The sequence below is a fragment of the Marmota monax genome, unplaced genomic scaffold (genome assembly GCF_021218885.2).
Source record: "Marmota monax isolate L192 unplaced genomic scaffold, Marmota_monax_Labrador192_F-V1.1 WCK01_AAM20220418_F8-fsc00054, whole genome shotgun sequence".
Lineage (NCBI taxonomy): Eukaryota > Metazoa > Chordata > Mammalia > Rodentia > Sciuridae > Marmota > Marmota monax.
This window is the reverse complement of record NW_026692145.1, coordinates 223772-295860: the sequence shown is the minus strand read 5'-3', so window position 1 is coordinate 295860 and position 72089 is coordinate 223772. Positions and strand designations below refer to the sequence as shown.

The window sequence follows — 72089 nt, the reverse complement described above, 5'->3', positions numbered from 1 at the left end:
GTCCAAATGCAAGACAAATAAAGGTATTTTTCCTCTAATTTATGAATTAAAGATACTGGAAGTTTTTTAACACAGTGGTTATGAAATGCTTATGAAAAAAGCCAGGACTTACACTTAATAGTATGAAATGATGCAAAACACAGGTCCCTAGAAAATGAAATCCTAAACTGTTAAATGACAAAGACATACAGTAAAAAACAATCACAGTCCTAAATATCAAGGGCTCAGCAGACTGATTAAGTTCTCCATTTATAAATCAAGACTAAGAAAACGTTTATTTTAAAGAAAACTGATGGTTATGGAATAAGACTAGAATTTAAAGATCTAAATTATGTCAAATGCACAATTAGATAATAAAGTTAACCTTAAAAGGGAGAATTTATGAGAAGCACCAGAACTGAAATTTAGTGGATTCCATGAGATGAACATCTAGTTTCAAACACTAAACAGGTCCAAACCTGCCTGATAAGATCCATAAAGGAACATTCACTGTGGATCTTAAGGTTCAAGTGCCTGGCCAGAAAAAAACATTTCCAAAAATGCACAAGAAAATGCTTTAATTTGAACAATAATTATGAAATGTGGCACAAGTCTAAATCAAACAAATTCAAATGAATTCAATGTCATAGGGGAGGGGGAGCTCAGAATTATATTGTAAAATAAAATGACAAATGGGATTCTTGATATGTGGATTCCCTTCAGGGACTTAAAGCAACAAATTCTTGCAAACAACACCATTACTTTCATTATTTTTAAAGTTCAAATAACACCAAACATTTTATGGAAAATGTATACAAGGCATAAGGAGAAAACTTGGTCAATACAATGATTTTTAACTTGTCATGTTACATACAGAGGCAAAAACAGTGTCAATGGTACTGAAGGCCAAACATTGGGACAAGTAAACAACTCCTAAGCCATCAGGGCACCCAAACTCTCATTTTTGAAATGTGGATTTTTGAAATATCCATGATTTTTTTAAAAAAATGTGTTTAAAACCAGGGGTGCTCCACCGAGCTACATCCCCAGTTCTTTGTATTTTATTGTGAGACAGGGTCTTGTTAAATTCCTGAGGGTCTCACTAAATTGCTGAGACTGGCCATGAACTTCTGATCCTCCTGCCTCAGCCTCCAATTTCACTGAGATTTAAGGTGTGCACCATTGTATGTAGCAGAATTTTTGTTTTTTCTTTAATTTTGAAGACAACATACAAAGAAAATCTACTTGAAATTTAACCAAATTAAACGAAAAGTACTGTTACATTGGTAAAGAAAAAGAAAACTGAAAGGCAACTAATGCCGAACACACTCCCTTCACGTTTTATCTTTCTCCTTTTCACGTCAAGAATAACAGAAATATAACGGGCATGGTGGTGCACACCTGTAATCCCAGCGATTCAGGAAGCTGAGGCAGGAGTATTACAAATTCAAGCCAGCATCTGCAAGGCTCTAAGCAACTCATCTAGACCCTGTCTCTAAATGAAATATAAAAAGGGATGGGAATGTGGCTCCGGGGTAAGACGCATTGGGGTTCAAATCCCTGATACCAACCATAACAAAATAATAATAAGGTCTCCGACAACAAATCTCACCAAAACGTCCAAGACCAAGATTGAAACCAACACGCGCTGCCAATCTCTACCCTGTAAACAGCGCTGTGAAATAAAGGCACCAGCGGCCCCCTGGCGGCCAAGGACCACTGTTCGCTGCCGGCCACACTTGCTCTGTCATCCACACCAGCATCTCTAAGTTCAAACACCGCAATAGAATCACGACTGGGGGCGGGGGCGGGGGCTGTGTGTGAAAAAGCAACATTTACAAGAATAAAATGACCTGAAAGGTTGGTCCTGCGACTGCTTTAAGCACAACTCTGGGCCCCAGAGAGCTAAGGGCCCTCCCTGTCGTCCACTTACGGTGACAGTGACTGAGGGAAGGGGGCTCCTATGTTCCCACATCCACGGGACAAACTGTCTTGGGGAGCCCAACGGCTCAACCATAGCTGAACCATGACCAGTCTACAGTTGCACCAAGCTGCTCACACCCTTGGTAGGTCTTGAGAGCTAGCCATGGCCCCGCCCTCCATGAAGGTCACTGGAGGGCCTGAAATGATAGACAGGGAATCTGTGCACTCTCTCGAGGCCCACAAGCAGGAACACCACCCGTGTCTCAAGACCCAGATGAATAGTTCAAGACTTTGCCCATGTTGTCATCACTTATTACGTCTATGCGCATCCCTCAGTGTCCACATCTACCACTCAGATCTTGGCCTGTTTCCTGTTGTTGCTGAGTTGGGAAATCTGGCTCACCCAGTTTATGCAGGTCCAATTCAATGGCACCCCTCTGTGCAGACCAAGCTGTGCCCTGCTCTGATTGTAAGTATATATATATATATATATATAAAATGAGTTACTGGGGATGGACAGAACAGCAGTTCTTAGACTATGCCTAAACCTGAGTTACAATACTTTATAAAGCAGGAGCTTTTAAGTGCCAAGGAAGAATGGCTCTGTATTTTATTTGTACAAGTAGACAGCCACCATCTGCCTAGTACAACTGAGCAAAAAACAGACACATAATTATGCTAATAAAATGACTACCTGTGAAACTATTGAAATAATGAGAAGCACGTGGATGCACGGGGGCATCAAATGCATGTCAGAAAAGCTAGGCCCATGAGCCTATGGAACACACTAGACCACCAAATGAAGCAATCCCCTCACTCGAGGCTCATAAAAGGAGGAGCATCCTGAGACTGGACATAGGGTGCCCTGATCCATTACCTGGTCATTCATCATAAGCCTTGCCCAGTAAAATTTCCACAGTGACCAACCACTGAATTTCTGTCCTTGGGCTTTAGCACACTGTGGATTCTCCTGCCTGTGAAGATCACACACAGTCCACTCGAAGCTGCTGACACTCTGAAACCCCTGTCTTTCTGGACCTTGGCCTAGAATAATTTGTGTTCTTTGACAGCTCTGTACCTAAACAACTTCTTGAGCTGGGTTGTATCTTCTCTGGCCACCTACAGTGACTCTTTGACTTTGCATTCATCTCTCTCTCTGCCTGTGCTGTTCCTTCAGCATCCTGCAACTCTGTGGCCATCTTAACAATTAGTCTCTCTGTGACCTATTTATACATCATCGTGTGTGGTGTGAGGTGTGACTTGACTGTTATAGAAATGAGAAATTAGGACAGGAATAAAGTAACTTGTGCTCTCCAACCTTACAACCACCAGGTGACCCACAAGTATTCAATGAACTGCTGCTGATCAAAGTGGCACAGTCTGTGAACTTATGGTGGTTCAAGAAACTCTGACATTGAGGAAAGACAAACATGTCTCGTCCTTGTTAATGACATAGCTTGCTCACAATACTCCTCCAGGAAACCTTCCAAGAGTTACTGCTCTGGCCCCTACAGGTGAATGAGCATTCTTTGCTACTAGGTGAGCACATGGGGGGACATCAGAGCTGGGATGCTGGGGAAGATGTGATCTCTGAGATGACTAATACCACATGGTCTAGGATCACCTCTTCTCCTTGTGCTTCACAGATCATTCTGGCCCATTCCCACTTCATACTAGGTCAATGCCCTGGCCTTCAACCTGTGTGGGAAGAATGAGCACCCTCTCATTATATACTGTGGACTCTAGCATGTGGTCATGCTCATGGGCTATAACAACACTCCTTGGATTCACATCCCATCTCTTGTTCACGCGATGCCTGTGGTGAATCTGAGATGTATGAGTTCTACACAGTCCCCCATGGTGTCCCCCTGCCAATAATCTCCAACCAGCCACAGTGATATCAATCCCCTGAACAGAATGCCGTCCCCATATGTCTCATGCCACCCCCCCCCCCGACCCCTTACAGGTGCAGACTGGGCTTCCTTCTCAAGTAAGCTACTTGTAGTCACAGGCTCACCTCCAGGGCTGCTTCCTGACAACTCACACTTGGCACCTGGCATGTTGATCCCCCCACACTGAAGTCTGGGGCAGGAAGTAAAATTCCATGCTCTGTGGTACTGGGCACCAACCCTCGACAGAGAGGCTCCCCACCATTCTTTGTCTCCTGCACCTGATGCCTCATGACCCTCCTTTTTCTTTTCCTCCATTGATGAACTGTGTCAGGAATACAAAAATGAACAGGTAACAGCCAAAGGAATGCCTCTCTACCCAGTTCCCAGCTGGGGATGTGAAACGTTCAACAGAAGGACTCTATTGGTCCCTGAAATCAGTGCTATTCTGAGTCTGGACTTCTTTCTTCCCATATCTGTGTGGCTGGCACATAGAAAAGCACAGGCTGAAACCAAATAGTTTTGTCCCATGACATCACAGTGCCCCAGTCATGTCCATCTGCTGGGTTCCTTCTTTACCATGGCTCACTATCAATCAGAGGGTCAGCTCTATCAAAAGTGACGTTTGGCATCACTTTCAAGCTATACCATGCCTTTGGTGGCCTTGGTATCCCACCCAGTGAGTATTCACTCATTTCTCTGTCCTGTCCAAGGTGATGATCACAGCTCTCCCCTCTCAGGGTTGCAGTTTCTCACTTCCTTCCACTGAGGAAGCCTTCAGTGGGAAAGGCAGTGAGCTGTGCTCTGATCCTTCCACCTGGACGTGGTCCCGTCTTCCCTCCACCCCTTCTGTAGTCTTGTTATGCAGGGTCTGTTGAACAGGGGATAGACACAGATCAGACTCAGGAAGTGGCCCTTATCTGAATGGAGTTCAGAAGCTCTGTTCATTGCATTTCTTCCTCTTCTGGGGACTACCTTCATACCTACTTTGGAGGACACATCATTGAGTGTGCACCTCCTGCTGTCCCAGACACATGGCCTCCATACTGATGTCTTAAGAGAACTCCCTCCCACCCCCAGCCACTACTGCTTACGTGTGATTTGGACTCCTTCCCACTGATTCCACCAAACTTGCAGGGTGACAAATGAAGCCCCAACTCCACCCCATAGCCACTAGTGGCCTTTTGGAAGCCCTGACCCTAGTAATTTGGAGGTGGGGGTTTTTTTCCACAGGTCCGATCAGCCAACCTTAAGGTGCTCTGAACATGACCCACCCTTGGCTTCCAATCCCCACACTTTGCAATGTTAGTATCCACCTTCTTAAGGGTTGGTGGCCAAAGCTCACATGCCTGTGGCCCTGGAGTAGCACCCAGATGTGTCACGAGTACAAAGTCTATGAGAAATGAAAAATGTCAAACACAAAGAAATGAAAACTCAGTTTCTGTTTTAATGGTTGCGTCAGGGGAAGGATTTGTTCAGCCACAGCATTTTCCTGGGCTTCTCATCAACCTCAGGGAACTTGAGTGCAGGAGTCACGTGGTATTTGGGCAGTGGCCAACTCCACCCTGGTGTGGCTTGGGTCAGTTTCCACAGCCACCGTGCCAGGTGCATATCACTTCTGTAACTCCCCAGTTGTCTACCTAGTAAAACGCTCAGCAGGGATTTAGAGGCCGGGTTGAGTTTCAGGTATTCATCTGCCTTTCTCCTGAGTCTTGTGGAGCTGGTGCTGGAACTGACTTCACAGTGTTGTTTATCTGTGATCACTGGCCTCCACAGATGGCTGCAGAAACAAGACACAACAAAGAACACCCGTCAGCAAGGCTGGAGTCCAGAATTACCTTTAGGAGAAACCCCAAGTGACCCAGAAAATCTTTGTTTTGGTTCAATGACACACATTTGTCAATTGCTCTTTCTATTTCCAATCCTTACAGTGAATTTGGGTGTTCAGTATGAGAAGACCCCTGTCATATATTCCTGCACATTTTCTCTTCAAAATAATTCTAGGGCATGGCCTTCCAGGTGCACACACATTCACATTCTTGTTGTGATTTATGTTGAGATTGCACTAAATTTATAGATTAATTTAGAGTACAGTGGACACCATTTCTTTTTCTTTTTTTTTAATTCCCATGAAAGGCTTTAAAGAAGTCCACAAAGAAAAAAAAAAAAGCATCAAACCTCGATAATATTTCATTCAAATGGAAGAGTAGAGTCGGAAGAGCATACTCAGATGTCATCTTTACCATTACTATGATCCAGGGATAAAAATGAACCTTTCAATCTTTGTTACATGTTCATTTCATGCTTAGTAACTCCATGAGTTCTTGTTTGTGTGATACATTAGTTAATTGACATTTACCCCTTTAAGCAGTTTTTTTTTTTAAGAGAGAGAGAGAGAATTTTTTAATATTTATTTTTTAGTTTTCGGCGGACACAACATCTTTGTTTGTATGTGGTGCTGAGGATCGAACCCGGGCCGCACGCACGCCAGGCGAGCGCACTACCGCTTGAACCACATCCCAGCCCCCCTTTAAGCAGTTTTTATGCAAAGAGGTTTATCTCACATTGAGTCAAATTCCTCTCCAGCTGTCTCCTATTCTCAGACTCCTAACTTTGTAGAGTACAATGATTATTTTAAGCTACTGCAGTAGTGACCTAGTCTGAACGCTAAGCCAGTTCTCTGGAAAAGTTCTTTGACTTTGAGGCTACATAATGTGCCCCAGAAAAGATGTACAATGTTCTTTGGGGAAAAGAAGCATCTTGAAGTATGTGATTGCTTTGAGTGGGCACCATTTCAAGAATTAGTCTTCCTTTACAGAACAAAAAAATATTATAAATATTATTTTAATATGAGTATACGATCAATGTAACTCCACATCATGTTCATCCACAAGACTGGGATCCTACTTAATAATATTTCAAGATGCACTCTATTGTCATGTATATCTAAACCAATAAAAATGCATTTACATAATTAAATTAATTATTCTTTTAGTGCCCAAACAGGAAGCTCTTAAAAGCCACATGTGCATTTTCCTTATTGTATTCATAGATGCTTCATTACGTTTGTGACCGATGGCAATAGGACTTTTGTTTCTCTTCTATTGTGTAATTATTTGAAGGTTATGCACTTTCAATGCATTTCAGTGATATCAGACAAGCTCCTCTGGCCCACTTTCTGGGTCATGACCTTGGTTTTCTAGGAAGGTGATTCCTTGAAAAGAGAAAGACAATCTGCCACTTCCTTTGGCAGATTGTTAACCAAATACCCCACCCTAAATTGTTGTTCCTCTCCAATTAGTTGTAAGCACCCATCTCAGCTATCCAGGGGGCTTATGGGTTTCTTTGTGCACTACAAGGAAACCTGGACCATTAAGCCTTCCCTGCCAGTCAAGGAAAGAAATGTGTGACCTGGGTCCCTCTTATAAGCATCAGTTCCCTTGGTGATGCATGAAACAGAGGAAGCCACCAGTGTGGGGACAAGCTGCCTATTCCCAGAAGAGTCATTTTAGCTCACAGCCTGGTCCTCACCCTTGGCCCCGTGACACAGCCTGCAGGAATCCACATCCTACCTCTAGAAGATGTCCACCTGTGTCATTCCTTAATGCTAACAGTACACTTGTTCTACATCAGAGACCTGGAAGGTACCTTGGCTTCAGAAGGGTGACTCTTCATCTCAACACCCAATGTTTCTCCATCTAAACACCCACTGATGTGAATGGTGTCTTATAAAAGCATGACTGCACAGTCATGACCAAGTCTGGTCCAGAGGTTGACAACTGTGGCATTCCACCAGGAACCAAGCTCCTGATTGAAACAGGACTGAATAACTGAGCATTGCCCAGGGGCCCTGTGGAGATGCCATGGATGTGGTGAGGCACACAGGTCTGTTGGGAAGATTTTGCATACAGACCTGTTCTCAGAAGGTCTGTTGGGAAGATTTTGCACAAGCTAGGGAAAAGTTCTGAGGATGAGGAAACAAATGTTCTACCAAGGGAATGGCTAATGCAGATGTTCCCGTATCCAGATAATGTCGGCCTCCTTCCATGGCCCCTTCCACTCACCTAATCATCACTGAACCAGCTCAGGGGCAGGGGAGGCCAGTATGTAGATCCCACCAACTTCTGTGGTTCCAAGATTCCAAGGCCCATTGTGCCTCACGGAGACTTTCATGAGGCTTAACCAATAAGGCTCTGGGACTCAGAGAACCTGAGTGAACCACGGAGACAGAGACAGTTGCCTCTCACTACTTATCCTGGTTGCCTCTCGCTCTGCTCTGCTCCGCTCCATATCACAGCTGCCTCTAACTCCTTATCCTTATCTTTATCTTATCACGTCCTCAATAACTCTCTTCCAGAGAAACCACAGTGGTCTTCAGGTAAGACATCCTGACATACAATGGTATCTTTTGGGCCACCACCCACATCATCTATGTGATGACTTCCAACCCTGCTGGGTACTGGGGAGGGCAGGGGACAGTTGTTCCTTCCAACTGATGGACTCTCCAGAGGGAAGTGGGTAGGGGCCCAGGCTGTAGATAGCACATTCTCACCTCCCATCTCAGCTCTGGGTCACCGAGGATGAATCCTTTCATCTCTCCTAGAAACCAAACACTGAGAACACCTTGGGCACCTACTTCTGGCCTTGCTACTTTGTCAGATTCAAACCAAGTACTGCTCTAGGCTTCTGGGGGTGATTCATGGGCAGCTCCCTGTGGCATTGGGGCTGGCAGTGGAGTGCAGGCTGGTGTGTGTGGGGGGGTGGCGTTTTGAGCTGTTTTGGACTCCATCTGCTCTGTTGGTGGCCAGTTCTGAGCTCTCAGGACAGACCTGGCCTTGGGAGGCCTACCTGCCCTCTCCTGATTCCTCACTGTTTTCCTAGCCCTGGCGTTTTGCCCTTCGAGACCTTAAACAGTACTTAGTTCATCATCAGTACTTAGTTCCTGGCCTCAGATCCTTTCCTTCCTGAGATGTCTGTGGTGGTTTCTCTTTAACTCTGTCCTTGGCACATTCAGGGAGCAAGTCAGACAAGTTCCTGCCTTCACCAAACTTGGAATGAAGCGGAATTGGCCAAGGGAGCTCACAGTTACCAAACAGCATGAAGGGTCCCATCAGTCAGGCAGTCAGAAAGATTCGTGAGAACTCACACATTTAGCAATTGAAATGGGTCGTGAAAAGGTGTCAATGGAACAGAAAACAGATACTAGGTATGGACCCATTTATATGACAGAAAGAAAGAACTGATAAAGTTGATACCGCAAATCAGAGGATGCCCCAAACCTATCTCTTACAACCATTGCTGGATGGCTCTGTGTGTGTGTGTGTGTGTGTGTGTGTGTGTGTGTGTGTGTAAGAGAGTGAGAAGAAAAGACCTTTGGTCCTGTTGATCATGGAGGTTTCTTTATCTTTTTCAGGCTTTATCAGTTGTGCTGTCTTCGTGAAGCCATTGGTAGAGTCCACCGGTCATGGACAAAGAAAATGCCGTGGATACTTCCACCCCACCTGAACCGAACATGGTGGAGAAGACAGATCCACAGTTCAAACCCCGTGGGGCCTCCAACAACATACTGACCTATTTAATCAATAGACAACTGGGGAGGCCCAGATATGATGTAGATCTGTCCAAGTGGGTGTGGATGCTCACATGAGCTACCCCACAGTGGAGTGGCCTTTGCCACAGTGTCATTTTGTCATGGGACTCCCCTATTCATCTTTATTTGGAACTATACATTTGAAAAAAATTACAACAAACCTTACCCATGTTTGATCCAATAATTAATTTGTGCTTAACTCCTTTTGGTTTAGTGTGTGTTTTTTGTCATAGTCGCCTTGGGTTACACTGTACAGGGGATCCCACCCATCTCAACACTCCATGTAGTGATGACAGGTAGAAAGGTTTTATTTTTCAACGTCTCCTTTACCCTTTTTTTAGACTATTGATCTGATATTTCCTCTGCGGGCTTAAAAAACTCTTAATCCTAAATTTGTATTTGCAGAGGCAGGACTTAATTGATAAAAAGAAGAAAATTTATATCTCAAAAACACAATTTAGCTTAAACATCATTGAGAATGGTCTCCCACAGCAAAGGCCCAATAAAAGCCAAATGGTTTAAATGTGAGGCTTGATATGGAGAATGATATCAATAATTTCCCTTATTTTTAGCCAGCAAGAGATGCATCTACAAATTGAAATTTTTTTATATAAAGAGCTAGAAGTCATACTTTGTGTAACTACCTAGTTATATCCTTGTTAATCTAATTTTGAAGTATATGTTCCCCTTTCAATGAATAAGTCAAAGAGTACATTTTATGCCACTCATCCTGGGAAGGCTCTTTTGAACTTTCTCCAAATCTTTTCAAATTTATAAACACACACTAACAGCAACACTAAAAAGACTAAAGAACACATTTAACAATTACATTAGACAAAAAGAAATCTAAAAGGCAAAAGAATACATTTTACAATTACATTAAGCCAGAATGCACTTTCCGTTTTGGGGGAAATAGATGGGAGCCAGAGTAGGAAAGAGTGGGAGAAAAATGAATCGCAATCAGAGAGGGGACTTAAATTCCTTTTTAAGTAAGCTGTGGGTTTTCACGAATCTTTCTGGACTGCCTTCATTACCTACACTGACTGCCTGACCTTTGCCCTCTGCCTCACAACCATCTTGAAGGGTAACCAACTAAAATCCAGTATTTCAGAGATCAGGGAACTACATAATTGTGACTGGTCCTGTTGTCTGAACCTGTAGTTGAGGGAGAAGGGAACTGGGACTCTGGGACAGGTTAGTTGGGGTCTGTGAATCTAGTTTATTGGAATTCAAAATCAGCATTATTATTTTAGTGATAATTGCAATTCATATGTGAGACCCTTAGCCAAGGAAAGTGTTTTTTTTCTTTGTTTTCATTTTAGTTTTTTGGTAATGCTGGGGAATGAACCCAGGGTCTCCTATATACTAGGCAAATGTTCTAAAACTGAGCTACATCCCTAGCCCAAGAAAACAATTTTTGAATAATAAATAAATTTGGCTACAATTATATAAAAATAAGAAATGTACTTTTGCCAAAAATGGCTAAAATTGAAGGACATAGAATGAAAGGTGAGTGACTCACCCAAGGCAGAGATTCAACCAAGAGATTTTATTGGGGGGGGGGGGTGGGCTGCTTGAAGGGGAAGAAAAGGAGAGGCAGAGAGAAAGAGAAAGAGAGCAGAAAGAGGAGAGAAAGAAGAGGAGAGAGGAAGAGGGCAGAGAGGGTGAGCTTGCAAGCTTGGGCTTAAGAAGGGTTGCGTAGGGGACGTGGCAGGTGCTGATTGGCAGGGTGACTCAGGAACAGCGAGCGGACACTGTGTCCACTGGGGATTGGTGGAGGAAACCTTTGAATTTGGCGCTCTTGCTCTTCGGCGCGGTGTCCTTCAGAGAGGAGGGGGAGGGGTAAGGGATTCCATGATGTTCTCCAAGAAGGGGGAGTCTCCCACAACCCAACACTCCTCCCTTTTGTTTTTGTGTTGGGAGCAGGGTGACGAGATCCTCTGGCTTTTTCCTGCTGGAGGGGCACGACAAGTGTGAAGGAAGGGAGGGATGGTCAGGGTGCAGGGACAAGAGAAGCATAGCTGTGAAGGCCAGGGCGCTGAAGATGTGAATTTCCTCGGGGCTGAAATCGATGGAAGTTCCTGGAAGCCATAGGTCATGGATAGTCTCCATCCAGTCCTTGTCCCTGCAGATGGGGGAGTCAGCCAGCTGTCCTGTCGGAGGGCCTCCATGAACTCCATGAACCAGCTGTGCTCCATGTGAGCCTAAGAACACCAAAGGTACCCGAGGCAAGGAGAAGAGGGAGGAGGAGACACCACATTAGCTTCTGGCTGGAGGTCCAGTGAGAGGGACTGGCTGAGAAAAGACCAGCGGCCAGGAGGAGGCACACGAGAGCGAATGGGCCTAGAAACCCTGGGTGACAGGCTAGTGACGTTCCCAGTCGTGTTTCCGTTGTGTAGCTCCACATCCACCATGGTGAACTCCGACAGCCGTCGGTGAGGCCTTCACTGTCCTCCGAGGGAGCAAGGAGCTGGAAATCCCTGGGGAGAGGCTGGTTAAAGGTCTGGCTAGACATGTTGCCTGTGTGGTTCTGCAGGAGCTTATGATGTGTGGGAGAAAGGCCCCAAACAAGAAATCCCAGGGAGAGGGCCATCTGGGGTGTCTGAGGAAGCAGACGGAGTAGGAGTGAGGAGGTGGGTGCCAGGAGGGTGGCGAGGAGCAGGGGGGAATGAGAGTGAGGCCTGCTGTTGTGAGGGTTTCTCGGGTTGAGGAAGGTCCTCCTCAGGAAGGGGGAAGGAACCCTCAGGCGTGAGAAGGGGAGAAGGAATCCTCAGGTGTGAGAAGTGGAGCTTTAGAGGATTCTCAGGGATGGTGGAGGAGGTGGGAGGAGGACGGTGGACGGTCAGTCTGGGCTCTCTTGGTTGGAGGTGGGGCCAGTTTCAGCCTGGAAATGTGAATTCATGAAATCAGTTTGCCTGGGGACTCCTGTAGGCGGACAGCGTTGGGAGTGCACAAGACAACCCTTAGGGGGTGCCGCAGTCTGGCTGGGCACAATCAGGAGCCACTTGTCAAAAGAAACTACCTTTATTTTTAGAACCACACACGCCAAACAAAACAGCCTCTCAGGAAAAACCCTCAGAGCCTCAACTGCCACCACCGGCTTTCCACAAGCCTCTCTCTCCCACACCAGCTTCTCTCCACCTCCCACAATCCTCCTGCTCTTGAGGCCGATTGGCTGGGTCACATGGGCGGAGCCAAAAAAGTCCCCCAATGAGCAGCTCCGTGGTCTGAAAGGGCAGGGAAACAGCCCAATGAGCATCACCGCAGAGGAGCCAATCAGCTAGATGTTGCTGGGGCCGAGGAGCCAATCAGCTAGATGTTGCTGGGGCCGCTGTGAGCCAATCATCAGCCAGCAGCTGGAAGTTTGCTGGCAGCTGGAAGTTTGCTGGGGCCCCTTTGGCTGTGGCTCTCAACATCTCCCCCTCTCTGTTTAAACAACAAGCATGTGGCTTAGGGACCGTGCCTGGTAGGCAGTCCAATTCAACATATGGTCCTTACCCGTCATCGGATGAACTGACCTCCAGGCGTCAGCCTCCTGTCTTAGGTTGGTACCACTGCAATTGGATCATACCCGTCACTGACTACCGGTCCAGCATACAGCCATACTTGTGGATAGGCCTTTGCACCTGTGGGGGGGTGAGGTTCTTTGCCTCACCTCTGTTGGCCCCCAAATTTTAGACCAACACTAGTAGAGGAGGATGCAAAATGCCATGACATTACGCCAATTGAGGGCTCCTTTGAAAAATTGTACCACCGGTGACACCATCAGCAAAAATACTCCAGCACTACCACAATTCGCTGTACCAACAGATAGTTCACAATGCATACAGGTGAGCTCACAATGTGTCCAGGCAAGTTCTGCAAGCAGTTCAGTGATGGCTATTGTAGAAGCTGTAGATTGGTTTTATCTTTGACTTCACCAGCACTGGGATGAAGATAGGAATTCTGGCAATAATGGCTAAAGAAAAAATTATGTAACATTACAGAAGACACTAAAAGAAAACAATTTTCTTAACAATTTACATTATCTTTAAGAGAATTATTAAATATAATGAAAAGGAAAGGTGAAAGTAAACAAACAGATCTGTTAACCTTCTTTTTTGTTTACATATTAAAACAATCCTCAACAGTTGTTTACCCAATTTAAATTAAACCATATAAATCACGTGAAAAAAAAATATTTGGATCCATTTTATCATGAGCGCTCATCTTATATGATATATGGACATACATACATTCAAAAATATAACACAAAACACAAGTGTGCACACATAATATAATACATACAACACATAACATTATAGTAAAGGCCTTATAACTTTTTACAGGTGAAATCTCCATTGCAATGTTTAAAAACTCTATAGTCAAAAAATAGAACTGATCAGCAAAACATTAACCTAGGTCTGTATGAGCTCAAAAAACAAAATAGAACTTCATGATATGGCAAAGGGCAATAATAAAATAGATATTGAAAAAAGCATCCTGGTTCTGTTGCAGATGTAAGAATAGCCAAACTGGAGTTTTGGATATCAGTTGTTATGGATTTGAGCCAAATCATCTTCTTTTTGATCTGTAGAAATCGCTTTAGTTAATCTTTCTGGAATCCAAATCGGCTGCTGTTCTCCCTGTGGAAACACATAAACAGACCCCCCGACTCCAGACAATCACTGGGTCAGGACCTTGGTTAATCTCTCTGGAATCCAAATCGGCTGCTGTTCTCCCTGTGGAAACACACAAACAGACCCCCGACTCCAGACAATCACTGGGTCAGGACCTTGGTTAATCTCTCTGGAATCCAAATCGGCTGCTGTTCTCCCTGTGGAAACACACAAACAGACCCCCGACTCCAGACAATTACTGGGTCAGGACCTTTCCATTGTCCTGTTAGAATATCCTTCCAAAGTACCTTGGGCTTATGTACATTTTTTGGACACATATGCCTTTCCGCAGCACTAAGTCCTGATGAATCCAAATTTAAAAAGTTTAGAGTAAAAAGGGTTATTTTAAGTTTATCTTTGGGGAATATATACCCCTTCCCAATTCCTTCTTTTTGCTTTAATAAGTACATTTTAATAGTTTGATGAGCTCTTTCAACTATGCCTTGTCCCTGTGGATTGTATGGGATTCCTGTTATATGAGTAATGCCAAATGTTGAGCAAAATTGTTTAAAAGAGGTAGAAGTATAACCAGGGGCATTATCTGTTTTTAACTGTTTTGGAACACCCACAGTGGCAAAATTTTGTAAGCAATGAGCTATAACATCTTTAGTTTTTTCTCCGGCATGAAGGGAGCCCATCAAAAATCCAGAAGAAGTATCAACTGTAACATGCAAATATTTTAATTTTCCAAATTCTGGCAAGTGTGTGACGTCCATCTGCCAAATATGGTTAGGTATCAATCCTCTAGGATTGACTCCAAGATTAACTTGTGGTAAAAAGGTCACACAATTTTGACATTGTTTTATTATTTGTCTAGCTTGTTCCTTAGTTATTTTAAAACGCTTTTGTAAAGTATTAGCATTGACATGGAACTTTTTATGAAAATTTATAGCTTCTTCTAGTGTAGAGAAAATATGTATGTCATGTGTAGTTTTATCTGCTAAATCATTGCCCAAACTAAGGGCTCCAGGCAATCCTGTATGTGCCCTGATATGTCCTATAAAGAATGGATCTTTTCTGTCCCAGATTAGACTTTGTATAGTGGAAAGCAAAGAGAAAACAGTAGAAGAAGGGGAAATCCTACCAGCATCTTCAAGAGATACTATAGCATTAACTACATACTGACTATCAGAAAATAAATTAAATACAGAATCTTTAAACATCACAAAAGCTTGTAAAACTGCATTAAGCTCTACCTTTTGAGCTGATTGTTTGGGTACTAAAAATGTAAAAGTTTGATCAGGGGTAACTACTGCTGCTGTACCATTATTTGACCCATCAGTGAATATATTTGGAGCATTCATGATAGGTGTTTTTCTTGTCATTTTTGGAAAAATTACAGGATGCAATGACCAAAAAGACAATAAAGGATTAGATGGTAAGTGTTTATCAAATGAAACATTAGATTTGCACATGATTATTGCCCAAGTATTTAACTCATTAGCTAACTCATCAATTTGATTCATAGTATATGGAGTAATAATTTTATTGGGAGAAATTCCAAACACTCCCTTTGCTGCTTTTATTCCTTTGAGTATTAATTGTCCTACAGCCTCAGGATACCTAGTAAGAATAGTGTTAGGAGAATAAGATAAATGTATCCATAATAATGGACCTTCTTGCCAAAATACTCCTGTAGGAATATTTTTTGTTGGTAGTACAATAAATAATAAAGGCAAACTTATATCAATTCTATCCAAATGTATATTTTCCATATATGTTTCAATGATTTTTAATGCCTTTCTTGCTTCAGGCGTTAACATTCGGGGTGAATTTGGATCTGATGGACCTTTTAGGATATCAAATAAAGGTCCCAACTCTCCTGTTGGTATACCTAAATAAGGCCTTATCCAATTTATGTCTCCTAATAACTTTTGAAAGTCATTAAGTGATTTGAGTTGATCTACTCGTATTTGAATTTTTGGTGGACGGACCATGGTTGAGGATAATAGAACTCCTAAATAATTAATTGGAAAATTTAATTGTGCTTTATCTATTGCTATCTCTAGATTATAATTTTTTAATAAGTTTGTAAGTGTGGCATAACATTCTAGCAATGTGTTTTTATCTCTGTGTGCTAATAATACATCATCCATATAGTGAAATATTTGTAGTTCAGGATTTTAATTTCTAAGTGGCTGGATTACTTTGTTAACATAAATTTGACACATAGTTGGGCTGTTAGCCATCCCTTGAGGGAGTACTTTCCATTCATATCTCTGATCAGGACCTTCATGATTCAGTACAGGGATAGTAAATGCAAAACGTGGACTATCCTCAGGATGAATTGGAATTGAAAAAAAACAATCTTTAATATCTATAACTAAAACATACCAGGTTTTTGGCAAAGCAGACAACTGAGGAATCCCTGATTGAGCAGGTCCCATAATAACCATCTCATTATTAATGGCTCTTGAAATGCAGGGTGAAGGGTCCTCCCAGGTGGCAGGGGTGGGCCTCCATACATCACCTCAAAAGGGGACGTTTGACTTGGCCTTTGGGGAGCGCCCGAAGGCGAGACAGGGTGACCGGGAGAAGTTTGACCCAGTCGAGATGTGGTTTGAGGGGGAGCTTGGGGAGGGTCTCCTTTAGGGTGCGGTTACGGCGTTCTACCTTCCTAAAGAGGTGGGGTGATAGGGATGTGTAGATCCCAGGGAATGTGGAGAGCCCCAGCAATGCATTGTGTGATTTGTGAGGTAAACTCGGGGCCACTGACTGATGGCAAGGAGGTAGGGACCCCAAATCTTGGGATGATATCTGGGAGCAAAACAGAGGCGACCATGGATGCCCTTTTGGTGGTGGTTGGAAAAGCTTCCCCCCATCCTGAGAAGGTGTCTACAAGGAGATAGAGATACCTCTAGACCCTGGGCGCATGTGTGAAATCCAACTACCAGTGGGCTCGGGGAAGTTGTCCTGGAGCCTGGTGGGCAGGAAAGGAGCCTGGCTTGAGGGGATATTTGGACTGGTTCTTTACGGCCAAAATTGGAGTGCTATAAGGGGAGTGGGTAGGTCTTATTAGGCCCTTGCACCATTGGTCTTAATAATGGGCTGTAGGCCCTGAAGACTGCTAGTTGGAAGAGGGTATTGAGGTTGACAAGGGAAATGCTGAGGTCCTTAAGATGAATTCTGACAGGGACACAGTGAGCCAGAGAGGGGGTGGAAGTGTCCCAAACTTGAGCGTTTACCTCTGGAGGGTGAGAAGGAAGGGAGCCTACCGACATGTGGATTGCTTCTGCAAGGGCCAGGATAAAAGAAAGTCTGGGGTGGAGTGTGATGGAGGCATGGAATTTGGCTAAAATGTCCCTTCCCAATAGGAAAATGGGGCATTGGGGCAATACCAAAAACTAGTGGGAGAAAGGATGGTGGTAAAACCTACAAGAAAGCATGGGGGTTTTCAGGGGAAGGATTTTTTGTCCCCCTATCCTGACAATGGGGGAACAGGATGGAACAGTGGGTCCCCAAAACGCTCTCAAGACTGAATAAGTGGCCCCTGTGTCTAAAAGGAAGTTAATCAGGCGCCCATCCACCATAATAGTGACCCTAGGTTCCTGAAAGGTGATGGTGGTCATCGGGGAGGGAGTCCCAAGGCCCCTTCAGTCCTCCGTTGCCAACCCCAAAAGATCTAGGTCTGGGCTTGGGGCGGATGTGGCTCCCCTTCGGGGCCAGGGCAGTCCATGGCCCAGTGACCCCTTAATTGGCATTTAGGGCATGGACGCGTAGGCGGCCTGGGATTGGGGCACTCTCAGGCCCAGGGGCCATCTTGGGTGGTGGGCGTTGGGCTGGAAACGAAGGGGCCCCTGGGGTAGGTCCCCATAGAGCCTGCACCAGCATCAGGCTTTTTTGCTCTCTGGCCTTCTCATCCCGGTTGTGGCACACCTTAAAGGCTGTGGCCAGGACTTCAGTCTGAGGGGTCAGGGGTCTCCATTCCAGTTTTAAGTTTCGCCCGAATGTCAGGGTGGCTTTGGGAGAAGAAGTAGGTCCTTAGGAGCTGTCTGCCATTGGGGTCTCAGGGTCTGAATTAGTGTATTGCTCGAGAGCCTTAGTCAGTCTATCTGGGAAGGTGGAAGGGCTCTCATTTTTGTCCTGAATGATTTCTTGGAGTTTTTCAAAGTTTACCGCCGTCTGAGTTGGGCAACTAGGCAGGTGGAAAATTGTCCCTCAGGGCTAATCCTGACAAGTTATCCTAGTTCCAGTTAGGGTTCTGGTCAGGAACTGCCTGGGCGCCTAGGGGGGGGGGCAGGTGTTTTGATGGACCTCATCAGCATAATTACAAGCTTGTTCCCAGACCCGCCTGCTTCCTCTGGGACAAGGGTATTGGCCAGGATCCGGTAAATGTCATGAAAAGTGAGACTCTAGGCTTGGAGCAAGCACTGAAACTCCTTTATGTATGAAGCAGAGTTGGTGGTGTAGGGGCCCAAGCGGTTTCCAGTCTGTGAAAGGTCCGCTATGGAGAAGGGCACGTGGACCCTAAAGGTCCCTTCTGCCCCAGCAACGTCTCTCAAAGGAGCCATAATTGAAGTAGGGTGTGGCTGGACAGCCTGTGCGCCGAACAGGTGAGGGAGGACTGAAGGAGGAAGTGGGGACAGGGTCGGAAGAAGGAGGAGCCAAGGGGCAGGGACTGGCGCAGTTGAGGCAAGAGGAGCGTGGGGGAGGGGTTTGGGCAAGATATGACAGTGGCTCCTTGGCTGGATGGAAATCCGTGGATGAGGAGGCAGAAAGAGAGGAGGGTTTAAAACCAAGAGGACACGCTTTGGGTTGCAAGAGGTACAGAGAGACGGATTCCAGCGAAGGAGGAAGAAAGCCTGGATGTATAAAATCTCTGCCCATTTTTTCGATGGCACACAATAATTGTAGAGATCCCACAAAATGGCGGGGTCTAAGGACCCATATAGGGGGCCGATGGTTTTGGTCAGTCTTGGGATTGATCTCCGGTGTCCAGATTGCGGAGGAGGCATTTGAGAGGGGAGTGGGCCGGCAGGGAGGAGGCCCCGCCCGCCCGCTGGCTCCTGGGGCTCTAAGGAAGGGTGTGCTATGTTGACTGGAGGGGCGCCCCACTAGAAGGAGACCTCAGGCGGAGGATACGGTCGGTCGTCACCAAAATCCTATGGTGAGGGGCCCTCCCGGAGGGCCCTGGGAGCTATGGGTCACCAGGCGCCAGGGTTTTGGAGCCAGAGAGGGGGAGGAGGAGACCCACGCTCGAGGAGGGGAGGGGGTTTGCCACTTCTCAAGCTGGTCTGGGTGGGGTGTATTCCTCCCAGAGAGACACGATAGGGGCTGCTGGACGATCAACGGCCAGTTCCCTGTTACTGTGCCTCAGCAGGTTTAGGAGTCTGGAAGGGGGACTCATCAATTCTTGAGCCCATGCTATAAAACCTTGTTCCTGGAGAGCTGGGGTGCTGATCTGTAGCCCATGTTAGGAGAGACAAGCCGCTGATCAGCTCTCTTTGTGTACACAAATACAAGCTTGCTTTAATTTGATTTAAAATTGGAGTTGGTGGTCTTTTCTTTGTGTTGAGGCTCCACAATCTCTGCCTGGTCTTCTTCTTCTTCTTCTTTTTTTTTTTTTTCTGGTGGACACAACATCTTTCTTTATTTTATTTTTACGTGGTGTTGGGGATCGAACCCAGCGCTCCACCAGGTGAGCGCACTACCGCTTAAGCCACATCCCCAGCCCTGGTCTCCTTCTTTAATTTCTCAGTTGCCTGTCTCCCCATTTCTTGCTTTCTTTTCAAATATTATTTACCCTGTGTTGATAAGGGTGTCGTAAATAGTATAATTCTCATGCACTATTTGTGCAGAAGTAAAGAAAATAAAACATCCAGATTAAGAAGGGAAAAGAAAAACTACATTTTTCATAAGACATGATCTTACTTGCATAAAATCATAAGGAATCTAATAATAACTATTAGAACTAATATATAGGGCTGGAGACATAGCTCAGTTAGTACTGAGTGCTTGCCTTGCATGCACAAGGCCATGAGTTCAATCCCCAGCACCAAAAAAATAGAACTAATATATGAAAGCAACAAGGTTGAAGAATTCTAAATCAATAAACAAAATTCAATTTTATTTCTATACATAAGAAGTGAACAAACTAAAAGAAATTAAGAAAATTCAATTTATGATAGTATCAAATAGAATAAAATACTTAGGAATAAATTTAACAAAAAGTACAAAACTTGTACTCTGAGAATGATAATAAACTGTTGAAAGAAATTAAAGATTCAAATAAAAGAGAAGACATTCTTATATTTATAGATTGGAAGGCTTAAGATGGCAATATTTCTCAAATTGTTCTGCAGATTCAATACAATCCAAAATTCCAGATTTATACAAAATAGTGGGGTTCATTTTGATATAATAATGCATGTGGGGAATATAATTTGCTTCACTTCTGTCCCCAGTACTTCTTTCAATCTTCCTCTACCCTACCAGTTTTTCTTCTGTGTGTCATTTTTAATCGGTGCATTATAGATATACGTAAAGGTGAAAATAATCCTAAAAATTTTATGGCGATACAAGGAACCAATAATAGCCAATACAATCTTGAAAAAGAGAAGAAAGCCAGGTGTGGTGGCACACATCTGTAATCCCAGCGTCTCTGGAGGCTGAGGCAGGAGGATCACAAGTTCAAAGCCAGCTTCAGCAGCTTAGTGAGGCCCTAAGCAACTCAGTGAGACTCTGTCTCTAAATAAAACATGAAAAGGGGCTGGGGAGGGCTGGGGTTGTGGCTCAGTGGTAGAGCACTCGCCTAGCACGTGTGAGGCCCTGGGTTCAATCCTCAGCACCACATAAGAAATAAATAAATAAATAAAGGTATTGGTCCAACTACACCTTAAAAATAAATATAAAAAGGGGGGCTGGGGATGTTATTGGCATCAGATTTGCCATTTTAGGGTGGGAGCCATTTTATTTAGAGCCTCCAAAGTTTCAATTCTGAGGCAATGCTGCTTAACTTCCCTTAAGAACATGTGCTGCTAAATGATCAACCTTATCCCAGTTTATGACACAACTCCCAAGCAGCTTATGAAATTCCTTTACTTCCTTTTATGCCCATATAAAGCTTCTCTGTAAGTACCAACACATTGCTGCTCTCCTCCCTGGGACAGCCTTGTCGATTTGCCTTGTGCTACTGACAATAAATCATCTTGAGTGAGATTCCTGTGCATGGCGTGGTCTTTGTACTTTGTGTGGACTCTGAGAGTGTCCTTTCAGATGTGGCTCAGTGGTAAAGCACCCCTGGGTTCAATCCCCAGTACTAATAAGAAGAGAGAGACAAGAAAGATTGAGGACTCACACTTCTGACTTAACATTCAATACAAAACTATGGTAATTAAGACAATGTGATACCTGCAAAAGAACAGACTTACAGATTGATGGAATACAATTGAGAGTACAGAAATAAAATCATATATCTATGGTCAACAGATTTTCTACAAAGGTGATAAAACTATTCAGTGGGGAAAATAGTCCAAATACAATAAGTTCTGGGATAACTGATATTCATATTCGTAAGAATAAAGTTGACCCTTACCTTCTGTCATATAGATAGCTAGATAGATAGATATGTATTATGTCAAGTCAATGGAGGTGGCTGGAGAACAAAGCACCAAGCAACCCGTGCATGAAAGAAACACCAATCAGACACTGAGTGATCTGCCTGTCAATCACTGGGATCTCCTGGACAATCCTGGATCTTAGCCAGCTCCCCCAACCAACCCCAGTAGGACAAGGGACTCTAAAAACCCCTTTTCCTGTCCCAAGCCCTCCCTTCCTGCCCTAAGCCCCCCCAAAATTCCAGTCCAGTGGAGCCCCATGCACTTCTCCTTAGACTCACTCTACTGTTCTGAGGATTCTGCCTGGGAGCAAAATCTCAATAAAGCCTCCTTCAGCAGCCTTTTTAATCTGCCTCCTTTTGGTCACCAATGTCTCACCTTTCTCTCTCTCTCCCTCTCTCTCTCTCTCTCTCTCTCTCTCTCTCTCTCTCTCTATATATATATATATATATATATATATATATATATATATATATATATATATATTTTAGAGATAGGTTCTCTGTAAGTTTCTTGGGGCCTCATTAATTGATGAAACTGGCTTTGAACTTGCAATCATTCTGCCTCACCTACCCAAGCCACTGGGATTATAGGCATGCCCCACTGCACCTGGCTGTCATATATAAAATGAAGCCAAAAGAATGAAAGAGCTAAAATATTCAAACTGTCAGAAGAAAATAGAAGAGAAAGTCTTTGTGATCTTGGATTAGGCAGTGGCTTCTAAGATAAAACACTGTGATAGTTTTTCATCCCTGTGATCAAATACCTAAGGAAAAACAACTTAAAGGAGGAAAGGTAGAACATTATGACAGAAGGGCATGGCAGAGAAAACTGTTTACCTCATGACAGCCAGGAAGCAGAGAGAAAGGAAGGGACCAGGGACAAAAAGTACCCTTCCAGAGTACACCCCCAGTGACCTAATTCTTCAAACTAGGCCCCACTTTCTAAAGTTTCTGCCACTTCCCACTAATGTAATCAAATTATTAATCCATTAGTGGATTGATTTGCTGCTGAGATCAGAGTTCTCGTGATCTAATCATTTCCTGAAAGTTCCAACTCTGAAAATGTTCCATTAAGGAACCAAGCCTTTGACACTTGAATCTTTGGGGAACATTGCAGATCCAAACCATAACAAACACCAAAATCAACAAAAGAAATAGACAAAAATAGCTGATATGATTGTATTTGAGTTGGAGAGGGAGGAATTTTACAGGATTTGTTGGCTGATGAGGCAGAGAGGATCTCCAGAGAGCAAGCTGATAAAGTGATGCATCTGAGGGGGCAAGGAGCCGTGGGTGTTAAGGGCAGTCCTGGAGTTGAGACTCTGCCAAATAATAGCCCAAACAATAAAACTGGAATCTCTGGAGGCTAGGAAAATATCCATTTCAAGGGGAGGTTGGAGAGGGGTGAAGGAGTAAGGTTGCAGGGCATGCACTCCAAAATAAGGAATCACAGGTGGGTAAATGCTTCCACCCCTCTTTATCAGGACACCTTCCAGCATGCAAATAGGGTGGAGATAAGGCCTAGGCTGCACCAGAGAATAGATGTGTGGGAGCAGGGCAAAGCCGTAGGAATAGGGGCTCCAGGTGCAGAAGGAGAACCTTTGACTTAGGTAGCTGCCTATAATTTCGGATGGATGCTGGTGAGAAAAGAAGAGGCAGGGAGGATGATTAAGGACTCTATCATAGGCCATGTCCAGGGCCATGGGGACACCTAACTAACCAAGGTTGTATTGGAAGAATAATATTCACTGAATTATCTATTGGTGGACTTTGAGTAGTAAATGCCCTGCCTCTAAAAGTGTTTCACAGCCTCAGACACATCTGAATCACTTGGGTCTGCAAACAGAAAACTAAAGCCCCCAATGAAAATAGGAATGACACAATCCAAACTCCCCACATGACGTTGGATCACTTGCCCCCTAGCTATCCATATCTTAGATAAATTTGATGAGTTGTAGTTTAAAAGGTCCCTCAGGTGTAGTGGGGCATGTTGTAAACCCAGAAACTCAGAAGGCTGAGGCAGGAGAATTCCAAGCTGGAGGACAGTCTCAGCAACTTCCCGAGGGCCTAAGCAACTTAAATAGACCCTGTCTTAAAAATAAAAAAAAAATTAAAAGGGGCGGGGATGTAGCTCAGTGGTAAAAAGTGCTCCTGGATTACAATCTCTAGTACCAAAGAACAAAACAAAACAAGTCTCTCACTCTACAATGAGTGCCTTGCTATAAAGTCAGGATCAGTCCAGCAGATATAGTGCTCAGCCTGTGTTTTGAGGCCCAACTGCATGTGAAAGTTAGGATTTTCTATAATATCTATGGCATCAACATTGAACAGAGAGCTCTTGTTTTGTTTTGTTTTACTTTGGTCAGGAATTGAACTAAGGGGCACTGGACCACTGAGTCACATCCCCAGCTCCCCCCTGTTTTTGGTATTTTTATTCATTTATTTATTTTATGTGTCACTGAGTTGCTTAGTACCTTGCCATGACTGAGACTGGCTTTGAACTCGAGATCCTCCTGCCTCTGCTTCCCCAGCCACTGGGATTAAAGATGTGTGCTGCCAAGCCCCGCTTTACAGAGAGCTCTTGCTTAGAATTGACCACTAAACCCTTTGTGGGGTAGAGTAAATGTGGGGAAGTGGGGCTGTTTGAGGAGCACGTCAGGGAACCCAGAGGTAAAGGAAGAGAAAAGGACCCTGAGGCAATGAAGAATGAGGGCTGGGCATCTGGGAGCGACAGTCTGGGAGACGGCCTCCTTCTTTAGGGTAATGTACCTGCTCCACCTTCCAAGCTAGGTGCAGGCCTTGGATGAATAATCCAACAGATGAGAACCTCTACACTAAGAAGTGAACAAAAGAGTCCAAGGCCTAGCGGTTTCAGATTGGCCACCCCATTTCTGCCCCTCCCCCAGCACGTGATGGAAGGAATTGCAAAGGGGAGGAGCCACGAAGTCCCACCCACCATCTCTCTGCATCTCAATGGCTTGCTCTGAATGCACTACTCTCCCATTGGCTGGGCCAAGGGTGCTGCTCTCCAGAGCTCCACAGGTGGTGATCCACTCCAGACTTGAGTGGAGCCTGCATTAGAAGCTGGGCTACTTGGTGAAGAGAAGAAGTGCTGCCCACAACAGCTGCTGTGGATAGACCTAAATAGAAGCCAACCTCACACCTAGTGTTGCTAGGTGGTCAGGCTCTGCTGGCGACAGCACCATGCACCGTCTTATTTCCCAGGCTCTTGCCTTCTTCCGAAGGAAAGCTGATTCGGAGGTAGAGAGGGCACAGCATCAGAGGCTCTTGGAAGGTAACTCATTTATCCCCTCCCCCAAGGGACCAGCCCACAGGGTTATACCCTACCTCTGTTCTGGGGTATCACAGACTTAGAAAGTCCCTGCATGCCACCTATGGTACTAGGGCATCCCTGAAAACCAGAGTTCCCCCTGCTGGATGGACTTGGGCCCTCTGACCTGTGGTCCAAAATGGCTAAGGGTATAAAAGGCAGACAGAGACCCTGGAGGCCAGTTCCCCATCCTTGCATTTCACCAGATACTTTGAGAACTTACCTTGTGTAGATACCGCGTGACTGTGCAACATATTTCTTTTCATATTTACAGTAGTATTTGAGGTTGATTTGATTTTGTATCCTAGTGGGTATGAATTCGAAATCAAATGGATGAATCATATATATCTGTTGCCAGTAGGAGGCAGAGACCTTCTTTAACTTGTTCAATATTGTATTCTAAAAACCTTCTCTGAGTCTGGCACCGAGTACATGTGTCGAAGAGTCCAATCAAACGTGTGACAGTTCGCTGGGTGGACGCTTGTGTGCTCTGAATTATATTGATTCTAATTTGTGGTCAGCGCTTGTATGGGCTATCGGGGCTGCTTGTCATTAATACCTACAAAACCCCCATGAGAGTAGTGCTAGTATTGCCATGTCCATACAGCCCAAACAGGAAAGCAAGGGCACTCAGCTAATGTGCGGCCCAGCAGAATTCAAACCTGATGCTCATCTCTCACCTTCACTCTCAGCTCTTCCACAAAAATAAATGCAGTGTCCTCAGGAGGATGGTGAAAGAGACTCCCCTTTGGTCTGTAGTGTTTTCTGGGCACGGCCCTGCCTTCCTGGGCTGGGATGTCCTGTGGCTTCTTTGCCAATCCAATGTGAACCCCAAAAGGAGATGACTGGGTCACAATAAAGCTTGCCAGAGAAGGTGGTTTCTCTGTGTTTAACTGACATCTCTCACTGAAGCATCTATTATTACCTCTACTTTTGTTATCTGGGATGCATAAAGAGTCCTTGACAAGCTTTCCTGCGCTTGAATGATGCTTGTCTCCTTTGTCTGTCCATTCTCTTATAATTCATGATTTCAGGTAACAAATTTGGTTATCTTTTTTTCCCAAAATTTCAGCATTTTCTTGGCTTCTATAACCTATTATAATGAAGATTTCTCCCAGCCATCCTATCAAATTACCCAAGACTTTGTGAAGGCACCTAAACCACTGTGGTTCACTCCCTGGGATCTTCAGGCACAATCTCTGGGTTCAGATCCCCATCTGTAGCTTGTTAGTGGTGTTTGTTCAGACAAAAAATAAATCTGTGCTGGGCGCAGTGGTGCACATCTGTAATCCCAGCAGCTTGGGAGGCTGAGGCAGGAGAACCACAGGTTCAAAGCCAGCTTCAGCAACTTAGCGAGGCCCTAAGTAACTCAGTGAGATCCTGTCTCTAAATAAAAAGGGCTGAGGATGTGGCTCAGTGTCGAGTGCCCCTGAGTTCAATCCCTGGTACCCACCAACCACAAAAAACAAAATCTGAGTAATCCAGGTAAACATTTGGACTAGACTTAAATCCCCACATGTCTTTTTTTATGTGACATGTTTTTTTTTTTTTCAATTTTTTTGTTTTTATTAGTGCTTTATAGTTATACATAATGGTGAGGTTCCTTTTGATGCAATCATACATGCATGGAATGTAATTTGCTCCATTTAAGTCCTCACTACTTCCTCTTTCCCTCCACCTCCACATCTCTTTCTGTGCTTTGTCAGGTGAAATGTTTAAGAATTCCCAGATATTGCTTGGGATGCTGTTGGGGATAATGATGAAACCATATAACAATAATGGTTGCTTAAAGGCTTTCTAGAATAAGTTATACTCCATGTATGTATAATATATCAAAATAACCTCTACTGTCATGTATATCTAAAAGAAGAAATGAAAAAATAAAATAAAACTGTGTGTATACATATATATTTATATATGTGTATTTGTATATATGTATATTTGTATATGTGTATTTCTATATACATAAAGGCTTTCTAGATACAAATAGGATAACAACTCATGTTTTCACTTTAACCTGTGAGAGGCATTCACAGTTCTAAGCAACTTATAAGTAAGTACCAGTTAATATTTATAACCACTCTATTAGATATTGTTCATGTCCTGGTTTTCCAGATGAGAACGAGTTCAGGGAGGTTAGCAAATGTGTTGGTCTTATTTAGATAGTAAGAGAAGAGCTGTGATTCAAATTGGGCAGGTTCATCTCAGACTCGGTATTCACTTTAGCACACAGCTGCCTTGAATGTGGATTTACTCTGCTGTACAGAGAAATTATGCAACCAGCTTTTCCACCTGGGCTTTCTGCCTGCAGAATCCTGTACACTTAACCACTGCACTCTACTGTCACATCATCTGTATCTCAATATAGCTCATTTTATTCCTAGATTTAGATCATTCTCTAGTAGGACATATTTGTAGTGTGTGTGTTTGAATTTTATATATATAAATATATATATATTATATATAATATATATATATATATATATATATATATATATATATATATATATATATAATCCCTGATATATTATATATCAGGGATTGAACCCAGGGATGCTTAACCACTGACCCACATTCCAGCCCCTTTTATTTTATTTTTATTTTGAGACAGGATCTAGGTAATTTGCTTAGGGCCTCACTAAATTTCTCAGTCTGACTTTGAACTTGTGATCCTCCTGCCTCAGCCTCTCTAGTCACTTGGATTACATGTGTGTGCCATTGTGCCCTACTGTATGTTTAAATTTGAGAATGATCCTTATATTGTTTACCCATCTCCTAGACGATACCAGGCATAAAACTGTGCAGGGAGTTGTGACAAAGTTCTGTAGTGATTATGGCTGGATTGATGAGTCAATCTACTACTTCAGTACTGATGTGACTGAAAATATTTTGCCTGTGAAAGCTGGACAAAAGGTTACTGCAGTTGTGGAAGAAGATAAAACATCTCATGGATTGAAAGCAATCAAAGTAAGATTTGCATGAATTTTGAACTGTGTTGATTCCTCGGCTCTTTCAACCTTGCTTCTATTTATTCAACCTCTTTGAGGTGCCTGTTAATATAGATGTAGAGTGGAACTTAAAGTCTAACCTATGAGATTGTGTGGGGCATCTTTATTTTTGTTATGACTACTGTTTGCAAAAGTATAAATTATATCTGTTGCTCAGCATTTAAAACTATGACTAACAATGATAATTATTAGAGTCTCTACTATCCTGCAACTTCCCTTTTTGACCCAAGTGATGGATTTCTGCATTTATTGAAATGTAATTGCTAGGTAAACAGACATGATTTTAATCTTTTTTAAAAAATAGCTTTACTGAGATATGATTTATCTACCATAAGCTTCTCTAGTTTTAAAAGTATACCTTGACATATCTAGTAAATTTGCAGAGCTAGGAAGCCAGCACCCCGGTTCAGATATTTATTATTTTGTATGTATATACTCAATTTTTGCATATTATTATACTCATTGACACTGTCAGCAGCAGGCTGTGAGATGACCTGTTGGACAGCATTGGCAAGGATGGAAATATGGTCAATCTTCAAAATCTTTGTTCTTCATCTGAGAAGTGAAAAGCAACCTCATAATTTCATGTGCATTTCTTTAAGTGTTGGTCAAAGTAGAGCAAATAAGAACAGTTATTTATTTGTCAGGGACATTAGAACTATTTGTAATGTTAGGGAAATTAGAGATCTATTAGGAAATTTATGGTATGAATGTTTTACAGGTACTTCTTCTAAGACTGCCTTACAACTTGGGTTTTTGTTTTTTTGTTGATTGGTTGGATGGTTTGGGGTTTTTTGTTCTGTTTTATTTGTTTTTAGATGAAGAAGATAACTTTATTAGAAAAATTAACTGAATAAGAAGATATAGGACTCTTGCCCAAAATCCATCATGCCAGGAAGCTGATTTAGAAGTGGTCTACATAGACTGGTCATGGGTGTTTTTAGACTGGTGAGTGGGTTCCTTTCCAGTGGAGGATGGGTAATTGCAAACTGGCAGGTAGATTCCCATGGGAGGAAAAGGTTCTGAATTGAGGTCAAATGATATACACCTGATCTTAGTTTTCCTGTCACAAGATGTTTTTCAGTTGATTTCAGAGATTTAGTCCATGGTTGGCCAACTCCATTGCTCTGGGCCTAAGATATGGCAGAATATCACAGAAGAAGAGTGTGGCAGAGAAAAGCAGCTCAGGACAGAAAACAAGAAGCAGAGTCCAACTTTATTTTATGGAGTTTAATTTGTGTATGCTATAAGTGTGTTCATCTTCTCTAAATGGTCTTTGAGTTCAATAAGGATCCTTTCAAAGGCCTATTATATCTCATAATTCACACAAATCTCATTTAAGCCTTCCTCTGAAAGTTATTTATTTGTTTATATCTAAATATTCACTCTGGCTGGAATTGATTTAGGTGTAGCAATTGAAAGAAAAATCCAGATCTTCTTTTGCTAATGGTTTGTTGGCCCCATAAGTTTAATATAATAATACAATTTCACCTTACTGAGTTCAAAGGCATATCATTCACTATAGTCTCATAGGCATTTGAAACTGGGGATGTCCTAGTATGGTCACTTGACTGTATTATCTTGTCTTGCAAGTATGATCAAATGATTTAGTATATTTCAGTGTGTGGTAACCTGGTTTCCCTGTGGAACTTTTGTTTGTTTGGGGAATTTTCCTGAACATTACTACATGTTGGTTTTTCTGTATTTTTACAAATCACTGTGTTCTGCTCCCCTACTACTACTGATAATAGCAACAATCACAACAAAATCTGCTGGTATTTTTTTGTGAGAGGAGATACTGGGGATTGAACTCAGGGGCACTCAACCACTGAACCACATCCCCAGCCCTATTTTGTATATTATTTAGAGACAGGGTCTCACTTTTACTAAGGCTGGCTTTAAACCATGATCCTCTTGTCTCTAGAGCTGTTGAGATTATAGGCGTGCACCACCACACCTGGCCTGCTGGGATTTTTTAATTGGAATGACTTTGAGTTTATAGATTTAATTTAGGGAGAACAGACATAACGATAATAGTCTTCTCCCCCAAAAGCATGTCTCTCCTTTCATATGCTTTGGAATTTTTTTTATAATTTCCTTTGAATGGGGACTGCATATTTCCGAGATTTTTAATAGTCTTGTTCTACTATAAACATACTTTTTATTTAAGTTATTTGTTTAACTTGTAAAAATAAACTATTAATTTTAGGAGAATTTTAAATCATTATCAACATCATTATATGTTGTATTTTGAAATTAATTTTGCTCTCCTAGGGCTGGGGTTGTAGCTCAGTTGTAAAGTGTTTGCCTAGCACATGTGAGGCACTGGGTTTGATCCTCAGCACCACATAAAAATAAATAAATAAAATGAAGGTATCATGTCCATCTACAACTAAATGTGTTTGTGCGTGTGTGTGTATTAATTTTGCCCTTCTATATAGTTCAGTATTGGTTTTTGTTATATAATTTGTTAAATGGCAAACTTACTAAATTCTTTGAGACATACTTTATCATTATTATCATTTAGATGGTGAATGTCAACTGAATTTAAACTTTCTTTAAATTTGAGTGGTTTTGTTGTGCATGGTGGTTCATGCCTGTAATCCCAGCGGCACAGGAGGCTGAGGCAAGAGGAACATGGGTTCAAAGCCAGCCTCAGCAACTTAGATAGGCCCTAAGCAACTCAGTGAGACCCTATCTCTAAATAAAATATAGAAAAGGGCTGGATATATGGGTCAGTGGTTAAGCACTCCTGGATTCAATCCCTGGTACCAAAAAAAATTTTTATGAGGGGTTTTATATTTGCATGAAATAATATATAAATAATTTTAACTCTAGGAAGGATATAATATGAAAAGTAAAAATCCCCTTTTGTGCCCTCCTGGGTTAGTTTTTATTCTTCAGACATGGTATTTTTTGTTGTTTTTACTTTTTTATTTTTTAAATTTACTTATTTTTTTTTAATTAAAAAAATTGAGATGAGATCTCACCATGTTACACAGATTTGGCTCAGAACTCCTGGGCTCAAGCCATTCTTCCTCCTCATTCCAAGTAGCTGGGACTGCAGGCATGTGCCATCACATGGGGCTTGGTTTTTAACTATTAACTTTTTTTCCAGTACTGGGCATTGAACCCAGAGCTTCATGCAATGCATGCAATTGAGTGGCAGGGTTTTTTTTTTTTTCATTCTAATTTGTTATATATAATAGCAGAATACATTTTAGTTCATATTACATATATAGAGCACAATTTTTCATATCTCTGCTTGTATGCAAAGTTTATTCACATCATTCCTGCCTTCTTCATACATATACTTAGGGTAGTGATGTAGATCTCATTCCACCATCTTTTTTTACCCCCTTGTCCCACGCTGCCCCTTGCTCCTCTTTGCCCTATCTAGAGTTTGTCTAACTTTCCCATGCTCCCCCTCCCAACCCCCACTATGAATTAGCCTCCTTATAGCAAAGAAAAAATTCGGCATTTGGTTTTTGGGGATTGTCCAACTTCACTTAGCATTATATTCTCCAAGTCCATCCATTTACCTGCAAATACCATGATTTTATTCTCTTTTATTGCTGAGTAATATTCCATGGTATAGATATACCACATTTTCTTTATCCATTCATCTACTGAAGGGCATCTAGGTTGGTTCCAAAGTTTAGCTACTGTGAACTGTGCTGCAATAAACATTAATGTGGCTGTGTCCCTGTACTGTGCTGCTTTTAATTCCTTTGGGTATAGACCCAGGAGTGGGATAGCTGGGTCAATGGTGGTTCCATTCCCAGTTTTCCAAGGAATCTCCATACTGCTTTCCATATTAGCTGCACCATTTTGCAGTCCCACCAGCAATGTATGAGTGTGCCTTTGTCCCCACATCCTCACCAACACTTATTGTTGTTTGTATTCTTAATAGCTGCCATTCTGACTGGAGTGAGGTGAAATCTTAGAGTAGTTTTGATTTGCATTTCTCTAATTGTTAGAGATGTTGAACATTTTTTCATATATTTGTTGAATGATTGTATATCATCTTCTGAAAAGTGTCTTTCAGTTCCTTGGCCTATTTATTGATTGGGTTATTTGTTTTTATGCAGTTTAGCTTTTGGAGTTCTGATACCCTAGAGATTAGTGCTCTCTCTGATGTGCAACTGGTAATAATTTGCTCCCAAGCTGTAGGCTCTCTATTCACCTCACTGATTGTTTCTTTTGCTGAGAAGAAGCAGTTTAGTTTGAATCCATCCCATTTATTAACTCTTGATTTTAATTCTTGTTCTATAGGAGTCTTGTTAAGGAAGTAGGGTGGCAGGGTTTTTTGTTTTTGTTTTTGTCTTTCAGTAGTGGGGATAGAACCTAGGACCTCACACATGGTGAGCAAATGTTCTACTCCTTGAGTGGCAGTTTTTAACTTTTAGAAATAGAAACCCTCTTCTCCCAGGCCTCTGGATAGTACACCTAATATTCTCATCCCTTTTATTATTGACTTGCCAATATTAGCCAGTATTTATTGACTTTGCATCATAAAAGACATAGAATTTGGCTAACTTGCATTATGCACTTCTCCATTCCCTTTTATTAGTATTGTATTAATTTACATTCATGTGCACATTCTTTTTCTTTATTCTATAGGTTACCACTGTAACTTTAAAATCAACAAGGCAGTTAATTTTTTCACATGTTTAAGAAATAGTATTTCAGGATCTTTTTGATCTGGGAATGGAATCCAGTGCCTTGAACATGGTAGGAAGCATTCTACCACTGAGCTACACACCCAGCCCTTGATCTCAGGATCTTTTTTGTTTGTTTTTGTTATTTATACTATGGATTAAATCCAGATGCACTCTACCACTAGCCACATACCCAGCTTGCCCTTCCCCCCACATACACACCTTTTTTTGAGACAGAGTCTCACTAAGTTGCTTAGGGCCTTGCTACCTTGCTGAGGCTGGCCTTGACTTGTGATCCTCTGTCTCAGCCTCCCAAGATGCTGAGATATATGTGCACCACCACACCTGGCTAATTTCAGCATCTTAAAAGGCAATCTTAACATCTAGAAAATGCAGTATTTATGCCTATTCAACGCTGTTTGGCCCATTGCAACAGAATTTCATCAATTTAAGACACACCACTAATTTAATAATGCAAATTTGAATTATGCATAGATTATGGCTGTCCTCTTGATTTCAGAAATGTTAAAACATCTTAAAATAACAAGAAAGCATCTTAAAATAACAAGAAAGACTGGTTATAGCCTTTACCTGGTTTCCATTTTATTGAAATACATGGTACTTCAGAGGTGCTTTGAATTACATTAATTTTGGTAGGGAGTGTCCTTTGTATTGCATTTCTAGATTTTTGAAAATTAGGGATTATGAATTTCAAATGTTTTTCTAGTACCCTCAAGATCTTCATCTAGCCCCACCCTACCCCCTGTACTTGAGCTATTATTAGGGGGGAAAACACAAATAATTTTCCTAGTAATGAATCATTCTTACTTTATGGGAATGATGTCATTTAGTTATCATGTATAATTTTTTTTGCAGTCCTGTGGATGGAACTCAGGGCCTCTTGCATACTAAGCAAGTGCTCTGCCACTGAGTTTGTTTTTGTTTGTATTAGTTTGTAGTACTGGGGATTGAACCCAGCAGTGCTCAGTGCTTCATTGAGCTATGTCCCTAGTCCTTTTTTTAATTTTGTTTTTTTGAGACAAGGTCTTGCTAAATTGCTGAGGCTAGCCTCAGAATTGTAGTCCTCCTGCTTCAGCCTCCTGAGTTGCTGGGATTACAGGTGTGTGCCACTGTCCCTGCCCACCAATATTCATTTTTAACCACAAAACCTATAAATTTCCTTTTTACTTCACCTTTTCTCTCCTCTTGTCTTGTTGGAATGGAAAAGATGTTCCTTTTCCTAGGACCCGTCTTCCTTACATGTATTCTAGATTATTCCATCTGCATTCTCTAAAACCTTTCTTTAATGAGTGTCTCTTCCTGTCTTTTTAAGCTCTTCCTCTTTTAAGGAGAAGTATCCATCAGCATTTGAACATATTCAAATCTTAGTTTACAAAATACAAGTCCCATCCTCAAGATTGCCTTTTCTTTTAGTTACCCCTTTCCTTTTGTGGGCTGGAAACTTGACCCGAGTTTTTTTGTCTCCATTGTCTCCATTGCCTTGTCTTCCTGTCATTTGTCATCCTGCCTAAGGCTGATTTCCTCATCCACCTAATTACCACAAATCCCAAAAACACCCCTGCTCAGGAATATAGAAAGCACTTATCAGGGAATAGTAAGGTCGAGTTCCAGGCTTTTCCTATTTTTGTAGACGATTTCTATAATATCTTTTTCTGGAACAGGAGCAAAGAAATGAGGACCAAGGGGAGATAAGATCAAAGCAGATGTATTTGTCTTATTTTTTAAAAGTTTTTTTTAAGAGGAACATAATCTCTTTATTTATTTTACTTATTTTTATGTGGTGCTGAGGATACAACCCAGGGCCTCACATGTGAGGCAAGTGCTCTACGGCTGAGCTATAACCCCAGCCCCTTATTTATTTATTTATTTTTTTTGATAGCAGAGTTTCCATTATATTTTTATGATGATTCCTTAGAGAGGGAAAATTTTTTAATATAGGAGAAAGAGAAGTAATAATGGTAAGAACCAAGTCCTCATGGAAAGAGTGGTACCAAGTGCTTAGTGGAGGTGCTGGCTTTTGATAAGGGCTGGCATGTCCCTCCATTGTTATAGTAGTGAGGGCAAAGAAAGCCACGACAGGTGCTGAGAGGTTCATTAGATGAGTTCCTGTCCCATGACCTTTATTTTCTCAGAGAAATAAGGAGTACTCCTTCCTTCTGTGTTTATTAATTTTTCATTAATGGATATAAAATACTTGTGTAATTAAAATCTAAGATAATGATGCTATAGCTTTGAGGTATAGATAATTCCAAAGAGTAAGGAGGAAGGCATATTTATTAGGGAGCTAGTGTAAGATTTTTGGGTGGTATTGAGCATCCATGTGAGTATTGTGTTCTTCATTGTGAGTTCAGTCAGCTGGATTTCATGTCTTCATTTTTACAGTGTTCCACTGTTGGAGTAAACGAGGAGAATAGCTGGGTGGTTGGCCCTTTCTGGGATTGGGGCTTTGCTTGCTAAGAAAAACAAGTGAGTGGAGTTCAATAATTGGTGGTATTTAAAAAGAAGAATCCCCAGTGGCTCAGCAGGCTAGGCAGGAGGATCATGTATTCAAGGTCAGCCTCAGCGACTCATCAGGGCCCTGAGCAACTTACTGAGAACCTGTCTCAAAATGAAAAATTTTATAAAAGGGCTGGGGATGTGGCTCAGTGGTAAAGTGCCCCTGGGTTCAGTCCCTAGTACAAAAAAAAATGTTTAATAGTTGTTTATGCATAGTCAGAACATTTGGTACAAGGTAGGAATCAAAATGTGGTCATTGGTTATCTTTAGATAAGTAGTAAATTTATTGGTTATGTGCAAATGACTTTTGTTTTTCTGTCTTTTTTACATTTTGCATTATGAACATGAATTATTTGTGTAATGAGAAAAACAAAATATAAAATAAAATTAAAATTAAAATCCCAATAAATAAGGTTTGAAAGGCTATTTTAGATAAGGTCTTAATTTGACTTCTCTTTTTTTAAATTTTTTAAGACATTGATGGACCTTTATTTTATTCATTTATTTATATGTGGTGCTGTGGATCAAACTCAGTGCCTCACACATGCTAGGCAAGTGCTCTACCACTGAGTCACAGCCCCAGCTCCCTTGACATCTCTTTTATAGAACCCCCGCCCAACTTTACTTGGAATTTTATGGGTTTTCCTCCCTGTTTTCCCTGACTTGTTTTTTCTCTCTTCCCTGTCTTTGTCCCCATTTCCAACCTCAACTTATCAAGTGAAATATTTCTCCCCTCTCACAGCCCAGGTCAAAATCACTTCCTTCAAGTAATTTCCTATAGTCTTCATTTGAAATTCTCTTCCTCCTGGAAATTCCCAGAAACCAATTTTTGAATTTGTTTTTTTACCAACTATCATGACTTACTTTGAATTAGTTATTTTTGTCTTTTATTCCCCTTTGTTAATTCCTAATGAGTAGAAACAGTACATATTTTGTTTTGAATCTTATGTTATCAGTGTGTTAAATAAATAGTGGATATGTAAATAACATTTTAAAACACAATTTAAAAATATATGACTGGGCTGGGGTTGTAGCTCAGTGATAAAGCACTTGCCTCACATGTGTGAAGTACTGGGTTTGATCCTTAGCACCACATAAAAAAATAAAAAAGATATTATGTCCATCTACAACTAAAAAATATTTTTAAAAAAATATATGTACCACCCAAAGCATGAACCCTTATGTAAGCTATGGACTTTATAAAGTGCTGATATAGGTTTATCATTTGTAATCAAGGTAGCATACCAATTCAAAATGCTAATAATAGGAGAAACTTAGGGTTGATTAGAGGGAGTATGTAGGAACTAACTTTTGTACCTTTTGCTCAGTTTTCCTAAGCTGCTCTAAAGAATACAGGAAAAAGATTATTGGGCATTATTTTATCAACTCATGTCTATAATGTGCTTGTCAACTTAAATATATTCATCAATGTTATTATAATTTTTCAAAAACTATTTCTTGAACTTCATTGATTTAAGCACATATTTTTAGCTTTTAAAATTGTGTTATGTTTGAAGTAACTGTTTTTTTTACTTTACAGATGGATGCTTTCTCTGATAAATGTCATATTGATGGACCACCAGACTCCTGTAAACAAGTTTCATTTGGCTGTATTACCACTCTAATGGGTGGTTCTGACTACATTAATCACACAATTTACTTCTCCCTAGATGTTTTCTGTAAAAGGTATAATTTTTTATTTTTAGAAGTGAAAATTAGGTTTTACCATTTTTAAGTTTTTGAAGATGGTTAAAGGCATTATTTCCAGGGTCAAATTTGGAACATGCTTATTTGATGAGAATATTTTAATATTAGAAATACTTTTCCAGGGCTGGGGTTGTGGCTCAGTGGTAGAGTGCTCGCCTAGCATGCGGAAGGCACTGGGTTCGATCCTCAGCACCACATAAATGTAAAATGAAGATATTGTGTCCACCTACAACTAAGAAATAAACATATAAAAAAAGAAATACTTTTCCAATATTCATGGCTCCTATCACTTCAATGTTTGAGGTAAATCTTTGGAGTTTGAAAATAATGTGTAGCAAGGGACAGATATATAATGTTTAAAAAAACTCCATGCCATCATCTTTTGCATTTTTATTTATTGAATGCAGTTACTAATATTTATGTGATTTTTCTTTACATAGATATTGAATTTCTATCTAACAAAGTATTGTAAGTATGCAGGGATACTATTTTTAAATACTTTAAAGGCTTGTAAGAAATGTTTAGAGCTACCTTGTACCTTTATTAATTCTATCTATAATTATTGGATGTAGCATTTAGTTGTTTAATGAATAAATCAATGATTTGTTAATTTTTTAGTTTAATTTAGTTCTGGAAAGAGTTCTAGAAATTGAGGGGACCAAAATAAAGCAGACTTTATTGGACTGGAGATGTAACTCAGTGGGGTTTGATCTTTGGCACCAAAGGAAAACAAAGAAAGAAAGAAAGAAAAAGAAAAGGCAGATTTTATTAAGCCCTGTGTGTGAAAAGCTCATAGTTCAAGTGGGAACAGTAAGCATGTGGATCCATTAAAAGGAGGTGATGAGAATAGCATTAATGAGCAGCACAGTGACCATGACTGACTGCAGTTGGGAGAACTGGGGAAGGTTTCCTGGGTTAGGTACTGTCCAAGCTGGACTCAATACCTCTGGAATCCCCTGCCAGGACAGATTTTGAAAAACAAATAGAAGCACAAAATGTATAGCTGTTTAGACCTAATCATCTGCCATTTAATTTTGGTACAAAGGGGGACATTGTCTCAGCTACACCAAGCAGCTTTCTGTTCTATTTTTCTTGGAATGTAAAAGCCAGAACTTCATCTTAGTTGTTAGCCCAGGAAGACTACAAGGATGATTGATTGTGGCGGCTAGAATTTTATGACCTGTATAGTCAGAAATCATCTATTCTGTAAGGAAAGGCCTATGTGATTGCTAAGCTCCAAAGGCCATTTCTTGGTTTCTGTAACCATGCCAACAGAAAGGCACCGTCAATGGTAGCCTCACTAGGAGAATTCTCAAGATGGGAAAGACATGAACATGTTTGTCATGCCAAGGGGATGATCAAAGGTGCAAAAGAGAGGAGGAATGACTAAGGGAACAAGGTCCATGAGCATAAAGAAAGGATGGGGTTGTAGGCATAGGTGGAGGTATTTACTGCTACAAAATCAGTTCAGTCAATCAAAGTAGTAGACCTGAATAGGTTAGACAGAGGGTGGCCAAAAAAGCAGTCCTGCCCATCCCAGCACTGAAAAAAAAAGTCCTGAGCCCCCAGCCAGTCATGCATACAATGATCAGAAGAGCTGCTATTAATCTGATTATGAAACCCAGTGAAAATAGCATAAGAAAATGCAATTTTAAAAATAATGGGAATCTAGGAGCTTGGATTGTGGCTCAGTAGTAGAGGGCTTGCCTGGCATGTATGAGGCAGTGGGTTTGATTCTCAGCACCACATATAAATAAATAAATAAAGGTCTATCAACAGCTAAAAACAAAAACAAAAAAAAAATTAATGGGAATCTAAAAGAAGGAAAACAGAAAAAGTTTTAATAGTTTTTGTCCCACATCATGGAGAGCCAATTTAAGTCAATTCCTTATTGTTTATTGGGCAGATATTTGAGTTTCTTACTTTGTTCCAGATACTGTTTTCATAACATTTGAATTCTAATGAGGTACAATATAGAGAATCATCAAGTAAAGTTCCCCCACTCCTGCCCATGCCCCAACAGTTATAGATTGTTTTCTGCTCTTCAGGATTGAACAAAGTACTGTGATAGTAAAATGGGGATGGGGAGGGATTTACTATAGATAGCAGATCAGAGAAGGCCTTTCAGAGGAGGTGACACTTGAACAGAGACCTGAAGGGTAAGAAGGAGCCAGCTGGAAAATATTCCAAACCAACGAAGAGCTCATGTAAAAGTCTTGAGGTAGAAGCTGGACACAGTGGCACAACAACACCTATAATCTAAGCAGCTCAGGAGGCTGAAGCAGGAGGATTATGAGTTCAAAGCCAGCCTCAGCAAAAGCAAGGCACTAAGCAACTCAGTGAGACCCTGTCTCTAAATAAAATACAAAACAGGGCTGGGGATGTGGCTCAGGGGTCAAGTACCCCTGAGTTCAGTCTCCAGTACCAAAAAAAAAAAGTCTTGCAGTAGAAAAATCTTTACATGACCTAGGAACACAAGGGAGGACAGGACAGGATGACTGGAGTGTGGTGAGTATGTATGGCATGCCTTGAATGAGGGATGATATGAGAAGATAATTGTCAATGCCAATGTCAGTGTTCTTTGTAGGATCCAGGTAAAAATTGATTTTGTGTTAAGTACATAATTTACACACTCAGTTTGAATCCTGTTAAGAACCTTCTCAGCAAGTTATAAAAGAATGTCACATAATACTGCATTACTTTAATATTTAATCGCAAATGTATTTAGTTATTGTTTGGTAATGCAATATAATACTAATAACTTCAAAACCATATTGCTTCCTTAGAAATCAATTGAAAATATACATAATTTGATTGGTATCTGCCTTTGTGCATATCTGTTCTTTCTTTCTTTTTCTGGTTGTATACAAAGTATATTCACACCATTTGTATCTTCATACATGTACTTAGTTATAAGTTATCAACATATCCTTTTGATAAGTTATCTAATAAAAAATGTCATTTACTTAAAAAAATAAAGGAAGAACCGTCTCAGGTATCCTAGATGCAGTCAGCTCCAATAGGAAGGTATAGACTAATAAAACCAATTGTAAGTAGGTTGAAGAATGAGTGGGGTATTTGCATGCCAGGGACTAGAAGGGAGTTCTCCTTCAAAGAATAGCCTGACAATTACAAGAAACAGCCCCCTGGGAGACATCCTGCCTGGGAGACACCCTGCAGCCATCTATCTCCCTGAGACATCCTGCGGTTATCTCACCTTGTGAAGACATCCAGCAACTGCCGATAAGAGAGCTCCCCCATTCCCAGCCCATAAATACCCCTGTGTGAACAATAAAAGTTTGCAGCTTGATCAGAACTCCTGTCTTGCTGTCATCCTTCTGTGTCTCTTGTCCCTTCATTCCTCCCCATCTAGGTTCACTGCCCACGTTGATGTGTCCTGCCGGTCGGGACATTTGGCACCCAGTGTGGGGCTCGAGCCTTTGACTGAGGGGGAACGCCATCCTCCGGGAAGACTTGGCCAAGCGGGAGCTCGTGATCGCCTCGGCAGACACGACCAAGAGACAGATCCAGGAGGAGAGTGAGGACGACGCAAGGTGAGTGACCCACCATGGGACAAGCAGTTTCGTCACATGAGTTGTTTTTGTCAGGCCTCAAGCCCCGGGGGGGGGGGGGGGCGTGTTAAGAAAAAGGACTTAAGATTATTCTTTTCATACATAGGAGAATTGTGTCCATGGTTTCCCCTTGAAGGGACCATTGATGGTAAAAGATGGCTTAGAGTAGGAGACTGTTTAAACGATTATTATGAATCCTTTGGCCCAGAAAAGGTGCCTGTTCCCACCTTTTCTTACTGGAACCTAATTAATTAAAAAAAAAAAAAAACAGAGAGATATTTTTTGGCCTTTATGTTCTAGAAGTTTGCACTAGGAGAGTGAGAAAAAGGGAGAGAAAATGTGATGTTTACCTGGAGAGAAATAAGTTTCAATTTTCTATTGTTTTTGTCAATACTCAGAAAGTATGTACGGACCTTTTTACTACATGATTGTCCTATGAATCAGAATGGCTGTAACTCAGCCGCTGGGGACAAGAGACTTTAGCCGCTGCTGCTTGCTATGGGGTCCTAGCCCCTGTGGCCAACAGTGCTTTTAATCCTTGAATTACTTGACCTAAATGCCAAACACAGACTAACTTAAGATCTGATGGTAATGCTAGCGTTTGCTGCTAAAAAACCTTTGGGGCACCCACGTGCCACAGAAAAAAGTGCAGGATGTACACGAGCTGCAACAGCAGGTCGCAGAGACAGAACAAGCTGCTACTGCAGTAAGATCTTGGCCAGGCGGGGGAAAATGCAGACAAAATCAAACAAAATGCAATCGGCTAGGAAAACTTGGGGAAATTTTGCCCCGAAAATGGGCAGCGGACTCCATGTTGTTTGCATCACCATGGTAACCATGGGGTGACTGGCCGGAAGAGCAGGCTTCCTGGTCCCACCTCCCACACTTTCGTGGGCTTCCGATTGGTTCTTCCACAGTCACTCAGACAGGACTTCTAGTCCCGCCTTCCAGCCACTAATCTGTACTACTGTGTTTCAGATTTCTACCGGAGCTGTTCAGAGCCTGTATTTTTAAGAATGCCTACCTGTAAATGCTAACGAAAGATATCTTTTTCAGACAAAATTTAATTCCACAGCTTTCTATGTTACAGCCCTAAATTTAAGTTAGTTCTGAGTTAAATAACCTGACTTTTCCCTATAGTTGTGTTACTAAATAATGTTCTATTGATGAGAGATATCAAACATGCTTCTTTATATTTTACTCTTAATTTTGGAGGTTATGAGGATGCATTTGCTCGCCACAGGAACAAAGCCGGCAATGTTCCTGTGATGACCAAAAAATCCTTATTCTCATTCCTAACTATAAAAAATAAATATGTATACTCAACAAGGATTTTATTTCAGTTGAACAAGTGACATCACATAGAAGAGTGCACTCCTAGTTAAAAATAAATTAAAATGGATCTAAATATTTTAAGACCACGTGGTTACATAAAATTAATACAATTATAAGTTATGTTCTTATTCTTAATATATATATTTTTAAGATATTTAGGTAACCTATATTTGTTAATCTATAAAATAATTAGCACATGCCTAATTAATTAGTTAATATATATTTGCCTAATTGTTTTTCTTCAACAGAAAACCCATAATTTATGTTTTATATTTACATTTATCAGATACTCTGCCTTTTCAGTTACAGATATTTGAGATAAATGTGCTTTTAAGTGAAAATACAATCTTCAAGTAGTTTCTAATTCTCAAAGTTACTGTTCAAACTCATAAGATGATAAATAATTATAATTATGTCTACAAAATATCTAAGGATTTTAACTATATTTTCATTGATATTTCTTATCAAAGTACAATAATTTGTTTATAGATTCTAAGGTTTTCAGAAATTGTTCCAAGTATAACAAAAAAAAATTTTTTTCTAAAAGAAAAGGATGCTTCAACAAAGAAAAAGCACACATGGATCCTAAAAAGAAGAAAGAAATCATCTTTGGGTAAAACAAGGTCTTTATATTCATATTTCAATGATAAAAGTATTTTCCTAAGTTTTACTTAGGTTTTTTTTTTATATTGTTACCTAAACAACAGATTTTTATATTGTTATCTAAACAAATGATGTAAAAAATTAGAACGATTTAAAAAAAAGAGATTTATATATACTAAACTGACTATAATTAATTTAAGGGTATTTCAGGCTATTTTTCCTAGTTTAACTATACTAATGTGAGCTAAGATTTTGTCCATATTTTGACATGATAAGCACCTATTAAAATGTAAGTTTATTTCTTTAAAGAAAGATCCTTATTGCCTAATAATTCTTACTGTTTAAGACAAAGATTAATTTTGGTAAATAAATTCACATTGTTGATTAAACATTTAAGTATATTGAACTACTAACTTAAATCCGATTTTAACAATTGTCCTTAGAGACTAAAATCAATTGATTCTAAAACACTGAGATACTAATTTTTACATATTTTGTTTGTTAGATGATCATAAAATTTAAAAAAAAAACAACATTTTATTAAGACTAAGGTTCTCCAAATTAAAGTTATATATTAATTTTAAACAATAAAGGTTACAAACTTAAAAAAAATTCATTGATATTATATAAGTTCTCTGACTAGATCTATTGTCCATAAAAAATACAGTAAGATTTATATACTGCTCCCTACACAGGAAATAACCTTAATCATATTTTTTAAAGGTAATTAAGAGATACCTATTTAAAGGATAATATTCTAAAATATAGAGATTTGGGGATCGCCTTAACCATGCATTATTTGCCCTTAATTTTCTTACCCTAGACAGTGAAGGCCATTTGGCCGCAGACAGACACTGGCATCCCTCGTCCAATTCTGTTCGCCCACCTGTTATGTGGCGCGATCCCCTTACAAATAAATGGAAAGGCCCAGATCCTGTCCTCATCTGGGGACAAGGCTCAGCTTGTGTTTTGGACCAAGAGCAAGCAGCCCCAAGATGGTTACCAGAACACCTGGTTAAACAGGTTAATGACTTACCTCAACCCAGGGATGGAGGCCCTCCCCCTGAGGACAAATTTTCCTCTTTTTCAGATGCAGCCAACAATCTGTGTGAGGATCCTGCTTAAGGCACTTCTGCGGAACAGGTTTGTACATGGAGGCCTTGGCCCTCCACCTTCCAACATCATGGAGTACCTTTTTGGCCCCCCCTGCGAATGCAAGGGAGGATCTTGGACTCAGGCTCCCACTAGTTGGACCCAGACTGCTGACTGCTTGACTAAGGTGGCTTACCTCCGTGCCGAGGTTGACCATCAGCCTGAATGGGTAGGTGTTAACAAGCCAAAGATTATTCCCCCCAGTACAAGTAAAGCTCTCCAAAATTGTTCTGCAACTTGCACGCATACCCAGGCGATGCATGTCTCTTGTTATGCGTCAGCCTCAATTTGTGTTAACAAGCAGGGAGAACAATTTTTTGAAGCCACCTTAACTAAAACTCATGCAGCAGAGGGGACCACTATTCACTATACTCCCGTTCTCTTTGACCAGGGAGGAGAAGGCATATACACCAAGTTACAGTCAGCTGGATGCCAAGGCACTGTCGGTAAACCCTCCTGCTGGCCCATTAAGGCCCCTACAGGGGTCTCTGATGGTGGAGGACCCACTGATGCTGTCAAGCATCTTCAGATAATCAAACTTTTAAAACCCCAAATCCCTGAGCTCACATATCATCCCTTAATGCTGCCTAAATCCCAGCTCCTAGATTTAGATACCAATACATTAGATATTTTGGAAACTACCTTCTCCTTGCTTAATAATTCCAACCCCACCCTTGCTGGTGATTGCTGGCTCTGCATGACAACAGGGGCAATCATGCCTATGGCAGTTCCTATTAATTCTATCATAGACAATGATAATACATGCCAACCCGGATTTCCTTTTAAAGTACAGCCTATAGGCACTTTTACATCATGTCTTTTAGGCACGATGCAGAATAATACCTATGATGTTGATGTTGGAGTTACTTCCTTTGGAAATTGCTCAACAGTAAAAAATTATTCCTCACCCACCCCATCTCTTTGTCCCCCCAATGGCACAGTTTTTATGTGTGAAGGAAACTCTGCCTTCCCCAGGCTTCCAGCGAATTGGACCGGTGGCTGTGTTCTTGCCTTATTACTCCCTGATATAACTATTGTCCCAGGAGATGAACCTCTACCCATTCCTAGCCTAGACACCTTAGTCAAAAGACACAGGCGGGCAATACAGGCCTTACCACTCCTTGCCAGCCTTGGAATAACAGCTGCTGTGGGCACAGGTACCGCTGGCTTAGGCATGGCTATACACTCTTACCGTCACCTATCTCAACAACTTATAGATGATGTACAAACTCTATCAGGAACCATTAAAGATTTACAGGACCAAATAGACTCCCTGGCAGAAGTGGTCCTTCAAAACAGACGAGGCTTAGATTTGCTGACAGCTAACCAGGGAGGTATTTGCTTGGCCTTAGGGGAACGATGCTGCTTTTATGCCAATAAATCAGGCATAGTACGGACTAAAATTAAGCAGCTTCAAGAAGATTTAGAAAAGAGATGAAGTGAACTATTTGAAAATCCCTTCTGGACTGGGCTTAATGGATTTCTACCCTACCTTCTTCCACTATTAGGCCCTTTGTTGGGTTTACTTTTAATGGTGTCCATAGGACCCTGCATTATAAACAGGCTGGTACAATTTATTAAAGAACAGATTAATATTTTGGCCTCTAAGCCCATACAGGTTCACTATCATAGTCTGGAGATGGAAGACCACGCTGCCAACATTTAAAAGGATGTTCTACCCTTCTCACAGGCTTATTTCATAAGTTTACATCCCCACAGATCCCCCTTTCTTAAAAGTGTCTTTTTACCTGAACTCAAACAAGACCAAACCAAAAAGTAAATTGTATGGTATTTACTAATTACTGGCCAGTCATCTTTTTAGGACTCTTGCTTTTCTTAGATTCTGTATTTTTTTTTATCCTATAGGCAAGTTAATGTTTTCTGATCAGTTCTATTTTTGATCAACTGTGGAGTTTTTAAACATTGCAATGGAGATTTCACCTGGAAAAAAAAAAAACAGCTACAAGGCCTTGTGTATGTGTTACATTTGTGTTATGTGTTGTATGTCAGTATGTCTATATGTGTATATGTCCATATATCATGCAGTGATATGACAATTGGCAGATATATGAGGAGCGCTCAAAAAAAAAAAAGGATCCAAATATCTTTGATTCACGTGATTCAAATGGTTCAATTTAAATTGGATAAACAGATAAAAGTAAAGATGTCTTTAAAATTAAGCTTATAAGTTTTTCTAGGTGTTCAAAAATAAAACCTAATAAAATGTTGATGTCTATGAAATAATTGCTTAAATTCAGAAATTTACAAGTATTGTTTCAAAATGTGAACAAAAAAGAAGGTTAACAGATGGAAAAAAACTAAAAGGTTCTAGATATGGATTTAATAGAGGGAAAATGTGTTTCTGGATAAAAAAGTCTATATGATTAAGTTAACAAAAGGGTTTAAGTAAGTGATAAAAAAGGTCTGTGTAAATTGGTTATATGTGTAAGTTTTTGAACAAGTAATCTTAAAGAAATCAAAAATTATACAACTATGGTTAAACAACAACTGTTATTTTTCAATATTGTAATGATTATTTAAGAGTTAAACTTGGTTAATATAAAATCATCAATGTAATTATGGTGCTATTAATTCATATCTTCCAGGTATACAAGTCTGTAAGGTAGAAGCTTCAAAAGAGCATTATATCAAGCTGGTGTTCTGAAGTTGTATGGTAATTTTAGGCTTAAAAGAAAAACATGTTGGAGATTTATTTATATCATTGTGTTCTATAACTGTACTTATTATCAATAAGTTATGTAAAGTTCCATGTTACTTTTTACACTGAGATACAATTTAAATGTATTTTTAAGTTAATGAGAGCCTAATCTGTGTGAAGGTTTTATTGTAAAACACAAAAGTACTTTGCTACTTTTCTATAAAAGGTTAAAAGTTTTCAGCCTTTAATTCATGTTTTAGATGTGATATTATGGTGTTAGCTAATATTCATGTAAACTTGAACAACAATTTATGTAAGCTTTGTAAAATGATGTCTAAAAAGCAAAGATCAGCTTCAGAACTATAGTACTTAAGATTTATGAAAAGCCCGAGACTATGAAAGAAGTAGGCCAGATTTCAGTACATTTAAAGTTGTGTCCAAAAGTTGGTTTTTGCCAAGATTACTAGGATCTCAAACAAGGGATTATAATGTATAACCCTGCCAAAATTCGAGGTAGCTACTATATAAACTAAATATGTTTTTACCCTAGTTAATTTTAGTTTGTAGTTTGCTTATAGGTGGTCTAAGGATTGCTTGTTAATGTTTTGCAGAGGTACTGATTTAAGAACACACAACCTGGGTTAATTTAAGATAAGGAGTTATCATCTACAGGATAGAGAGATAGACATTAAAGCCCAGTACTTTTTATATAAGGCTGTTAAAACTTATTTGCTGGATGTTTAAGATTAAGTTCTAAAATTAAAGTTAAATTAAAAGGGCCAAGAAAACCAATATTTGGCTCTTGCCCTCAGAGTCAGTCTGAGTCAGGGAATAGGGGACTTCTCCAAAGAGCTCTGCAACTCTAGGCCACATAACCTCCTGAACAGGGAGATTAATGAGACCAGTGGAGGACAGAAAGCCAATCAGTGCATTTGCTGTGAAGAGGAGGGTCATCAGAAAAGGGAGACATCCCTGATGCTTCCGAGGGAAGCCATATGGTCAAGCAAGGCCTGGACCCATCCTAGCGGAAATAGCACTAGCAGAACTGAAAAGCTGCTATAAGTTCCCCGAGGACTCCCAGGGAAACTCAGCTGACTGTTAACAATAGATAGAAACAAAAGTCAGTTTGACTTGCTTCATCTTAAACACTTAGCAAAGACAGTCAAAGCCAAAACACAGCTATTCCTGGGCATTTTAAATGATAATAATAGTTAAATGTAACTTCCAAGAATAAGTAAACTGGAGGCTGCAAAAGAGATTCTCAGACAGGAATGCCTGATAACCATCAAAAGGGACTGCCAGAATAGTTTTTAGTTTAAGGCCTTTATTTCTAACCTACACAGGTAGGCCTAATGTTTGCTAGTATGGTTATCCAGCCCTAAGTAACAGAATTAAAGATTTCTCTATTAGACACAGGCCGGTAAGGTATGGTCAAATATTTTATATAAGTAAGGGGGAGATGCCAGGGACTAGAAGGGAGTTCTCCTTCAAAGAATAGCCTGACAATTACAAGAAACAGCCCCCTGGGAGACACCCTGCAGCCATCTATCTCCCTGAGACATCCTGCAGCCACCTATCTTCCTGAAACATCCTGCGGTTATCTCACCTTGTGAAGACATCCAGCAACTGCCGATAAGAGAGCTCCCCCATTCCCAGCCCATAAATACCCCTGTGTGAACAATAAAAGTTTGCAGCTTGATCAGAACTCCTGTCTTGCTGTCATCCTTCTGTGTCTCTTGTCCCTTCATTCCTCCCCATCTAGGTTCACTGCCCACGTTGATGTGTCCTGCCGGTCAGGACATTTGCAGACTGTGTATAACAGGAGTGTGAGAGGGAGGGATTGAGTGCATTTGATATTTGTGCATTAACAGAAGAGGCCTCTAATTGTTGCTTCATAGCCCATGATCCCACTGGTTTTGCCTGCTCAAAATGGTGGTGATCACCAACTCCATATTTCAGACTAGAGTTAAGGTCTTGGGTCCATGAACATTATTCATGGAAATGCTTAACACCAGTAATGGATTTCAGACTATTTTTATATATTAATATACAATACAATATTTAAGCATTTTGATGAAGAATGCTAAAATGAAATAAGTCAATTAGACTAAAAGGTGGAGTTAGAAGAACCATGTGACAATCAGCATTGTATCTCTGTGACCAAAATGCCTAACAATAACAACTTAGAGGAGGAAAGATTAATTTTGACTCACAGTTTTAGAGTGTTCAGTCCATGGTTCGCCAGCTCCACTTTCTGGGACTGAGGTGAGGCAGAACATCATTATGGTAGGAAAACTGCTCAGCTCATGGTGGCCAAAAGGCAGAGAAAATGGAGGGGATGGGGCAGGCACAGATCCCAGTGACCCACTTCCTTCAGCCATGCCTCACCTGCCTACAGTTACCATCCACTTGGTCTATTCAAACTACAATGAACTAATTAAGTCATAGCTCTCATAATCTAATCATTTCACCTCTTATTATTCTTGCATTAACAGAGGAGCTTTGACAGGACACCTCATATTCAAACCATGACAGTCCATATAGACAATGTGCTATTTTCTCCCCCTTTATTTTTCAGGTTAGGCACTAATATAGTTCTATGACATCTGCCTATTCTTATGTGACATGTGTCCTGAATTAAAATCCTGGGGTCATAAATATGGTTATTTCTTTGCTTTCCAGAACAAACTATCTCAAGTACTCACTAGAAAGAATAAAAGGAAATTCCATGCAGTTTTCTTATTGCTTTTTGGACTTTCCCTTGGGTCATGGGTTGCCTAACTAATTGTTTAGCATCTTACTCAGTCCAGAGGTAGATTTTCTGTTTTGATATGCCCTTTAGTGACAATAGTTGTGTGGTTGTATTTAGCTAATGGGAAGCACAAGTAGGAGACTGGACTAGGCAGGGAGATGTTGGGATATTAATTCCCTTAGCTACCTCATTGCCAGGCTGCATGTTGGCAATGTCTTTATTCTTCTACCAAAGTTCATAGCTTCTCTTGAGCAACCCCTCCTGTAGCTACAGATATGCTTGAGGTGGCCATGACCTCCATTGTCCAACCTGAGTCATCTTTTAGACTAAAGAGAGTTTTACAGGTGACTTAAATTAAATCAGGCTTTAACATATTTATACCTGGACAGATTGGTTTGATGTTTGGACCTTTAAAATAGTACTGCTTAGTTTGAGACCATCCCATTTATTGATTATTGATTTTATTTCTTGGGGTTTAGGAGTCTTATTGAGGAAATCAGTTCCTAAGTTGACATGATGGAGAGTTGGGCCTACTTTTTTTTCTAGTAGGCAAAGAGTCTCTGGTCTAATTCCTAGGTTCTTGATCCACTTTGAGTTGAGCTTTGTGCAGGGTGAGAGATAGGAGTTCAATTTCATTCTACTGCATATGGATTTCTCTCTGATATGTGGATGCTAACCCACAACAAGGGAGGGGAAGATTAGAAGTTCATTGGACTAGACAAAGGGGAATGAAGGGAAGGATGTGGGGATGGTAATAGGAGAGACAGTAGAATGAATCTGACATATCATTCCTGTCCTCATATATAAATACATGACTAATGTGAATCCAATTCATGTACAACCACAATAATGGAATCCTAATTGGAACAAGTTTTACTCATTCTACATATGTATAATATATCAAAATACACTCTACTCTCATGTATATCTAGAAAGAACAAATTAAAAACTAGTATTACTTTTACATTTTTCAAAACTAAAATTGCTTCTGAAAAAGAAAGTATTTGTATATGTTAATGGAAATTTTAGAACTTTTAAATATTTTGCCAATTTTAGATACAACAACAAATTCACTGCTATCCTTAATTTCCTTCAATTTTGTTATACAATATAAATGAAAAATTATATTTTCCAATGACAAATAAGAGCTACATTAAGAGAGTCTTACCACAGTGTTCTATTCTTATGTGACATGTGTCCTGAATTAAAAGCCTGGGGTCATAAATATATAACCATCTAATTTCAAATTTGTAAACAATTTGAGCTGTGATGTATATATTTTTTCACAATCTACATTTTAAAAATTTTTTATCATCATTATAGATGGACACAATACCTTTATTTTATCCACTTTTTTTGTGTGGTGCTGAAGATTGAACCCAGTGCCTCACACATGCTATACAAGTGCTCTACCACTGAGCTACAGTCCCAGCCCCACAACTTATCCATTTTTTATAGATAAATTTCAACATTTTTCTCTTTGGAAATTTCATATCCATAATTATAATTCTCCAAAGACTTCAAAACTGAATTCTGATGCTGTTTGTTGAATTTTCAGTTGAAGATTTCCAACTGATTTTACTGATTTGAAAGGACTCGTTTCAAAACAAAAAACACTTGCACAGTAGGACAGTTGGGCTTACTTACACAGTAGTCCTTTAGAAGATCAAGCATGCTTGAAATCTGGGCGAGGGATGTAGCTCAGTGAAGGAGTGTTTTCCTAGCATGCATGAGGACTTTTGTATTCAGTCCCAAAAGATTTGTAGTTCAGTTATTTTGAATATATAAAATACATGGACACTCATTTTGTACATTTTGATTACTATACCTTCAGTTTCAATTAGTTGAATGCCATACATAGTATGTTTGCATGAAGTAATGAATTATGTTTGTACCACAACCAATTCTAAGTACATTTCTGCTCTATCAATTTCTTAATTCCTAAGAACCACATGGTTTACTATGATGCCTTTTTCCAAATTTGTATTTGCATTAGCAGTACAAAAACAGTTTTACCTCCACTATAGGACTTTTTAACTGAATTTACAATAGCATTCTTAGTAATGTCATATATTTCACTTTTGCCAGAAAGAACTTCCATTACTGGAATTTACCTAACTCTTTTTCCTTTTTAAAACATCTGCCATCATATAACTCTTTGTGAATTCTTCTAGTGGAGCTAACCTAGTCACAGCTGTTGCTTCATTTTTCTAATGTACCTAAGAAATATTGGAATAAAATTGTTGAAATTATGTTATAGCAGACTTTAAAAGTCATGGATCATAGAATTATATATAAATGTACTTTTTTGTAGTTTCTCATGATAACTTGTTTTCTTTGGGCATGATGTTCTTAAAATATTTAATAAGTTATGAAGTAAATGCTTCAGCACATTTGGGTCCTCTGCTTTTCCTGTGGTTTAGTGATATCACTACAACCTCCACAGTAGAGGAGAAATGTTGACAGATTATCTTAATCTGCTTGGGCTTCCATAACATAAAACCATCAACTGGGCTTAACCGAAATTTATTTTCTCAGTGTTCTGAAGGCTAGAATTCCAAGAATAGACTACCATGGGTTTTGTTTCTGGTGAAGGCTCTCTTCCAGGATTGCAGATAGCTGCCTTTTTACTATGTCCTCACATGACTTTCCTCAGTGCATGCATACATAGATAAAAAGAAGGAACAAGTTCTCTGGTATCTCTTCTCATAGGGACACTAGTCCCAATTAGGGGTCCATCCTTATGATCTCACTTAAGCTTAGCTACTTCCTTAGGGTCTCTGTCTCCAAAAACAACCACACCAGGGCTCAGTGCTCCAAAATATGAATTTAGGGATGAGGGGAAATACAAACATTAATCCCATAACACGGATGTATTGCACAAGCCATGTATTCATCAACCTCTTTGGAAAGCCAATTAATTACTCATTTTCCCTAAGCGTGCACTTTTCTTAAGCTCATTGTTGCCAAAAGGTTTTATTGAAAACTTAAAGGAAGTGTGTTAGCTTGACATCACTGTGACCAAAATACCTGACAAGAACATATTAGAGAAGGGAGAGTTTATTTTGGCTCACAGTTTCAGAGAGTTTCGGTTCATGGTCAACTCACTCTATTAATTTGGGCCTAAAGTGAGGCAGAACATCATGTGAGAAGGGCATGGCATAAGGAAGCTGCTTTCCTCAGGACAGCTGGAAGGCAGAGAATGATATGGAAAGAGGTTGCAGGGCAGATACATGCTTCTAGGGCATGCTCCTAGTGACCCATCTCCTCCAGCCATACCCCACCTGCCTACAGTTACCAGCCACTCCATTCAAAGTAGAGTGAACTGATTAGGTTACAGCTCTTATATTCTGATCATTTTACCTCTGCATGTCCCTTTGTTAACACAGGAGCTTTGGGGGGATACCTAGTATCCAAACCACAACAGGAAGGTTGCCAAATTATTAAATAAAGAAATAGTTATAAATTTACACCCTAGTAAGAGCATTAGGACTGATATATATGTATTAAGACATCTATACTGTTCTTTCCCTTAAGTGTTTCATGTAAACCTAACCTGCAGTATCCCAAATAACCCAGTGATCCTGCCAGCTTGATGATCTGACAAAAATCTTGCCTTTTTTAGGCCATGGCATAGACCATGGAGTGAAGAGTCGTCTACTAAGGGGCTGGCTGGGCCAGGAGCCTCTGATACCTCTCACTTTGTGAGATGTTAGAGTTAGCTTTCCATAGTCACTCATGTCTAAGGACACTGTTTTATGATCAAGCATATTTTATGTACTCCTTAGAAGGTGGGTGTTAGCTGCCTTGTATCTGAAATGAATATGGACATGAGAGGCATATTACTCATGATTGTATTTCAGATTTTACCATATTAGTGAGATTTCTGTTATCTGTAACAGTAAAAAAAAGTAGGGCACAGCCTACTTTCCACACGACTCTAATGAAAATGGAAAGGAAATAGATGTTCCCTGTCCTGGATAAATTCTTTTTATTAAGAAAGTTTTCAAATATACATCAAATTTGAAATATTTTCACAGTGAATAACCATATAACCACCACCTGAATTCTGTCAGTAACATTTTATTATACTTGTTTATCACATTTTCACATATCTATCCATGTATTCATCATCCCATCTATTCACCAATCTATGTTATATTTTTTTATTTTGTTGAAAGTTAGATACATTTATATTGTGTACTATGAATTCTAGTATGTGTATCAACAACTCAAGTTCAACATTTGTTTTAGTTTTTTTTGTTCTGAGTGTCTTTGGGTTTTAACAAGTGCTTGTAATGAAATATTACCCTCATAACCTTCCATAGTCAATCCTTATTCCCACTCCCAGGGAAACATCATTCTATATTTTATCTACCATAGGTTTAATTTTCCTGTTTGAGAATTTTATGAAATGGAATCATATTATGTATGACATTTTTCATTAAGAAGAATGTTTTCAGACTCATCTATGTTTTTATATGTGTCTATAGGTCCATTCTGTTATATTTAATGCATCGGTTTCTCAATTGTTCTATTGAAAGTCATGTGGCTGATAGTATCTTTTAGCTATTCTGAAAAAATCCCACCAAAACCTCTTTGTACAAGTCTGTTTGTGGAACTATGGCTTTGTCATGTAGCTTATATACTTAAAACTAGAACTAAAACTGCTGAGTCATACTTTAAGGAATAATAGAAATCTAAGGAGCAATGGGTTGAAATTTCAGTTACTGAAAAGGTAAAACTTTAGTAGAGACCTAAAATATTTCCAACTGATTTTACTAATTTTTCAACTGTTCTGAGTGAGCTGTGTCATCAGTATAGACCAAACATGTTTGTGTTTTTGCACAATGTCATAATTTATAGAGTAACAACAAATTCACAGGCTATACTATGAATATATAGCGTGCTATATATTCAGCAGTGGCAATTCACTGAATTCTTGTGGAACACCTGACAGTCATAAGCTGGATAATCACAAATTCTTTTAATCCACTTCAATCTTAATTTCCAATGTCTATAAAAACTCAAGTCACACTTCAGAAAGTGATATACATGGATCACAGAAAGATTAAGAAAGAGTTAAGACAGCCTCAGGGTTATAGGATGCTGTGTCAAGAGCAAAGACAGAGAGCAGATATAAGTGCAAGATTCACTGTAATTGGTCAGATAAGGGTTTTAATGGACCAGTTCCACAAAGTTGTTAAGGTGAGGGTCCAAACAGCAGCTTCAAAGTGTCAGCTTAGAGTAGGCCATGCATCATCATCAACGGCAAGAAAAACCATGCGAAGCTGAAGTCCAGGGACAGAAAATCAGAAGTTCATCACTGTGGCAATTTCCTGGGCAAGGAAAATCGATAGGATCAGGATGCCACTATGTTCAGTCATGGGGGACTTTTCCTTTTATAGGTCTTAGGTGAGTGGGTTACATCTGGTGAAGTTGATAAGCTCATGTGTCTGGCATCTGGAATATGATTTGGGTTACCCACATGTGTGGATGCTCCTGATTTAGTTTGATGAGTTGGCATGAATAAGTTATTTATCAATCTGTGCCTTATGATTGTTCTGGGCAGAGGGTGGTTGTTTACTTGTACAAACACGGTACAGAGTCATTCTGCCTTAGCACTTGTACTCAAAATGGAGTAACTCATGGCAAACTACTACTTTATAAAATGGAATAACTCAGGGTTAGGCACAGTCTGAAAATTGTTCAAGTCATCATGGAGTAACTCACAGCCTACTTTCCATACAACTCTAATGAAAATGAGAAGGAACCATTTACCCCCCACCAAAAACAAAATCATTCCCATGGTAAGACGGTGGGCTGATTTATAAACAGCAGTCCTTCAGAGGCTCAAGTATGCCTGAAATCTGATTGGAATAAGAGTATGAGCCACATAGGGATTCGAAGGTCATTGTAAGGATTTGACTTTTAGGGAGGTTATAAGCAATACTGTTGAAAAAAACCCTAATATCAGTTAAATTTAATAGTTTACTTGAGCAAGAGAAATATTCTCAAACCATGCAGCATTCTGGACTAATGATAACTCAGAATGCCTCTATTTCCAATATGATAAGCTATATTTATTCTAAAAAACAGAAGAAAATGAAAAAAGAAAGGAATGAGTACAGAGATGACCTGACTGGTAAAATTCAATGTTTTCCTTATTTGGGCATAATTTGGCAGCCTTTGACCTGGGATTGGCTGAGGCTAAAGTTGCTGTGATTGGTTTGAGGTTCAGTTGCTTGGTAACCAAGGTATATTCTGTTAAGTTACTACTTGTCCACACATCAAGTGAGGTTGCAGTTTACTATATATGGAGGCCTCTCTGGGCTATATTTTTTCACCCAAGTATGGCAACTGATATAGATCAAAGCTAACTCAATTTGACATTCTGATATTTGGTGAATTATATTTTAAGATGTTTATCCTGACTGTGGTGTTCAGAATAGTCTCTATGGGACAAAGATATCTTTGAGAAGACAAGTTAGGAGTCTATCACAATAGTCCTGGTGAGTCATAATGGGTATTTGGACAAGGTAAGTAATAGTTGAGGCTCTAAGGATTGATTTGATTTGGAAAATATTTTAGAATAGAGGTGAAAGTATTAGCTGATGAATCATCAGACACTTGGTATGAAGAAAAGAGAAGTCACAATTTACTTTAAATGTGTAAGTTTGAGTTATGCTAAGGGAAGAGTTTCCATTTCTGAGGTATGGAGAGGCTGAGGAGCAAAATTAGTTATATGACTAGACTAGCAAGGATTTAGCTTCAGACATAATGATTTGAGTAAGAATTGGTTGTATGAAACTGAGGTTGATTAGCACTTCAGGCATGTGCATTTTGGAGCTATCAGCTCAAAGATATCCTATAAAGCCACACAAAAAGGAATGTGAAGAGATAAGAATAAAAGAGAACAAAAGGGAAGAGGTCTAATGCATGTCATGGGGCATTCTAAAATTTAGTCATAATGGAAATTGTGGAAAAATGAGAAAAGACTACAAAGAACTAGGAAATGCTGAGTCATAAAGTTCAGAAATGTTTTAACTTTAGTTGATAATTGCCAGTTTTCTGAAGTGGTTATACCAATATACATTTCTGGTAGCCAGTGTTTGAGAATTATTTTTAATAACTTTATTACAGCTACTATGGTATATTTTTATTCACTTATTTTATGTGGTACTGAGGTTAGAACCCAGGCCCTTACACATGCTAGGCAAATGCTCCACCACTGAGCCACAACGCAGCCCCAGAGAATTATATTTGCACCAAATCCTCCCTGATCCTTCTTACCTTGTGACTCAATTTATTGTACACATATGTATACATTTGTTTGTAACTGTAAGATATAAAGTATATAATGCTTATCTGTCCAAAACAACTGATAAAATTGTTTCTATAGCAATATATGCTATGGCTAATGCTATTACAAGTCACAATCATCATTTATTTGGTGCTGATTAGGTGCCAGGCACCATTGTATGAGTTTTATATATATTGATTCATTGTCCCTGCAACTATATGGTAAGTACTGCTATGATTGTAGTACTCATTTGATATCTCAAGAACCAAGGCCCAGAGATTGATTTAGATGCACAGTTGACACCTCTTCTCATTTGACTTCGTTAAATCAACATCTGAAGGATTACAAACTTCCCTTTTGATTGGAAGATTAGAAGTTAGTGGTTTGAAGTTCAATTCAAAATGTCCCTTAGATAAAATAGAAACTATTTTAGGGTATAGCAGTTTCAAAATTACTATAAAATGTAACATTACCAAAAATAAAAGCTATTCTAACTTGATTTCTCACTATGGCTATTTTAGATTTTGAGCCATATAAGGGTGACCGAGTAGAAGTTGAATTTGCCATCCATCCAGACACAAAGAGCAGGAAAGCCCTCTCAGTGAAGCCTCTGAGACACAAACATGTGAACAAGGTAGTATGTTTGCATGTTGTACTTTTCCTTTTGTTTCTGCTTATCCTTCTTTAGTGATAATTTCTGCTGCCCAGAATTCTATTAGATATGTGGGAAAACCTAAAACAAAATATTACTCCTTGCCAAAAAGGAGCCTATTTTCTTATTGAAAAGGCTGCATGGGGCTGGGGATGTGGCTCAAGCGGTAGCACGCTCGCCTGGCATGCGTACGGCCCAGGTTCGATCCTCAGCACCACATACAAACAAAGATGTTGTGTCCGCCAAAAACTAAAAAAAGAAAAAAACTTTAAAAAAAAAGAAAAGAAAAGGCTGCACTTGTGAAAGAAAATAATTAGAGAATAATGTAGAACACACATATAATTATGATCTAAATGATGTTGTTTATTTGGGAGGTATTAAAATACTCCAAGTGCAACAAAAATAGAAATATTGTGTTGCTGGGAATTGCTGGGAAAGAGTGGAGTGGGGCTTGAGATCACCAATAAGAGCTGGCTGTGATTTGGTTAGTGGAAACTGAAAATTAGTTGATAAATTAAATTCATTTTGTGCAATAGTAAAATTTTAGGGAGGAGCTTGGAATGTGGCCAAGAAAGTAGATAAAGTTATGGTCTGGGCTGGGGTTGTGGCTCAGTGGTAGAGCACTTGCCTAGCATGTGTGAGGCACTGGGTTCGATTCTCAGCAGCACATACCAATAAATGAATAAAATTTAAAAATTCGTCAAAAAAAGTTATGGTCTGCTTACCACCACAAACCTTTTTTACTCAATCCTGTTTACTCTTTCAACGTTAACTATAGAGGTTAATGGCCATTGTGGGTAATATTTAGCTCAAGGTCTCCCAAGTTCTCTCACCAGAGACACAAGGACCATCCCCAGAGATTCCAATTTAATTGGCATGAGGTGGGACCTTGGCACTGGTGTGTTTTAAAAGCACCCCTGGCATTGCCAGTGTGCCAGGCAGGTTGGGAAATCAGTGCCAGGGTTGGAGTTGACCCACAGGTTAGAGGCAGAGTGAGGAGGTGCAGAGCTGGTGAGGATGGACTGTGCTTTTACACAACCATTCCCATCATTTCTCATCACAGGTCTGCATTAGCAGTGTACATGGGCGACATGGTGTGGTGGACGACACCATCTTTTTCACTTTGGATTCTCTGAAGCTTCCTGCCGGTTACGTACCTCAACCAAATGATATGGTTGACGTGGTCATAGTAGAGAGCGTTCAGGCCTGCTATATTTGGAGAGCAGTTTCTATGACCCCTGTGCACATATTGTAAAAGCAAAACCCTTTGTTTCCTGTTGGTCTTTATTCCCATGGGCAGTAAAGGGCCTGGTATTAAACCATTAAAGAAAAGCTAAGCTTAGTGAGCCCAAACAATACATTAAATTAGCCTTTTCTTGTAGACTTACTGGGTAGCTCCCTGGGGACCATGGTCCCCAGTCTGGCTGGGCACAATCAGGAGCCACTTGTCAAAAGAAACTAACTTTATTTTTAGAACCACACACGCCAAACAAAACAGCCTCTCAGGAAAAACCCTCAGAGCCTCAACTGCCACCACCGGCTTTCCACAAGCCTCTCTCTCCCACACAAGCTTCTCTCCACCTCCCCCAATCCTCCTGCTCTTGAGGCCGATTGGCTGGGTCACGTGGGCGGAGCCAAAAAAGTCCCCCAATGAGCAGCTCCGTGGTCTGAAAGGGCAGGGAAACAGCCCAATGAGCATCACCGCAGAGGAGCCAATCAGCTAGATGTTGCTGGGGCCGAGGAGCCAATCAGCTAGATGTTGCTGGGGCCGCTGTGAGCCAATCATCAGCCAGCAGCTGAAAGTTTGCTGGCAGCTGGAAGTTTGCTGGGGCCCCTTCGGCTGTGGCTCTCAGCATCTTTTTACTGATCTGTTAGGACACTTGTTAAAATGCCTGATTAAATAAGATAAAAACCTAATGCTGCATTCCCAAGCTGTACACAATGCCAATCATTTTTGGATCTTTCTTAATTTTGCCTTTTCTTCTCACTAAGAATATAAAGTATTCTGCAGAGGCAATGCAAAAAGATAAAAGTTAAGCATACAGCAAAAAAGCAGCTTAAATAGAATCATCTTCATCATTTAAAAATGATAGATGAAGTACGTGGATTACCATATTTCAGCATGTAATAAGTACCACCACATAATTGGTACATCCTGTTTTTTCAGTGCAAAACTTGATTCAGATCCTTTCATCACATAATCATTTCATGGTACAGTTCAGCTTGTCACACTGCTTAAAAGGAAAACAGAGCAGCAATGTATTGACCAGTGGCATATGGATTTGCATTTGTCTTCTCCTGCACTGTGAGCCACAAGCCTAGAATTCTCAGCACACCCACATTGTTAGTATGTTCCTGAAAGCCAACTCACCTGATTTGTTTGTGCTGTAGGAATAACTGGAAACACATCTTGTATGCTTCGTGCTAAGGACAGAGTCTCAGATAACAAAACCAATGATAGTGGTGCAGAATCTTTGGACACAGATTAAAATTTATCAACCTATACTTTGTAACATGGTAGTAAATTTTCTCAAGTATAATATTTCAACTATAATGCACAAATCTATAACACCTAATGTGTTAACTTTGATTTTCAGATCAGAAAAAAAAATGTTTGCTTATCTGTCATGAAAAAATGATATGCGTTGATTTAGACTATTCTATTTCAATGTATATCATAAGTATTTTCTGCTTTCTAAACTTGTACCAAAGAAACTTTAATAATAAATGATCTTTAAGTAATATGAGCACAATTTTATTTTTAAAAAGCTTCTCACAGTCTGGGATTGTGGCTCAGGGGTAAAGCACTTGCCTCACATGTGTGAGCCACTGGGTTCGATTCTCAACACTGCATATAAATAAATGAATAAAATAAAGTCCATCAACAACTAAAAAAAATTTTTTTAAGCTTTACATAATGGTCACTCTCCACCTTTCTGCAAAAAAAATGGCATAATATCTGAGACAACTGCTGGGCACATGCCTGTAATCCCAGGGGCTCAGGAGGCTGAGACAGGAGGATCGTGAGTTCAAAGCCAGCCCCAGCAACAGTGAGGTGCTAAGCAACTCAGTGAGACTCTGTCTCTAAATAAAATACAAAATAGGGCTGGGGATGTGGCTCAGTGGTCGAGTACTCCTGAGTTCAATCCCTGGTGAGAGAGAGAGAGAGAGAGAGAGAGAGAGAGAAATTCTATAAAATGGGTCCACTGTGCTGACCCCCACATGCTTTCTTTGCCAAAAAGAAATTTACCTGCATCCCTGCCTGGCCTACATGAACAGGATATGTCACATTCCTCAACAAATTACCTGTTTTCTGCAAGGAAAGACAGGCAAAAAATAACATTGATAAGAGGAACCCAAGTTACTTTGAAGGGAAATAATTTCGTGAACTTTTTCACTGACCGAATTTTGGAAGATAAGGAAAATTCTATGGTTAAGGATCCAATCAGGGGGCTGGGGTTGTGGCTCAGTGGTAGAGCATTTGCCCAGCGTATGTGAGGCAATGGGTTTGACTCTCAGTACCACATAAAGATGAATAAATAAAATACAAGTATTGTGTCCATCTACAACTACAAAAGTCTAATCAGAACCCTCAGCATGGGCAAGGTAACATAGAATTTTTATGGTAGTGGGGACTTGAAAGTCTTATGTCACACCGTTGTCAGTCAAAAGTCAAGAGGTGGACCTGAGTGAGACTCTCTGGACACTTCCCTGGGATCCCCAATAAAATTGGAATGCAGGAGAGGCACTTTGTGTCTTTCCTCTCTGAGAGGACCCACTCTCTACCTTGAGAGAGCCCGCCTTTCCTTTTACTATCCTTTTAATAAACTCATTGTTGTTACTCTGAGCAACATTTCTAGGGTTTGAAGAGGGGGTCTTCACAATGCCTCAGTTTTTTGGAAAGCCTCAGCTTTGAAACTACCAAGAGGTAGATATTTAGGAAAGTGCCTGTACCAATTCATTTAAAATTCAGGAATGCTGTGTTTGGTGCTAGAGAATATAAAATCATTTTGAATGTAAGACATTTAAAAGAAACCCAAGGAGATCTCACACTGTAGTGAGACAACCAGACAGATGACTCTAATACCATTAAAAAGTCCCCTGGCTCTCCAGAGAGTAATAGATAAAAACCAAAGAAAGACTGATTCAAGATGAGATTTCATAGAACAACAACAACAACAAAAAAAAAAGAATTGGAATATATTTTGAAACTATAATTATTAATACATATTATATACATTAACTGTACAAATTAATTTAATTCACCATGGTATTTTCATACTTTCATGTCCATCCACCTTTCTACCCTCTCTCCCCAGCCTCTCTTTTTTCCATTCCCCCTGACCTCCTTCCCAATTCCTAGTAGTCCCTCTTCTCTTCTCCATCATATCTTATCCAGAGCCTAATTGTACCAGGGCAGTGGTATAGGCCAAAGAAAGTTTCTGGAGAGAGCATGGGAGATAGATGGTTTATTGGTTTGGTGTATTGGGGAAAGCTTACAAGCTTAGACTTGAAAGCTTAGACTGCTCTAAGAAGTGTTCAGTGGTGACAGGCTGACATATAGCACCTCTGTCTCTCACTGTGCTTTGCCAAGAAGTGCCTCATCTCCATCAGGGTGTTTTGTCTAGTGGTGGCTGACTGGACACATATCCTTTCCACAATGCCTTCAGTTCTGCACCCATCTCCACTCAGAGATGGGTTTTAGATGTTAGGCTGCCGGTGCTGTGATGTCATCAGCATTGGCTTGCTCTGTTCATTTGTTTGACCAACACCCTGAGAAGCAACTGTCCTGGTGTACATTTAAGAAAGTAACTTTCTACACATAGTGCTAACTTTCCGTAATTCCCTGTGTGCATAAGAGAAAGCCAGTATCCTTTAAGGTAATATGCATCTCAGACTTTCCAGCCCAGGTTTGCTTTCATTGTTCTCTTAACTTGGTAAGAATTTGGGGAACAGATAGAGATGATTCAGGGTCATGGTGTTTTACTGTCCCCCTTTGTTATAGGGAATATACAGGTGTTCCTTTTTTCTGCAGTTTCCACATGTGAATGAAAACATGCAATACTTGTCTTTCTGTGCCTGGCTTATTTTGCTTAACACAATGTCCTCCAGTTCCATTCATCTTCCTGCAAATAACAAGATTTCATTCTTCTTTATGACAGAATAATAATCCATTGTGTATATATACCTAAAGGAAAGCGAGGAACTGGGAAAAGGGCAAGCGAGAAATAAAGATGGAGACCAGTCAGAGATACACATGACAGTTTATTTGTCAGAGCTGACAAATAAAGGCCATCTCTCCATAGATGGAGAGAGGCAACACAGGCTTGGGATTTGGGACTTTTATGGGGCCAGCTCAGGGATTAAAGCCCAGCAGGTCCTAATGAGGGCTTAACCATGAGGTGGGATTAGTATGAGGGAGTGGTGAGCCTTTCTCAGAAACGCCCTTGGGTGGGAAAGAGAAATTTTTCTTAAAATGGCGATTGTCACTTAAGATGGCCGTCCAGATACTAAGCAAGGACCTTACATATACCATATTTTCTGTATGAATTCATCTATAGACATGCACCGAGGCTGATTCTACACCTTGGCCACAATAAACATAGGTATGCAGAAGTCTGTTTTGTATGCAGACTTCATTTCCTTTGTATATATACCCAAGAATGGTATAGCTGGATTGTATGGTAGTTCTATATTTAGTTTTTAAGGAAACTCCATACTCTTTTCCATAGTAGCTGTACATACATTTCCACCAACAGTGTATAAGTGTTCCTATAATTGTTCCTGATTCTCCACATTCTCACCAGCATTTGTTCTTTTCTTTTTTTCTTTTTGGACTTGGAAAGATTTATTTGAAAAGGCACAGAGTCCATCCCACCCGGGTCCCCAGAGTGGACTGGAGGGAAGGGGGTGGATTTCAGGGGACTTATTTGCTGTGCTGGATGCTCTTGGGAAAAGACTGTGGGCCCAGCCAGAGCTGCAGCAGAATGACAACATGGCATACATGCAGAGCAGCAGGACATAGACAGGTATGTATTCCTGGAGAGCAAAATGTGCTCCAACACCAGCAACCTGTGTCATCTGCAGAGGACACATAGCAAGAGCATGGTGAGATGGGCAGCCAACAGGGTCAGGTGGAAAGTATGATACAGGAATAGGACCTCAGAGAGGGGAAGTGCCAGTTCACTGTCCTATGAAAGAGAAATTGGCAGCCAAGGTCAAAGGAGTGGGATAGATAGTCAATGGGGTTCTCCAGCATGAAGGGGAACTTCAGCATCACCTGAAAGACAGCACAGGTGTCCAACTTGGGGAAGAAACCACACAAATCAAACTGCATGAGGAGAAGGAGTAGCAATCCAGGGGTGAAGAGTAGTACATTCATCTCCACAACCAGGTTGAAACAGCAGCAGCCCTAACCCAACACTGGGCCAGGAAGAGGTTGATACTGAGAAAGAACAGTGCCATGGCCACTGGGTCATTGAAGAGCCACAGCACAAAGATGCAATGGACATGGTAAGAAGTGAAGCACGTGAAGAAAAAGACAAAGGGAGATACCTTGCAGTAGATGGTAGATTAAGAAATCAAGTAGCAAAGTGACCAGGTAGAGCACAGAAAAGATGTTCTGTGCAGCTGGACACAGTGGCACACAGTGGACTGTAATCCCAGCAGCTTGGGAGGCTGAGGCAGGAGGATTGTGAGTTTAAAGACAGCCTGAGCAAAAGTGAGGCCCTAAGTAGCTCAGTGAGACTGTCTCTAAATAAAATACAAAAATAGGGCTGGGGATGTGATTCTGGTATAGTTCCCATGAGCTCAATCCCCAGTACCAAAAAAAAATGTTCTGTGCCATGTGGATATCAATGTCCCAGCCAGTGGCATAGTATAGTCCCATAAAGATGTACAGAAAGCTAGCCAGGTAGGCAAGAGGTCCAGTGTCACCCTGCAGTTGTGTATAATCATATATGCCATTGATGATGCCCTATACCTAGGTCATGTAGGCTGTCCTGTCAATCTCTGTATCTCCACCAGGCAGAGGCAGGAGGCTACCAGCAGCATGTAGCACAGCTCCTGCAGCAGTAGGCACCAGTCTTGTCAGGTGCATCATAGCCATTGTTCCCAGACTCTTGCTGGCTGGGCCATGGCCCACCCTTCTTTTTTTTTTTTAATAATAGCCATTCTAACTGATTGAGATGGAATCTCATTGTAGTTTTCAGTTGCATTTGCTTGATAAGATGTTGAACACTTTTCTCACATATTTGTTGACCAACTGTACTAATTATTTTGAGAAGTGTCTACTCAAGTCATTTTCCATGTTTATTGGATTGATTGATTTTGCAGTTTATTGAGTTCTTCATGTATTCTTAATATTAATCTTCTGTCAGATGAATAACTGGCAAAGATTTTCCACCATTCTGTGGGTTTTATCTTCACCCTGTTGATTGTTTCCTCTGCTGGGCAGAAGCTTTTCAATGTGATGTAATCCCACTTGTCAATTCTTGCTTTTGTTTATTGTGCTTCTGGAGTCATATCCAGGAAATGATTACCTGTGCCAACAATGTCTTGAAGTGTTGCCTCGATGTTTTCTTCTAGCAATATCAGAGTTTCAGGTCTTATATTGAGATCTTTGATGAATTTGGGGTTGATTTTTGTACCAAATGAGAGATGGGGTCAAGTTTCAATCTTTAGCACCATCTTGTTGAAGAGGCTGTCCTTTCTCTAATGTAGGTTTTTTTGGGCAACTTTGTTGAGAATCAGTTGGCTGAAGGTGCATGGATTTATTTCTGGGTCCCCCATTCTGTTCCACTGGTCTTCATGTCAGTTTCCATGCCAATACCTTGCAGGGTTTTTTTTTTGTCAGAAGCCATCCATGTACTGTGCATAGACCAAACTGGCATCATAGCCAGTGAATAGGAAAATCTGGTGTTTGGGAACTTCCAGCAACCATCCTGCTGATAAGAGTGCCCAGATACATGTGAGCTCCCATTTAGCTCTGCAAAAATGTTCCACACAGCACAAGAGATGGGGTGACGTGCTGCAGCCACATAGCCTCACAGCCTCTCAGAGATGGGTGTGGTCTGCCAAGATGCCAATCAACCTGTCCACTGCAAGACATCACTCCACCCCTGAAACTTTATCCCTGCCTTTGATGTACTCCCTTAAATGAACTACTGGAGCCATTTTCTAACTGTTCTGTTTCAGCTCCTACCAGGACTGGAAGAATCTATCAGGTACTCCTTTAAAACCAATTCTGACTTTGTCTCTTATTTCTTCACTAATTACTTCAGACTTTAATTTTCTCAGGTGGCTTATTTCCTCCTGCACAGGAAGAATTACCCTGGCAAGGTGCTGGCCACCTTGTGATAGTTTTTATTATGGCTTGGTAGTATGTCTTAAAATCAGATATTGTGATGCCTCCTGCTTTGTTCTATTTGCTCAAGATTGCTTTGGCTATTCAGAGACTTTTGTGCTTCCATATCAATTCTAGAATTGCTTTTCTAGGTCTGGGAAGTTACCTCACTGTGCACACCCCAGATCTGTTATCTATTTAGGTTGTATGTTTGCAGAGTGCCATCTTCTCCACCATTAGAGCTCACTGAGACTCTCTTTCACCTTTATCCCTGCAGAAAGGGGACTCGCTATCCCTTGGCTATTGTGCTAGACAACATGTGCTGTGGCACGCTGTTTCTCTTGCTATTCTGCAAGATTTCACCAGGTCTGTTTCTCTGCTGTTGAGTTCCTCTGCTCTCCCCAAAACCACTCACCTCCATATGCAAGTATACATCTGTTGCTTTGCTTTCATCCCATAGAGGAGCAGGTGAGTTCTGGTACCACTATTCTGGCATCTTTGTAAATGTCTTTCATTGGATGATTAGATAAACAAAATATAGTATACTCATACAATGGAACATTATTCAGCCATAAAAAGAAATAAAGTACTGATATATGCTGCAACAAGTGAAATGAGACAATCACAAAGTCCACAAATTGTATGATTCCATTAATAAGCAATATGCAGAATAGGCAAAATCTATAGACACATAGATTAGTGGTTACCATGGGCTGGAAGCAGGAAGTGTATTGAGTTGTGACTGTTTGATTGGTGTGGGATTTCCATTTGGATTGATGAAAAAGTTCTCAAAGAAGATAGTGCTAATGGTTGCATATCATTTTGAATGTACCTAAGGCCACTGAATTAAATACTTTAAAATGGTTAAAATGGTAAGTGTCTTTTTATGTCTATATAACTTCAATTTGAAAATCAGCAAAGGATCTGAATGGACATTTCTTTTTTTGGAGTTAAAATTTAATATTTATTTTACAAATTGATATAAAGTAAAGGCAAGAAAAGAAACAAAGAGAAAATTATTCAAGAAAATAGATTTTAGAAAGTAAAGCCAAATGATGCAACAAAGTACTAATTACAATTTCTGAAGGAAATAGACCTACAACTTTGTAATAGAGCCAACTGAAAAATAAATTGGTGTATCATAAAATAAGATAAACACAATTTTCAATGTCAGAGATAGTAAAATCTTGATAATAAATATCCTGGAAACAGGTAGAAGTAAAACAGGGTGGGAATTGATGGGTGAAATTATAGAGGGAAAAAGGTGTTAATAGGAATAATGTTATGACCTTGGGTCTTTTAATCCCTGACTACTGCTGCAGACTCTTCATTTATTCTGCTCTGTATTACCAGGGGCCCCAGCACCATCTAAATTCCCATTGGATGAATGGACATTTCTTAAGAGATGGCCAACAAGTACATGTGTGAGAAATAGAAATTATTATCTGGGACTGGAATCCTGAAAACATCTGCTTCCCCATAGAATAGTGACCACCTCAAAAAATGGAGGCTAAGACCAAATGATCATACCCTGACACGACAAAAATACCCTTACTTCTTCATTCTCCTATTGTGCCCCAAGCCTCATGTCCTCCACTAGGCACCCCCCCACCACGTTTCTCCCCTGAATAAACCTGTTACTATTGAGCTACTGCCACTAATTCCTTCATTCACTTCTTTCCTTCCACGTAAAATATCTTAAATGTATTTTGCAAACCAAGTCACATTTCCAACAGCATAACTGAGAAGACTTCTTTAAAAGTCAGACTTATGCTGGGCACAGTGGCTCATGTCTGTAATCCCAGCGGTTCTGAAAGGTGAGGGAGGAGGACTAAAAGTTCAAAGACAGCCTCAGCAATGGCGAGGTGCTAAGCCACTCGGTGAGACCCTGTCTCTAATAAAATACAAAAAACGGGCTGGGGATGTGGCTCAGTGATCAAGTGCCCCTGAGTTCAATCCCCGCCCGCCCCTCACAACAAAAGGTTAAAGTCAGACTTAAGTCTTATATTAAATCTTTAATTTCAAAATTTTCATGAGATAGAGGATGTATAAAGCAAGATTGCCACTTGCTAACTACAGGCACATGGCTCATGGCATCTAAAACGATTACTAAAAATATATAAGACATTATTACTATATGGAGAGTTTAGTAACTTGGCAAAACAGTTTGCTAACCTTTGTGGCATGCTAAGACATCAAGCATTATATCAGAACTATCTGATTTCTAGAACTTTATAGTTTGCTTCAATAAAACTTTGGAGTCAGGTGGGGTGGCACATGCCTATAATCCTAAGTACTCTGGAATCTGAGGAAAAAGGATTCCAAGTTCAGGGGAAAGCCTAGGCAACTTAGTCTGGCCCTATATTAAAATTTAAAAATAATAAAAAGAACTGGAGATGTAGCTCAGTGCTATATTGCTCCTGGGTTCAATCCCCAGTGCCACAAAACAAGCAAACAGTCCCCCCAGGTCATTATAAAAGTAGTTCATTTATCCAGCCTTATAAACCAAAAAGAACCTTTAGAACAACTAAAGATTTAAATAAACCCTAACGAATAAGAATATCAATGGCCAGTCTTATTCAAACGCAGGAAATACACCTGGAGGCTAACCCCGAAACATTATAATGACATCCTCAAGGCTGATTTCAAATGTAAATGACCTTAAGTCTCACCTGTGGGAACACCTGCAGCCAACTCCTTTGTCCCACTGGTCAAAAACAGAAGTGGGGGGAGAAGGAAGATGGCGGCGAGGAGAGTGCATTGCCCCCGTGTGCTGCTTCACTGTGTGGGAGTATGACAAGTCAGGACGGCTAAAGGCTATCTTGTTAGGAATTTCCAGCAATAGTGGGGTGCTCCGGAACCTGGAGGAAGGATTTCCATCGCACGAGGATCGGCTACGGGGACTCAAACGCGAGAGGTTTGTCGCACGGAGGGTAACACTGCTTATTCAGCAAATCGCCCCGCGGCTAGAGTCTGCAGCGCGCGCTGGGAAACGAGGAGATAGCGACACAGGGATACAGCGCTGCAGTTTCTGCCAGCCGTGCAAGCACCGTACTCAGGGCTGAATTCTGGGTTCGAGACAGGGGAAGGAAGCGGTCCATCTCGGTTCTCCACACCGGTCAGACCACAGAGGAGGCCAGCAGCCACCATGTTGGAAAGCTGACGTCACCATCCCTGTTTTCGACTGATCGCAGCTCATTCAGCCATACAACAGGTAATTTCAGGCTGCCATTCGCCTGCGGCTTGCAGACAGATTGCTAGGGTTCAGTGCCTGGGTGCTTCTTAGAACCTGATCTTATTGGAGCGAACACCGAGCGCGGGGCGGCCGGGTTCCGGCTCCCGGAACCGTCCCGGAACCGCCCTGGCCCAGGGCTGCGGAGCCTGCGGAGGCTGCTTCTTGGACCCTGCTCCTATCAGAGCATACACCAAGCACTAAGCGGCCGAGTTCCGGCTCCCGGAACTGAGCCCGCGGGGACTGCTTCTTGGAGCCTACCCTTATAGGAGCTTACACCGAGCACGGAGCGGCCGAGTTCCGGCTCCCAGAACTTCCCTGGCCCGGGGCTAGGAGCCCGCGGAAACTGCTTCTCGGTCCGGGTCCTGCTGAGGGCCGGTCAGGACTCACCCATTGCTTTGGTTGCCCAGCAAGGGGAACAAAATGCTGCCATTCGCATAGGATACCAACATGGCAGAGATCTGATGTCATCAGAAAGCGGCGGAGGAGAGAACTTCATCAATACCAGCGGCGACATAAACAGTTGGTCTCCTGGTAGGGGGGGTGAGGCACAGACACCCGAGTCTCCTCAATTTGTCGTCAAGCCAGAGGGGAGGAGCCGGGCCGCCGCCAGTGCCCGGAGAAGGCCCAGCGGCTCACCAGCCTGGTGAACGCGTGACCCCAATTGGAGAGGGGGCGGAGCGGAGCCGCCACCCGCACCCGCAAGGTGGGCAGACCCGCGACCCAGTGGTACATGGGCGTGGTAGGAGGGGCAGGGCAGAGCCGCCGTTCGCGCTTGCAAGGTAAACAGACCTGTGACAGCCTGGCGGGTCAGGCCCAGTGGCCTGCCAGTGTGGTACACACGTCACCCCAACTGGAGTAGGGGCAGAGCAGATCCTTCTCCCACGCCCGGATCAGGCCCTGCCGGTGTGGTGGTCACGTGACCCCAATTGGAGTGGGGACGGAGCAGAACCGCCACCCATGCCCGCAGGGTGAGCAGACTTGTGACCAACCTGCAGATCAGGCCCAGGGGTCCACAGGCGTGGTAGGAGGGGCAGGGCAGATCCGCCGCCCGCGCCTCCAAGGTAGGCAGACCTGCAACAGACTGGCGGATCAGGCCCAGGAGCCTGCCGGCGTGGTACACACACCACCCTAATTGGAGTAGGGGCAGAGCAGAGTCGCCGCCCGTGCCAGGAGCAGGCCCAGCGTCCTGCAGGCGGGGTAGTCACGACACCCCAATTGGAGTAGGGGCAGAGCAGAGCCTCCACCCGTGCCCGAAAGGTGGGCAGATCTGCGACCGACCAGCGGGACAGGCCCAGTGGCCTGCCGGTACGACAGACACGTCACCCCATTTGGAGTAGGGGCAGAGTAGAGCCGCTGCTCGCGCCTGCAGGGTAGGCAAACCTGCAACCGACCGGCGGATCAGGCCTGGTGGCCTGCCGGCGTGGTACACTCGTCACCCCAATTGGAGTAGGGGCAGAACAGAGCCGCCGCCAGCTCCCAGAACAGGCCCAGTGACCTGCTGGCGTGGTAGCGACGACACCCCAATTGGAATAAGGAGAGAGCAGAGCCGCCGCCCGCACCTGCAGGAAAGATACGCAAGCAGTATGAAAAGACAAGGAAAGAAAGGACCACAAGCAATGCAGGTCAACGCAACTTTAGAAGAGGTAACAGCTGCAGCAGATGGAATGTCAGATAAAGAATTCAGGATATACATGCTTCAGATGATCTGGAGTATCAAGGAAGACATTAAACAGCAAAATCAGACAATGAAAGATCACTTCGACAACGAATTACGCAAACAAATCCAGGAAGCAAAGGATCAACTATACAGGGAGATAGAGGTTATAAAAAACAAGCAATCAGAAATCCTAGAAATGCAGGAAGCAATAAACCAACTTAAAAACTCAATGGAGAATACTACCAGCAGAGTAGAACACTTAGAAGATAGAACATCAGACAATGAAGACAAAGTATTTCAACTGGAAAAGAACATAGACAGCTCAGCAAGACTGTTAAGAAACCATGAGCATAACATCCAAGAAATATGGGATAACATTAAGAGACCAAACTTAAGAGTCATTGGGATACAGGAAGGTACAGAGCTCCAAACCAAAGGAATGAGCAGTCTATTCAATGAAATAATACAAGAAAACTTCCCAGACTTGAAGAATGAGACAGAATCCCAAATCCTAGAAGCCTACAGGACGCCGAATGTGCAAAATCATAAGAGATCCACACCTAGACACATTATAATGAAGATGCCCAACATACAGAATAAGGAGAGAATTTTAAAAGCTACAAGAGAAAGGAAGCAGATTACATTTAGGGGTAAGCCAATCAGGATAACAGCTGATCTTTCAACACAGACTCTGAAAGCTAGAAGATCCTGGAATAACATATTTCAAACACTGAAAGAAAATGGGTTCCAACCAAGAATTGTGTATCCAGCGAAATTAAGCTTCAGGATGGAGGATGAAATTAAAACCTTCCACGATAAACAAAAGTTTAAAGAATTCGCAGCTAGAAAACCATCTCTTCAAAACATCCTCGCCAAAGCATTACAGGAAGAGGAAATGGAAAATAACAATGAAAACCAACAGTGGGAGGTAGGACAGTAAAGGGGGGGGGATAATCAAAGAGGAAAACAAACAATGTTTAGTAACAGAAATAAACAAATATGGCTGGAAGAACAACCCATATCTCAATAATAACCCTAAATGTTAATGGCTTAAACTCACCAATTAAGAGACACAGGCTAGTAGAATGGATCACAAAACAAGACCCAACAATATGCTGCCTACAGGAGACGCATTTGATAGGAAAAGACATACATAGGCTGAAGGTGAAAGGTTGGGAAAAATCATATCACTCATATGGACTTCGGAAACAAGCAGGCGTGTCCATACTCATATCAAATAAAATAGATTTCAAGCCAAAGTTAATCAAAAGAGATAAAGAGGGACACTACATACTGCTTAAGGGAACCATACACCAACAAGACATAACAATCATAAATATTTATGCCCCAAACAATGGTGCAGCTATGTTCGTCAAACAAACTCTTCTCAAGTTCAAGAGTCTAATAGACCACCACACCATAATCATGGGAGACTTCAACACACCTCTCTCGCCACTGGACAGATCTTCCAAACAAAAGTTGAACAAGGAAACTATAGAACTCAATAACACTATTAATAACCTAGACCTAATTGACATATATAGAGTATACCACCCAACATCAAGCAGTTACACTTTTTTCTCAGCAGCACATGGATCCTTCTCAAAAATAGATCATATATTATGTCACAGGGCAACTCTTAGACAATATAAAGGAGTAGAGATAATACCATGCATCTTATCTGATCATAATGGAATGAAACTGAAAATCAACGATAAAAGAAGGAAGGAAAAAGCATACATCAATTGGAGAATGAACAATAGGTTACTGAATGATCAATGGGTTATAGAAGACATCAAGGAGGAAATTAAAAAATTCTTAGAGATAAATGAAAACACAGACACAACATATCGGAATCTATGGGACACATTGAAAGCAGTTCTAAGAGGAAAATTCATTGCTTGGAGTTCATTCCTTAAAAAAAGAAAAAACCAACAGATAAATGATCTCATACTTCATCTCAAAATCCTTGAAAAAGAAGAGCAAAACAACAGCAAAAGAAGT

At 40.9% G+C, this 72089-nt stretch overlaps 2 protein-coding genes and 1 pseudogene across 2 annotated transcripts; 2 read left to right on the top strand and 1 right to left on the bottom strand.

Moving 5' to 3' along the window:
* The first annotated feature begins 24801 nt into the window (after window positions 1-24801).
* Window positions 24802-58104, top strand: LOC124109926 (cancer/testis antigen 55-like). The gene is made up of 8 exons (XM_046468872.1): window positions 24802-24892; window positions 27708-27895; window positions 36655-36800; window positions 40271-40375; window positions 43475-43652; window positions 54303-54309; window positions 56719-56831; window positions 57913-58104. The coding sequence occupies exons 1-8, from the start codon at window positions 24802-24804 to the stop codon at window positions 58102-58104; spliced, it is 1020 nt and encodes a 339-aa protein (XP_046324828.1).
* On the top strand, window positions 40168-45202 carry LOC131423221 (syncytin-1-like). The gene is given in 3 exon segments (XM_058571129.1): window positions 40168-40375; window positions 42276-42351; window positions 43422-45202. A coding segment is annotated over 1 exon segment (1728 nt). The 5' UTR covers window positions 40168-40375; window positions 42276-42351; the 3' UTR covers window positions 45150-45202.
* Window positions 58105-62926: 4822 nt separating the features above from the next.
* Window positions 62927-63986, bottom strand: LOC124109923 (dol-P-Man:Man(5)GlcNAc(2)-PP-Dol alpha-1,3-mannosyltransferase-like; annotated as a pseudogene).
* Window positions 63987-72089: the final 8103 nt, after the last annotated feature.

Coding starts and splice junctions, on each gene's coding strand:
- LOC124109926 (XM_046468872.1), top strand. CDS start 24,802: ATGCACCGTCTTATTTCCCAGGCTCTTGCCTTCTTCCGAAGGAAAGCT. Junction 27,896..36,654: donor ATGGATTGAAAGCAATCAAA/GTAAGATTTGCA, acceptor TTTACTTTACAG/ATGGATGCTTTCTCTGATAA. Junction 56,832..57,912: donor GACACAAACATGTGAACAAG/GTAGTATGTTTG, acceptor TTCTCATCACAG/GTCTGCATTAGCAGTGTACA.